At 46.9% G+C, this 56,462-nt stretch overlaps 3 protein-coding genes and 1 non-coding gene across 4 annotated transcripts; 3 read left to right on the forward strand and 1 right to left on the reverse strand.

The window, feature by feature from the left end:
- Positions 1-3,574: 3,574 nt before the first annotated feature.
- Positions 3,575-3,646, reverse strand: Trnac-gca (transfer RNA cysteine (anticodon GCA)). Its single transcript has one exon. It is a non-coding gene; the product is annotated as a tRNA-Cys (tRNA).
- A 4,197-nt stretch (positions 3,647-7,843) lies between these two features.
- Positions 7,844-37,169, forward strand: LOC119433360 (DNA repair endonuclease XPF-like). The gene is made up of 21 exons (XM_037700520.2): positions 7,844-8,112; positions 8,197-8,293; positions 8,480-8,562; positions 8,701-8,823; positions 8,898-8,955; positions 9,624-9,776; positions 10,648-10,761; positions 11,742-11,899; positions 12,778-12,831; positions 13,441-13,510; positions 16,798-16,876; positions 18,863-19,014; positions 20,090-20,287; positions 23,020-23,199; positions 24,124-24,261; positions 25,845-25,982; positions 26,830-26,916; positions 29,382-29,555; positions 30,088-30,228; positions 33,779-33,880; positions 34,768-37,169. The coding sequence occupies exons 1-21, from the start codon at positions 8,039-8,041 to the stop codon at positions 34,984-34,986; spliced, it is 2,592 nt and encodes an 863-aa protein (XP_037556448.1). The 5' UTR covers positions 7,844-8,038; the 3' UTR covers positions 34,987-37,169.
- Positions 37,170-44,693: 7,524 nt separating this feature from the next.
- Positions 44,694-46,927, forward strand: LOC119432346 (translation initiation factor IF-2-like). The gene is given in 3 exon segments (XM_049658435.1): positions 44,694-44,852; positions 45,664-46,243; positions 46,245-46,927. Coding segments are annotated over 2 exon segments (1,158 nt in total). The 5' UTR covers positions 44,694-44,852; positions 45,664-45,715; the 3' UTR covers positions 46,875-46,927.
- Positions 46,928-48,343: 1,416 nt separating this feature from the next.
- LOC125939605 (neurogenic protein mastermind-like) lies at positions 48,344-55,760 on the forward strand. The gene is made up of 3 exons (XM_049658438.1): positions 48,344-48,931; positions 50,737-51,265; positions 55,428-55,760. The coding sequence occupies exons 1-3, from the start codon at positions 48,611-48,613 to the stop codon at positions 55,682-55,684; spliced, it is 1,107 nt and encodes a 368-aa protein (XP_049514395.1). The 5' UTR covers positions 48,344-48,610; the 3' UTR covers positions 55,685-55,760.
- The last annotated feature ends 702 nt before the right edge of the window (positions 55,761-56,462 follow it).

Genomic DNA, 56,462 nt, shown 5'->3' on the forward strand with positions numbered 1-56,462 from the left:
TCTGCTACCTCGACGACATTGTTGTCTTTGCGCCAGATTTCGCAACCCATCTCGAACGCCTCAACCATGTCCTGACTTGTCTGAAGAACGCTCAGCTCCAACTCAATCTGAAGAAGTGCCATTTTGCTGCGCGAAAACTTACAATTCTCGGTCACGTCGTATCAAAGGACGGTGTACTTCCGGACCCGGCTAAACTACGTGCCGTCACCGACTTTCCCAAACCGACGACTATAAAGCAGTTAAGAAGCTTCGTAGGGTTATGCTCCTACTTTCGCCGGTTTGTGCGCAACTTGCCTCTATAATTGCGCCTTTGACCCAACTTTTAAGTGGCGCCACCAGTCTCTCGTCGTGGTCTTCTGAGTGTGACCAAGCCTTCTCCACCCTCCGTCGTCTCCTCACGTCACCACCTATACTGCGCCACTACGATCCTAAGGCCGCAACTGAGGTTCACACAGACGCCAGCGGTGTCGGCCTGGGTGCTGTTCTCGCACAACGAAAGCCTGGGTTCACAGAGTATGTCGTCGCATACGCAAGCAGAACGCTCACCAAGGCTGAGTCAAACTATAGCGTCACCGAGAAAGAATGCTTGGCAATAGTCTGGGCGCTTGTCAAGTTCCGCCCATACTTATATGGCCGCACGTTTGATGTAGTTACGGACCATCATGCATTATGTTGGTTGTCTTCGCTGAAGGATCCGTCAGGTCGCCTTGCCCGCTGGGCTCTTCGACTTCAAGAGTTTGATATCCGTGTTATATATCGTTCCGGACGCAAGCATGCCGATGCTGATGCACTGTCGCTGTCACCGCTATCCACCGAAACTGCGTCCATATCCACTATAGACCAACCACTGCCAGCTCTTGACGTCGCCGCCGTGTCCTCTGCACAGCGCCACGATCCATGGATCGCTTCGCTTCTTGACGTTTTATCCGAGGCACCCACCCTTTCGCCCACTCGACCACTGCGACGCCAAGCTTCGCATTTCAGCATTCGTGATGGCCTCTTGTACCGGCGGAACTACTCGCCAGATGGTAGGAAGTGGCTCCTAGTGATCCCCCGAACGCTGCGCTCTACAATCTGCGCGTCCTTTCACTCCGACCCGCAGTGTGCTCACGGCGGTGTCTTCAAGACATATGAACGTTTACGCAAAAGATACTACTGGCGCGGAATGTTTCGCTTTGTCCGCAAGTTCATTCGAGGCTGCCACGAGTGTCAGCGACGCAAAAAACCACCGCATCCTGCCACAGGTTCATTACCGCCCCTTCCGTGCCCAGACGGCCCATTCGACCGCGTTGGAATTGACCTATATGGACCTTTACCTTTGACCACAGCGGGAAACCGATGGGCTATCGTTGCTGTCGACCACCTTACGCGATACGCCGAAACCGCTGCTCTTCCTACGGCGACAGCACAGGACGTCGCCTCCTTCATCCTCAATCGCTTTGTGCTGCGACACGGTCCTCCTCGTGAACTCCTCAGTGACCGTGGCCGCGTATTTCTCTCCGATGTAATTCAAGCACTTCTCCACCAGTGCAATATTGTACATCGGACGTGTACTGCCTACCACCCTCAAACGAACGGTCTGACTGAGCGGTTTAATCGGACACTGGGCGACATGCTTGCGACACATGTCGCATCTGATCAAACGAACTGGGACCTGGTTCTTCCATTTGCGACATACGCGTATAACACCGCTACGCAAGTCACAACCGGTTTTTCCCCTTTCTTCCTTCTGTACGGTCGCCAGCCGTCGCACACAATCGACACGTTGCTGCCATACGCACCAGATGCCTCAGAGTACACGCCCGTGTCGGAAGCCGCCCGTTACGCTGAAGATTGCCGACAACTAGCCAAGCGCTTTACTACGACCGACCAACAACGCCAGAAAAACGCCCGCGATGACGACCGCCCTCCTGTCGCACCATTCGCTCCTGGTGCACTTGTCTGGCTTCATGTACCGCCCTGCGCTCCTGGCTTGTCACCCAAACTGCTTTCCAATTATCATGGTCCCTACCGCGTCGTCGAGCGTACCTCTCCCGTAAACTACGTCATTGAACCTCTTACGCCGCCCGGCGACCGTCGTCGACGTGGACGTGATGTTGTTCACGTAGACCGCCTCAAGCCGTACTTCGACCCTCTTGTCCCCACCTGTTAGATCGCCAGGATGGCTCCTCCTTTCTCGACGGGGGCAATTATAATGAAGAAATGAAGAGAAGGACATCCCGGCGATCATCATCACGAGGAGAAGGCACGAGATTGGCGTTCGGACACCACCATCTTGTTCTCCCTGCCTACTGTTCCGAGCTGCCGCCTGTTTGTTGGATTCGCCCAATAAACCTCTTTACATTATTATTATTATTATTATTATTATTATTATTATTATTATTATTATTATTATTATTACTACTACTACTACTACTACTACTACTACTACTACTACTACTACTACTACTACTGCCTGTGTCTGACTGTATCGATGTGGTCTGCCTGCGTATTCTATTTTATGATGCTACGTATGCGCTAGTGCCCCAGTGACGAAGCAACACAACGACTGAAGTCAACGCGCCAAATGCGTGTGTAAACACAGGTCTACTGTATTGCAGATTTCGTCTCTCTCTCTCATTCAGTCATCACTGGCATATTCGTTGCGGCATAGCCTGGTGGCAGTCACATGGTCGACGCACGACTTGTGCTTTGTTGTTACATTGCGCGCATCGTTGATAAGAGTGTTCCACGCAGTGATTATTGTTTTTGTCAACGAGCCAGTCGTTCTTGAGTGGCTCTTGAGCACCGGGCCGCGATTTTGTAACGTTGCCTTCCGCTCGATTCTATGCCTCTCTTATCATCTACCGTTCACTACCGGCTGATCCCAATGATAAGGTGGGACGGATGCATCGCTCTAGCTGACAAGTGCCGAGAAGGAATAGCATCGGAAAAGGCATCGCTCTGTCAGCGCCACTCATTGTTGCGAATCATGGCTGTCTGCGTGTTTCTCGCGCGTGCTTTCCCAACCATGAATGCAGTTCAATCCAATCCCCAAACATATATATGAATGCATCAACCAAATTTCCCAACCTTCGTCACTAATTCTGAATTAACACACACACACACACACACACACACACACACACACACACACACACACACACACACACACACACACACACACACACACACACACACACACACACACACACACACACACACACACACACACACACACACACACACACACACACACACACACACACACACACACACACACACACACACACACACACACACACACGAAAAGAAAGCGGGAAGGGGGAGGGGGAACGAAGGCATTGCAGGAAGATGTGGGTTTAAACTAACAATGTATATACATACCGTGACGGAATTATGCTGTGTAATGCTCTCTGAAAGCTTGCGATGTCTGGGATGATGGCGATCGACAGAAGCAGGAAGGTGGTTCCAGTGCAGACTTGTTCTCGGAATAACAGAGGAATGTTAGAACTAGCATAGCTGTTTTTCACCATTTTACTGTTATCGTAGAGCATTAAAAGAAAAAAAAAAAAAACGAAAAGAAAAAAAAAAGAGGGGGCACCCGGGTTTGAACCGGGGACCTCTCGATCTGCAGTCGAATGCTCTACCACTGAGCTATACCCCCAAGCACGTAACTGCACTTTTAAATAACGTTTTTATAACGGTTTGCAAGCTTCCTTTGCCATGTTTTTATATGCGGAGGTTCTTGCTCAGTTTGAACCTCATCTACAGCCTACCATAACCGTTGTTCACTGACGAGCCAAACCACTGGAGGCCACTAAATTTGCAGTCGTAAATAACAGGCAGCCCCACACTTCCCTGCCCGGACCGATGACGCGACGAATCGATACAGCCCGCAACACCCGTAGTTACAGCCCCCAAATGTGTCCTGAAACTGCCAATTACACAGTCATGTTGCAAACATTAATCAATTTGTTGATAAGCGATTAACGCATTCGCTGACGTGGTGGTAACAGTTGTAGATGGTTCTTCATATAGAGATGGCATGTCTCTAATTTTAATGCGGAGTGCATTAATCTTTTTAAAAAGGCTCGCTTGAAATGAAATTTCTTCCGCTTCCTCAAGAAACAGCAATGGCACAGAAGAAGTGGTCGACACGGCACATCTGCTGCGGAAGCGTACGGCTACGAAATACATCCGAATAAGAGGTAGCTTTCTCGCGAACTCATGCCCGGATGGCCCGTGTTTGCGGGTGCACGCTATAAAAAACGTTTACCCCCTTAGTGGCGTATCTTGTCCCCGAACAATTATAATCTGTCTTGCTTGCGTTTCCTTTATTGAGAACTCCGCGCTCGTTACTTTCCTGTCAATAATGCTACGTCACACTGACAAAACGCCCACTCCGTTCGTGATCTGGAAGGAAGTACCGGGCGCGCAGCGGTAAAGAAAGGGAAGGATGGCACGACAAGATAGATGAAAATTATTGTTTGGGGTACAATATAAACCTCAGGTAGCCGGTGTAAGATTAGTGTGCGTGGGTTAAGAGTCCCGATTTTAATTCATTCGTCAGCTATATATCACGGAAACTCTGGTCTGGATTCCATTGCAGCTCGAGATGTGAGATCCAATATACAGGCCCGGTTAGTATTTGAATCTTGCTTAAATAAACATTTTTTTATAGCACCGAACACACTGCTGCATGCCACAGCAAAGATGCATCAAAATCGAGCCTTATCGATGAGACTAGCTCCATACGAAGAGGACCCGGTTGCCTTATTAGTACTCGTGAACTAGTAGTAGCTAAGTAGTTGGACTTAGTATTAGTAACTTTAGAACAAACATTTCCCTTTTTTTTTTTTTTTTTTGCTGATACCCAGACAGCGGTTATGCATTTGCAACTGCGACGATAGACAGATACGCCTCTCTTAGCAATTGAAGGACAGGAGGTCCGAAAAGGACACACGGACACGAGGCGCCCTGGTGCCACACGAGACCATGCATTGTGCACGGCAACCACCCCCTTCATCTCCGCTGCTGTAAACTAACGTTTGTAAAAATACGAATGGGATAGAGAGAATAGAAGCCGATCATACCGCTTGCTGTGGTACGTCCGACATAAAGTAGTTCTAAAATGCCTTAGCACGAACGATGTCAATAAGCAAACCGGTTAATGCTCAAGACAGTCGTTCTGCTGGAACGCGCAACGTTCTTAGACTAGTCTAAGAACGTTCTAAGAACGTTGGGAACGCGTGCCTCGGCCGTTCTAGAACGACCGAACGCTGGCACAAACGCGCGAGGATTAGGTACATACGTCACCCGCGAGCCGGCGCCGTCACAAAACGTTACTGCGCGCTAGCGTTTGCACGCAGAGAGCCGACGCTGGAGATCAAAGAGACGACGAAGACGATAAGCAAGCGGACGCTGCCCGCTGTCGCCGGCTTCAGCAGAGGCGCCGACTGAGGAATTCCATCTAAAGAAAAAGAGTTCGCCGAGTTGCTGCCAGTATACCAGCGGTCATGTTGCGGATAGCGTTCCTGGCATGCCTGTGCCTCCAACAATTGCCTTCGTCCCACGCTGACGAGGTAGTGCTGGTGTCTCAAGCCCCGTCCGCAGCTGCGGTGGACAACCTCAACGGCACGCTCAGCGCCGAAATGCTCGCAGCCGCGGCAGCGCTCGCCGGAGTCAACATCACCATTATCAACGGCACGGCCTACGAAGAGTACGAGGTGCCCGACTTTGCCCCGCTGAACGGCGGTAACGACTCGTTGGCCGCCATGCTGCCACCGGAGCCCGCCTTGTCTGGTGACAAACAAGGCGGACAACAGCCTTCGACATCTGCTGCCGATGCCGCGGCTGAAGCGGCAAAGACAAAAGCTGAAGAACCTCCAGTGATCGCGACAGAAGCGCCAGCCGTCGCGGCACCAGTTGACGCAGCTTCGCTGGCACCCCTGGTCAAGTCCGACGACACCACCACCGCTGCTACGACCACAGCGTCGACGACGCCATCGCCGACGCCAAGAGCGGAGGCCAGTGCATCACCTACGACTCCGGCTGTCGAGACCACGATCACGACCTCGAGCGGCCCTGCGACGGTGAGGGTCGAACTGGGCCGCCTTTCGGTGTATCCGGTGCCGGCGGTCGTAGAGAACTCCGGAGGTGTGGAACTGTTCTGCAGCGCGGGATACCACGACTCGGCGAGCATCGTGTGGACCCTCAACGACGAGCCGCTCGAAGACGTCGTCCAGCGCTCGGTCATCTCGGGCCGCAAGGACTTCTTCCTCAAGTCGCTGCGAATCCAGGTGGACCGACTGGAGACGCTGCCGGCGCCCGCCGGCAAGTACGTCTTCGAGTGCGTCGCCAGCGTCGACGGCAACCTACTCAAGGAGCGCGTCGAGATCGACTCGCCGTACGGTGACTTTTGCCGAAGCGACACGGAGTGTGCGTCGCGCAACGCCGTCTGCGGCAGTTCGCTTGCTTGTCGCTGCGACGGCGGCCATCCCGTACACCTCAATTCATCGCACGTCACGTGCCGGGCGCCCGCCCACCTCGGCTGGCCGTGCAGTTACGACGAGCAGTGCACCTACGCCGCGAACAACTCGCACTGCGGCAGCAAGGGTGAGTGCGACTGCGTCGAGACGTTCAAGATGGAGACCTCGCCGCTGGGCAACCTCGTCTGCGCGCCCCGCAAGACGGTCAGCGGACCGTGCAACACGGACAACGACTGCAAGGACATCGGAGCCAAGTGCAGCCCTTCGGGTACCTGCCAGTGCCCGCCTGGGACACTCGAGAACAACGGACGCTGCGTCGGGAAGCTGGCGGCCCCGCAAGGCCTGAACCTGTCCGCCCTAGTTAGTGCAGCCGCCACAAGCGGAACGAACACCACTACTGCCACCACAGCGACCGGCGCGTCGTCCGCCGCTGCAAACATGAGCGCCGATCCATCGGACCCCAAAAAGCAGCACATGCCTGTGCGCATCTTGAAGGTGCGAGAGTTTCCCCGTGGGGCGCCGGTCAAGGAGCACCCGAACGACACGGTGGACACCCGAGCGCAGAACCTTGACGGCGGCGTCGTGAAGGTCGACGTGCCCATGCACGAGAACGACACCAGGCTGGGCAGCCAACGCATGCTCACGGCCGGCGGCTACAGGCCTTCGTGCAAGCACTCGGCGGTCACTCTGACTGCCGCCGCACTTGCGTTCGCTGCGTTGATTGTGCCACCGTTGTGAGGTAGCGCCGAATCAGTAACGAGTGTTTCCTTGCCAGCATGCATTGAGTGTCTTTGCGTAGAATAAAGTTCTTGTGTTCCGTAGAGGGTACGTGGACTCGCTGAGTACGTAGGAGTAGTAGAAGTACACGTGTAATGAGGCCATTATCGCCTTAAATTGCGAGGCAGATGCAGCAAGCAAGTGCAGCTATAAAGGTGTTCAGTGGTGCAGCGGCCTTGGCCAGTATTCTTCCAGTTATATTAACTCTATGACCGTGGCCTTGGCAAGTGTGTCACGCACGTAGCCCACGATGTATACAATACTGCGAAGATATAATAAGCTAAGAAATCGCATATTACACGCAGATCTTCATGTTGCCCTGAATATCCATCTAAAAATAATTCAAAATGTACCAGCAATTGCTGTTAATTCATGCGCGCGCGTCTTTTCTCGTACCGCCGTTACAGTGCCTAGAAGTACAGTGTACTAGAAGGTACACTCACAGAACACCCATACAAACTGGTACACTGTACTAGAAGTACTGTACCGCTGTTTCGCCGTTCACTGCATCGATTCTTGTCGGCTTGGATCGAAGCTTCGCCTGGCCTTCCATTGGCTTACGTTCTAAGCAAATAGCCAAATAGCTTGACTTGGCTTCCGGATCAATATGGCGCCGTCCTGAGCGTCTGTCGCTCCTGTGCAGACATGCTGGAGCGCCGGCGTTAGTTTGTACGCTTAATTTCATGATCGGGAAGCTGCTAAATGCTGCGATCACAATTTAAGTAACTTGCTTCTTCGGTGCATTGGTAACGTTAGAATTTATTCTCTGACACACCAGGAATATTTTGACGATGTCTCTGCTCGAGTTTGAAACTCAAATGTTCTTGGACCTTCACAACGAAGATGGTCTCGTCATAGTAGCGAAGTAAGCTGTCTCTTTTTATCTTCCTTGCCTTCTATGCGTTTTGATGTATTTTCGTTTAATGGTGTATTGACATTATTTACGCAGGGGCCTTGGTATAGAGCGATTGCTGTTAAGTTTGATGAAAGTTCACAACGACCCCGGTAATCTTGTTTTAGTATTGGGGACGACAGCTGAAGAAGAGGTAAGAAGTGCCCGCGTTTATTTATTATTATTATTTTCAAAAGCTAGGTTGCCAGCGAACATCGCCTAATAAGTACTAACGTCGCTGGCGCCTCATGTTAGCACATAACTGCAATGAGCAGACGTCAGCTAGCATATTTCTTTGCTGTAGTTACGTTGATTTGTCCTGCTTTCATTTTTTTTTCAGGAATTTTTCATAAGCCAACTCCAAGCGGACAATGTAAACCCGCTCCCAAAATCGATAACTGCTGACTGCGGCACAAAGGAGAGGCAAGCAGAAACATCTCATCTTCACAACTTCACAATAATGATCTTACACACTTAATGGCTACCAGTGAACGATTCTTAAAGCTTAGTAGATGAGACCTCTCGGATACCAACGTGAACTAAACCATGTTTTGTCTGCAGGACCGACGTGTACTTAACCGGAGGTGTCCTTTTCGTTACGTCACGGATTCTTGTTGTCGATATGCTTATGGAGCGAGTCCCCATCGACCTCATCACAGGCATCATAGTGTATCGAGCTCACAAGTGAGTTTTTCGTGTTAATTTTATTCATATTGCTGTCACATTGTGGTTGAATTAAAAAAAAAAATCTATTTCAGGACGCTGGAATCGTGTCAGGAAGCCTTCATTTTAAGACTGTATCGACAGAAAAACAAAGTATGTGCTTCTTGAAAAAAAGCGAATGCGTTTTACCTGCTTATTGCAGGCACGCATGTTTAGCCTTAGTGTTTTTTGCTCTAGCATCGAATGTTGCATAATACTTTTCTTTCTCAATATATAGATGAGTGAGAAGAATCAGAGGAACTGAACGCTCAATTTTTTGGTTGTTGACAACGATATGATGCCAACTCGCAATAAAGCCAAGACTGGGTTTCATTGTCTGTTGATTTCATATGGTTGTCAAAAATCTAAGTAAGTTCTCGGAATCTCCGTAATTCTTCTTCAAGGCTGTCACGCAGGAAAACTTCCTCACCCACATGTCTACTGTGGACGCAATGAAAGCAAATCTCGGGGAGCCTCTTGAAATGCAGGAACATCTTGGGTTTCCTGTTCTTGCTTTTTCAGGAAATTCGTTGAGTTTTCCTTTGTTGCACTGTGTTGGCAGATAGTTAGATGGCACATTTGCTATTCACAAGAGTCCCCTTCGAACGTAACACAGTTATCCACAGAATTAAGTTGGTTTCTTTGTGGCTTCACGCAGTGTTTTAATGCGTGCATTATCTTCTCTAGGAATTATTAAAATGTGGGCGTGTGGTGGCTAATTCTGGATGGCTTGCAGAATGCTTCTTGAATTTTAAGTATTTGTAAACTTTGTTGCTTTTCAGAAAGGATTTGTGAAGGGACTCTCTGACAGTGCCGTGGCATTCACCCATGGCTTCTCACAAGTGCAACGCATGATGAGGAATCTCTTTGTCAAGAAGTTGTTCCTTTGGCCAAGGTTCCAAGCTGACGTTATTGCATCCCTAGAGAAGAGAAAGGTGTTTTATTTTACACAACTTTTGAATGTTTTTGCTGTTGGAGTAGTGAAATAATAAAAATGAGGTTTTGTTGCTATATCTTAGTATAGCGGATGTAGTGCAACATAGTATAACATGAAATTACCAAGTGCAGTAAACTTTTACGTTGGAAAAGTTTTCAGTTGTATGGCCATATCAATTCCTAGAAAGCAGGTGTCTGGCATGACGTTACTTAGGCTAATGACATAAGTATGGTAGGCATGTCATTAAGTGGCAATAAGGAGCGGTGTAGCTATGGCCTAATGTTAGAAACAGAGAACAATTTAAAGTCTATTTCTGTACCTCTAGCAAAAATGTGTGCATTTTTGCCAGCTGATAACTGTGCTTGAACTGGTTTTGTACACATGATCATGTTTGTCTATCCAGTCAACTCTGGCACGTTGCTTTCACCTTGACAGCATAGAAGGCTATGTTGTAGAGAAAAAAAAAATCTTGCCGAAATAAATAAGGTGCTTTTTTATATTCTTTATTGCAATTCATAACCAGTAGCTGCATATGCTGTGTTCCAAAGTGTATGATGTAATAAAAATTTTGATGTCTCTCCTTGTTCGTGAATGCACACGACCCCTTTCTCATACGACCTTGATTACCTTACTTTTGATCGTGTACCTAAATTTGTGTACCTTAGCGTAAAAATTTTCTATGGGGAATTTCCTTATGGTTCATGCTATGAATGAGTGGTGTGCATCCTGCTTTTGTTTACTACCAGTCAATATTCTGTCAAATGTGCAGTCTGACTTAGTGCAGTCCTAAAATATACACTAAGTCAGACTGCACAAACTCTACGCAGTGAACTGGGACAAAATGTTTCTTTTTGTTTCCACCACTGCAGCCAGAAGTTGTGGAAATCCGTGTTGGCATGACTCCCGCTATGAACATTATCCAGATGGCTATTCTGGATATTATTGCCAGCTGTGTTCGAGAAATAAAGAAATGCAATCCTTCGGTACGGTATGCATATCATCTGCTTTAGTATGCCTTGGTTTTTATCTTGAGAAGCCAGGAACTTGCCTTGATGCCATTGTTGAGTGCTCTGTGTGGAAATGATGGGGTGCTTGTGTTGTCAAATGTGTCGCCTGTCAAAGATTCACTGCCAAAGCCATTGTACATGCAACTTCTAAGTGTCGTGCACCACAATGGCTAGTTTTGTGAGAGTTGTGATGATAAGTACAATGAACAATGACATCACAAAGTACACGCACTAAGTTTTCTGATTTGAGGAATCAAAATCATGGTGTAGAAAATGCTTCCTGTAGATTGTCGAAATTCTTCAATTTCTGGGCTGTAATTAATAATCATTGTGTGAGAACAGGGTGTTCTAAAAAAAAAGGAAGAATGCTCAGAATTGTGATGTCTTTGCACCATTAAGCGACACTCTTCTGTGCAGTATAGCTTATTTATTTAGAAAACAATGAACGGGGCTAGTTGGTGGACGTTCATGTTCACCAACTAGCCTTATGTTAGTAGTAGTTTGCGCCATGTACGTCCACTTTCTTGTTCCTTTATATTTGTTCTTCAGCTCTTCCGTCTGTGTAATACTAAGTGCAACACAATCATGAATAGCTTATCTAGTTGTTACTCTTACATTATACAGTTGAACCTCAATAAATCAACACAGATGCAACAAAATTATTGGATATGTATAACGAAGTAAATCTAAAATTTATAATCTTTTTTGCTGATATCAAGGTGTATGCTTATAATGACTATTAGTTGTAATGAAGGTATTTTCATGTGGGATGCAACTTGTAACACTCGACTGTAAAATCACTTTACATCATTTTGTCTTGAATTTTTTCAGCTTTCTTAAGGCTGTTGTTCTCATGTACATGGGGGACACGTTGGGTATGTTTTGATCACAGTGGCTCCAAACATCTGCCATTGTGCAAATTGACCTGTTTTGCTTGTATACCATGTTTTTTGCAGCTTGACATGGAAGAAATGACTGTGGAGAACACCATTGCAAGGTCATTTGAAAAGATCATCAAGTTTCAACTTGACCCTGTCTGGCATCAGCTTGGCCCGAAAACGAAGCGCCTGGTTTCTGACGTCAAGACTCTCCGCACAGCTGCTACTGTGAGTCAGCTGCTCGTAAATCTGCATTGGTAACTTTGGCAAGAATTTTGGCTACACTTAGCATGAAATGAGAGCATGTGCATACATTTATCGAACTGTGCTGTACTTTACCATGGTACGTGTTGTGCAGACCTGACCACGGAGGTTACTGAGCAAGCTTGTGAGGAAGCTTAGGACTACACTTTGAACTGTGAAAAGGAACATGATGGGCTTAATGTTAAGAGATAGAAAAAAAAGTAACAAGGGTTAGAGGTTGAATGCAGTGAGTTATATTCTAGTTAGGATTGTGGTGAAGTGGTGTTGGGCAGGTCGCGTAATTTGTGGAGTAGGTAACCATAGCACATCTGGGAAAGGAGCTGTGAGAATTGAAACGATGGCAGGTGGAAACATGTTGGGAGAGTCTTCAGGAGAGGACGAAAGGGCTCGCATTGGGAGCATGAAATTTAGAGGGCATCCAACATTGGCAAGTGTAAAGTAGCAAAGCTGCAGGAAATGCTAAAAATCAACATTCAAAGTTCATCAAGGAACATGCAAATGCCGATGGACGACGAATGTGAGCTGTATAGTAATAAACTGAGGCTGAGAATCGTCAAGCTCAGAGTGGTACAGGATAAGTATAGTGCTTGGAATTTAACTGGTTTCACCACCATATGTTCAGTGGCACCTGATCTGTTGACGGCAGGAAATGGGAACAGCACTGGGAACAGGACAGCAGTGCTCTTATTCCACTTTTCGATCGTCTTAGCCTGTCCCTGCCTGGTTATGCTGAAGAAACCACCTGAAATGTCGTAACTACCTCACATTCAAAGTGTGTTTGCAATTCATTGTCACAGTGTCTCAAAGGAGACTTGGTGATTTTTTTACATTGAAAGTGAACTTTTTGCAGGTATTTGACGCAACATGATTGTGTGACATTCTACAGCCTTGTCAAATCAATACAGTGAGTAGAACCTTTTGCTGCTTTTATGAAGGCATTTACAATTAACAACTTGTTCATTGCATTTGTCAAGCACTTATCGTCTATTAGTTTTGCTTTTAATTACCGTTTACTCTATTTTTTGCATTCTTGAATGGTTAAGCCTTTGAAAGCCAATAATCTCATAGTGTGCAATCTTGCATAATCTGTTTTGCATGAAACGGTGGCAGCATGATCACAGTGTGGCCTTAGTGCCCATTACGCCGAGCTCACTGGTGTGCATGCACATCAGTGGTCTGTCATAACACGACCACCACATCTGGTTTCCGTGATGTAGCCTGCTTCCTTCTTCATGCTCAAAACTGCATTGCACTGTTAAATTGGTTGCATGAAAGGATATTTTGTTGTTTCTTCCACCACCACGAAATTCAAACATTGTAGTGTAGTTACTGTGTCGACAGCTATCCATTGAGACAGAAAAAAGAAAACATACACAAATTTTTTATGAGGTGCAGCTTTCATGCTGGTCAGTTTACTTCTATGTGCCTCATAATCAGAACTGGTTTTGGCATATAAAACCCCAGAAAGAAGAACTTCTCTGTATATTGAGTTTTGTGCGTTTGGGATTTTCAGTGACAGTGCCGCAGCGACAACACAAGTGTCTGACTGGCTTTTCTTAGATGCAGCAGAGACGTTGTATGTTGTAAGTCACACCGTGCTTTCTTCTCTTATACCCATCTACGGTAGTCACATTCTGATGAGGGCGCAATGCAAACCCTTGAACTTAGATTTAGGTGTACATAGGATGGTCAAAATTAATCCTGAGCCCCCAGTTATAGCTTATCTCATAGCCTGAGATAAAGATGTTGATATGGAATGTTATATCCCATCATCAATGTCGTATTTTTCGCTGACGGAGAGGGTCACGGCCGGAGTACAATATTCTCATTGCTATTCAGCCAATGCATCGTTTAGGTGGCTCTGAAAAGAGCCGTTTATAAAAAAAAAAAAAAAAAAATACGACGTGGCCGGCGCTACCTCATAGGTCAGCACTTGGGCGCAAAGAAGTCGCTTATTTTCTTTTGCATGGTCCGCTTGCCCGCGATCATGTCTGCCTCAATTGCAGTCAACGTCATGTTGCCGCTGTACACCGATGACAGTGTCATCAGTGCTCGCGTCAACTCCGAGCTCGTTGGCTGTGTAGGAGCTGGCTCTTCGTTCTCGGTGTCGGTGTCTCCGTAACTTGACGAATGATTTCGTCATCGGTCAACTCCGCACATAGCTCGAGGTCTTTGTCAGCGTCGGCGAAGCCCTCAAAGGTTATCCCGGCTGGAATCGACACGCCGGCAGCGCGCAGATCGTCGAAGGCAACGTCCGCAGATGGCAGTTCGTCACTTCGTCAGTTCGTCCACGGAGGGCAGTTCGCGGATGGCAGTTCGTTCAAAGGCGCGGACGAAGACGAAGGAGCAGTCAGTGCCATCGCTGTAAACGGCGAATCCGCTCGACGAAAAGCGCAGCACGAAACAGCTAGGAACTCGGTGGATGCTGAAGGTCGGGAAACATGATCACTGAATTAATTAGAATGTCTTAATTTAGTTACTTCTAGTTTGGATGTTACATTCTCGCACAACCCTATAACATCGGTGGTGATATGGAAAAATAAAGGCAAAAGAGATACCATCAGCAGAAATCATTTGTTCCCATATCATATCTTTGTTGCAACATATGCCATTTAGTGTCCCGCTATTGCATAATCTACATATATTAGCGCGGCAGTTTTGCTGTTTACAACGAGGCTGCTTGCAACAAGGCTTCGGTTTGAAGCCTCACTGTAATTGTAGGGTCTCCTATATAGAAGCTGCAGAATTGGCAATTGTGTTGTGAATTCTGGTAATGCAGGAAGCAGAGCAGGAGATGTCGAAAACATTAAATAGGTGAAGGGAAACCTAAATACATGTTTGTTAGCATACGTCATCGGCATATGCCACGTAACATCACCATGTGCAGTGCTGATTCCTGCCACATTAGGATTATGCAGATGGCTAATGTGAACACTGTTGGAAGCCCCCTAGAGATTCTTATCACTGCACCTCATAGCGACAATCGACCAAGGCTTGCTGGTTGGAAGTGTATTTATAGATTTAACAAAAGCTTTTGACACCATTAATCACCAAATTATTATACATAAACTTGAATCTGACGGCATAAGTGGCCCGCCACATCAGTTTATTTCTAGCTACCTAACCAATCGTACTCAAGTTGTTCAGATTGACGGCAAACTCTCATCTGCTAAGAACCTATATGAAGGCGTTCCTCAGGGCTCGATCCTAAGCCCACTGCTGTTTCTACTATTTATTAACGACCTACCTAATGTCCTGACCACTACCGACTGTATATTATATGCAGACACGACTATGTTTACCTGCACTAATAATGTCGACGAGCTGCAGCGAAATGTTAACCTTGATCTGCATAACATAACTTCCTGGTGTCGAAAGAACATATTGCGCATCAATCTGCTAAAAACGGTTTTTATGGTTTTTCATTCCTTCCCGAGACTAATTTCGAAATATATATCTGTGTGTCACGACAACAATTTAATACCAATATCTAATAGCAAAAAGTTTCTAGGCGTAGTTTTAGACAGGCACCTGAAATTCAATCTTCATGCGCAGTCACTTGTTCGTAAGATTTCTTTTGGAATATGCGCCATAATCAAAACCCGCTCATATTTTCAGCCGCACATTATCCATTCCCTTTATCATGCACACATTCACAGCCATTTATCTTACTGCATATCAGCCTGGGGTAACAAATACTTCGCACACCTCAGTCAACTTCAACGTCTGCAAAATCAGGCGCTTCGTCTCATGACTTTCAGCCATTTCCTATCCAATGCAACGCCACTTTTTTGCAGTTTGAACATTCATCCTCTTCATCAGCTCTTTCAGTTTAAGTAAACAATCGTGATATACAAGTTATTTCGTAATATTGCACATATAGGTGGCTTTGCCATTGAAACTTTTGTAAATACTAACGCTACTAGGTTCTCTGAACTCGATAACCGCCTTTTACCTAAAGTGCGCACAAACTATGGAAAGTTCACTACCACATTTGCGGGAATCAAACTGTGCAATTCTATTCCACATATCATTAAATCATCACCCACGGAGCATATATTCAAGAACCAAGTTAAGAAATATTTTATGCAACAACTCTCTTCATCCTAACAATGGACTTTTGTGATTGTAATAATAATAATTGACGTAGCCATAATACTACATGTTATATTACTCCCATTTTTATTGTATTTCGTTTCTGCATTTCTTGTTTATTACGGAAGTTTTCTTTGCCATTTTTTGTCTTACTAAACAGCCCTAATTTTCGTTTTTCAGCAGTTTTTAACTTTGGGACTCCCTGTAGTACTAATTATGTATACACTTCTTTGTAAAAGTGACATCGTTGATTAATAAACTTGAACTTGAACTTCTGGTATGCTGACTTGTGTCCACCTGGAACTACTTAGACATTTTACTTTGTGAAACAAAGCTGTGATGTAGGCTAGCTGGTTTGCAGTAAATACATGTCATGCAATTTTGCAACCAATCTAGGAGTTGTGTCTTACACGTGTGACTTTCTTGTATGACACAGTATGACTTCCTTAACATAATTGAAGTACATTGGAGAATTCACTTGAAGTATCTTGCATATACTGCCTTGGCAAAAACAATGATGTGATAAAGTGAAAGCACGGGCGAGTTATTACAGCATAATTGGGGTATTAAAACAGAGTGAAGGACAGAAGACCAGACAAAGAAAGACACAGTGCTGTGTCTGTCTCCCTATTTGTTTGGTCTTCTATCGTCCACGCTGTTTTAATATCCCGAGGATGATGTGATTCTCTGCGAATCTTGAGTACAGCCAAAGACTTAAGAGTGCTATTGGCATTGTGTTGCGTAAGTCTATGTTCACTACATCATAACATTGCAGCAAGCAAAGGCCAGAGTCTATGGCTCGGAAAAGCGGCCACGCAAGGATGACCAAAAGTCAAAAAGCACTGACAAAAAAGGTGAGCCTTAAGGCCTTTTCCTTTTCTTCTTTTGCTAAGAAAAACCGAAAGCAAGTTGTCATGCTTGAAAGAAGGAAATTATAGCTGGCACTTGACTGTCTTAGAAACGAGGCATTTGGCAACGTCACCCTGTGGACAACATCATGTGCCAACTGTAGTGAGCAGGAAATGCACGTGCACATTAAAAGGGCCCCTCACCTGGTTAAGGCATTGCAGACAGACAGGCACACCGCAGAGATTATGCACTGACGATTGTGTTTGCAAAGTATCAAACTGCCCCACGGTGCGTAAACAGCTCAAATTTCAAAGGAAAGCCCAGGTGCCCTTTCTCTTGGGGAGCCCTGCTTCCTGCTGGAGGATGTGCATAAACGCCTCTACGTAAGATGTGCTGCCTGCAACGTCACCAGTTATAGCATGCGACTTTTGTAGATCATTCAAGGCAGACCACATAAATCTGCCATTGTAAGTGAGCTACATTGCAAAAAACAAGAGAAGGAAAATAAAAAGGAGCCAGTGCTCATGATGTGAACATGATGAGGTTCCTCGGCTTCGGTATGGAGAAGACAGGGAAGGAATTTTGCTTATGGATGCTAGTTGAGGCAGAGGGAGAGAGTGTCTATGTTGGCAATGAAGCTCGCCCCCTGGCAGAATGGGGATGCAACATTTCGATTCCTCCTATGTCCTCTAATAACAAACCTTTTTGAAAAAAGTTGCAGTGGCTTAGCTCGGCTATGCCAGGATATATGTAGCGTTAGCAAAGGTTCAGCTGATTATTCTTAGCTTTCCTGGTTGTCTCCTACGCTCAACCGCTAATTGCCAGGCAACTACTTCGGGATCCGATGAGTCAAGCTTCTCCGTTCTTCTGCGCTGTTGAGCAGCATTTGCGCTCTCCTTCTCCATGGCTATACCACACTGGCAAACGCCAGTCAGAAGTGCAGCGGCTCCAGCGCAGTGTCAGACGGCGACTGCACAGCGAGCGCGCGCCGGCGCCAGTGCGTCTACCACAGCTACGACGTCACTCCTCTGGAATGCGCAGACCGGCGGCGGTGAGTCGCGCGCGGCGGCGGCGGAGTGCGCGAGAGGTGCCGGCTCCGGTGGCTCCGGTGCGCAAGCCGTGTGTCATCACTGATCCTTGCGCATGCGCAGCACGGCTCTTGATGTGCCGCGCGAAACGGGCTTGGCTAGGCCAGTGTAGCTAACGCTACAAAATTCTTGCGGTAAAGTTATCCCTAGACAGCATTTTTATAGAAGTTCCAGTGTATAACCAAACTTTGTGATCGTGCCTCATGAGAGGCCCTTTAAAGAAGATGGAGGTTCAGAGGAAAATAAGGACTTCAGGTGATCAGTACTGACGTCAGACATTCACTTTTGATTGCGATTAGGCCCGATCTGGATTGTGCTCGATCGGGATCGAGTGCTGCTCCATGGTGGCTTTCCATCGGGATCTTGCTCGATCTGGGTCCAGATATACGCGATCTATGCATTGTGATCGTAGGCTGACAACCTTGCAGTTCTGAGAGCTGCAGATGACCGGCAGATGATAATAGCCTTACCCACAATAACAAACAAAATAATATTCTGCTGAATATGAAAGGAGTTTTACATTACAATTTTTACACCATATTAGACTAACTTGATCAAGTGCTTTGGACTCATTAACAACATCTGGGGCGCTTGAGCTCGCCCAAACTCGATTCGTTAAACTGTGTAGCAGCGATGATTGTTCATCGCGATCAAGGAATTCGATCCATATCGGGCTTGATTGCAATTGTAAGTGCCCGTGTGACACCGCCAGTATAACAGTGGCTGAACAATGGAAGCCTCAAGGGAAACCTTAAAAGAAGCTGCCAAGGAAAGCAGTAATTGCCCTGAAAAAGCCAAGTCCCCTTGTAGAAAAGTTGGCTTCAGCAGCTGCCTTGTATAGTTTTGAAGAAGTAAACTATGGACACTGAGTGACTGGGAATTTGAAATGAAACCACCGTGCAGTGGACTCATCCTTCCAGCCAGAGCACAGCCCCAAGTGGGCTGCACTATCTGAAATCTTGGCCGAGACAAGACAAGAGAACAAGGAGCGAGGGGACCTCAACACTGTTTTGATTGTGGCTGAGGATGACCGGATTTGTGGTCAGCTCTCAGAGGCGAGTTTTCCATTCTTATTATTGTCATCTTCTTGGTTCACCACGGCCCACATTTATTAAATGCTTCTTAGCTGCTTCTCGAAAAGCTATCGAGTTTGAAATTGCTCTGGCAATATACCATCGCAGTAATGGTGTAGCAGATGTGTTTTGACACATTTAGTGTCAATTCAGCAGTTTCCATTGCATAAGTTATTTTGTTTGGGTTACCCGTGCTTATTTATTTTTATGAAACTGCGAAATTGTGTATAAAGTGAATGCAGAACACTAACTTGGACAGCAAATTGTACATGAGGGAACATACTCAGGCTCATTGGTTTGGCAAGGTTAATTGTTTCATTGCACCGGATGTTAGTGCTGTTGAACAGGACTGTCGAAGAGTTGAACAGTTTGGGCACCTTCTGCACATATCAAGTGAATATTCTAATAATACAGATAGACTTGCTAGGTCCTTTTATGCTTATTTTTAATGGGAGTTGAAGAGTAAACACTGCTTAAGTGGTGGATTGGGCTTGCTGGTTGGTGATTTATGACCGTGCTGTCCGTGTACCTTGTTTTTACATTGGATTCTTGTGTATGCTGTCTGGCACAACACCGCGCACAGGTGTTGTGCCAGCGTCGCGCCGCTGTCGCTACACTTAGCACTGCAGTATGGAGGAGCGCGAACGTAAGCCCAAACGTCGTGACTCTGATCCTACACTTCGAGAACGAGACGCGGCAGCCCAACGGCAACGCCGCGAAGCTAACCCCGAGCTACGAGCACGAGAAGGAGCAGCACGCTGGCAGCGGCAGCAACACCCCGAAGTGAAAGCTTGAGCAGCAGCCGTAATCGGCCAAGGAGCTTCACTCCATCATCAGCATTCACTTCGTAGATCGGCTGCCAATTTTTGATTTATGCTAACGTCAGGCATGTCTTGCTCTTTTAGTTGTAATGTCAGTGCTCATTTACGTCCTATGCTTTAAGTCATTTCTGCATCCTGTGCACATTGCTGGGCCAAAGAGCCTTATGCTCAGTGTAAACATTGCTTCTTACACTGAAGGAATTTGTCTTATATTAAAATTTTGTTCAATTTTACAGTACCTTTGTTCCGGTGCCGATTCTGTACTTTACAATCTCTACCGCAAGGCTGTTGGGGACAAAGATGGCGTGCAGCTTCCACCCCTGAGCCGCAGTGACGATGATGATGAAGGGGCTGGAAAGAGGAGGAAGAAGACAAAAAACTCATCACACGGACGAAGTGAAGAGAAAAAGAAAGGAAACCAAGATTCAGAAATGGTATTGCTCGATTAGCCAGTTTTGTTTCTGTTTGGAGAGCATAGGTGTGGAAAGCGTATTCTGCTGTGCTGCAGTATTGATGTGGCGACACCTAGCGACAAATTTCGTTACTGTTTTAGTCCCGCACGCGTGGGAGCAGTGTACGTGTAAACATCTTTTGGGCTCAAACTGCGCAAGTGTAGGGTGTAGAAAACCTCCTCACATCTTATGGATGCAGGTTAAATTTAGGCGCTTGTTTTGTGTGACCTATATATTTAACAGTCTCCATGGGCAGCCTTCGCAAGAAGCTGCTGCTAAGTCTTTCCAAACGGGCATTAATTTATTTTCACAAATACACTGATAGGCAACAACAGTAACCAAGCATGCTGTGAGGCATTTTGCAGCTTGAAACTGCGGAGTGACCGAACCACAAGGTAGTACAAGAGCGCATTATGTGCACCTAACAAAAGCATGGCTCTGACTTTTGGCTCATCTTGGAAAAACTTGGCTGCAGTCGCATTCATTCAAGCTTTTGTATATGTGAAACTACTATAAGCATTCCAGATGTGTGGCGTGTGATGATGTGGGGTGTTCGCATTTGCATGTGCAAAGCTTCTGCACACATGAGACTATTGGTCGGTCCGGAGCAGTTACCTCAGTCCATGAGTGATTGCTTGGATCACACTTAAATTTCACATATCCAAACCTGCCAGAGAAAGACAAAGTGCTCTGTGTTGGATGACAGCCAAAATTATGAATCGCAGCTGGTATTTAATTTTCTTTAGTTCATGCATTTTAAAACTTGCAGTTGAATTTGTGCTTCATGGTGTATCAAGAGAGATCATCTACTGGGAAGGCTGAAATTGTGGCATTCTTGAGATTATTGACTGTGGAGGAAATTGACCCAAAAAGATCAATGAAAAACTAATTCGTGACCATGGGACACACGAAAAAGAAGAAAAAACAACCCTGCTCCAGATTAACCAGTGAAGTTCAAGATATAGCCAGCGTGATAGATTACACAGCTGAAAATCGAATAGCAGGTGTTATGACCAAGAGTCACCAAGGAAGTTGAAGTTAAAGTGTCAGATATCTTGAAAACAGTGTTCTTACGATTGACTGTGATGCCGCTGTGCACAATCACTGTATTGTCGCTATTTGTCAGTAGTTTTTTAGTGAGTGTTTTGTGCCAAGAACTAAGAAAATTGCAATTAGAGGTGGCAGACTTCTTGAAAACCACATTCTTGGGATTGACTTTGACATCAGTGGGTGCAATCACTATTTTCATTATTTTGTCACTACTTGACAGTCGTTCTGTAGACCTGTTAATGATTTGAGTAGTGTCAGCACCTACATTGTTCTGCATGTTTATTCTGGGAGTAAAAACCTTATTCACATTTTTATTTTTTTTGCTGACAACCCACTGTGTGTTACTGCACTTAATGTTTGTAACCGTAGATCATTAACATTGGCGTTAAACGTTTTTGGGATGTGGTTTCACAAGAAAGCCTACTTTCAGTCCAATTTTGACTTGCAGCGAGCATAAAAATGATGCACGATGTTGGTTGCATACACTTGTACAGATAGCAAAACAGAAATCCAGGCTGTGTGCCCAGACTGGGGAAATATTCTGCTTCCCCTCGGATACCGTGTCCCGTAAGCTTTTAACGCCAAGTGTACATAGAGTGCCTTGCATGGATATACAGTCTACGCTTGTTACAATAGACCCGTGTACAACAGACTTTCGGACATAACGGACCATATTTCAACCTTAGTTTGGTCTACCTACTTTAGTAATGCAATGAAGTTCACTTTTAACGGACCTCGCTACACCAGACTATCGGCTACAGCGGATGAAATTAGCAGCAATTTTTTCCAAATGGGGCGTATAAAGCGTACTTTTGCTGTGTTGACACGGACTGACAACAGATTTGCGAGGGTCAGCCAACAATGGTGGCTCAATCTCGTGGGCGTGCGCGCGAGGGAGGAAGGCGGGGCGGAAGCGTGCCGTATCTTGAAAGCGATCATATCTTGAAAGGACAAAGTGCGCTCAGTGCCAGTAGCTTCGTATGCGCTGTGCTTTCGACGTTTATTTTGCTCACTGCTGCTGCTGCGCTTGCTGACTGCAGCCTTTTGACAGCGACCTTTTGTGGTGATCGAGCGAGATGTGCTCATGTTTACCTGTACGCGCATGACACCGTGCTTGTTAATTTAGTTAGTAAGCGAATGTTTACAACTTTATACGTCTGATAAAACTACTATCTTTACTTCGTATAGCTGTCTGCTAATCTGCTATCGTAATTGATGCTTTGCCTTTCAAGTAAGACTGCAACCTTTTTTTTTCTTTTGTTTTCTTTCGTTGTTTTTTTTTTTACTTTGGACATTCGTCACTCACTCTTTGCAATAACGTTGTTAGACTTCGCTACCAAAGTTTCGGAAGTGAGACGTTTCGGATGTTGTGGACTTCTGATAAAATGGACATTTTTTGCCAGATTATGATGGTTAGTTGTAATGACAGTGTACTGTAGTATGTGCAAAAATTGTTGCTGTAGTACAGACAAAAAAAAAAGTTCTCTTCACTCGTTTGGCAGTACTAATATAATAAAAGCTCTTTGAATGCCACACAGGCCATTCATGACATGCACTGAAGATGAGTAAGATGCCGCCGCTGAGTTAACAGCCATTGCATGGAAACAACATGAACCTTGTCAGGTTGCACAAAATCTTGTGTTCCCGTTTTTCACGTCGTGAAGGAAGGATCTGACATGACGGAAACAGAGACGGAGGGAATGGAATCGCCACCCGCCTTTCCCAACACGATTTTCCACCCGCTGAAGTCTGCAGAATTCGCTTTACAACAGCTGCTTCACTCTGTCGAGCCAAAGTACATCATCCTGTACGACGTCAACATTGCGACGGTGAGAGAAATTGAGGTGAGTTAAAGTGACAGGAGACAGCTGTGGCTGTGAAGGCTCGTCATTTTTCTTAATTACTCCAGTGAGACCGCGCGTTTTAGCATACCTGCCAACTCTCCCAAATTTATCGTAAACTTTATGAACTTGGGCTTGTTTTATGAATGTTGCATCAAGTTTTACAGGAAATTATTTTTGTTTGCAAAAATGTATTCGCACATCGGTTGCTGTACCTTCTGTTGCACGCTTGATGGAAAGATGGTAGATAGGCACTTGTTTTGAGCAAGTTTATTCACACAAGTTCTTGAGGTAGGCGAAATTGCCAACTGCTAAGTCGCTGAGAAAGTCACATTGATCTAGAAACAGTTGTGTTTGTTGCTTGTCATTATTTGCTGGTCTAAGACGTGGGCTGAAGGCAAGGTTTTAAACAAAAATGCATGCAATCTCTGTCCCTCCCCCACTCCCGCAGAATTTTACTAATTGCAAGTTCACCTGTTTTCAGGTATGGTTTTAGTCATGTTCCTTGGCACTCCCTTTGATGAGGAGTTACTCTAGAAACACATATCTCTAATCAAGTGCTTTCAAGCAGATACCGAGAGTGCCTGGTTACGACTTTCTTTTTTTCGAAGTAATGCTGAAGAGTGTTATTGAACTGTTCAAGAATATCAGGGTAAAACTTGGTCATAAAAAATGGGTTGGACTGCAAGGTTGTAAGTTTATTTCCTGGTCGTGGTGGCCTTCTAGATGTGAGGGCATGGTACAATAAAAAGAAAGTCCCTTTTTGAGATGTCAGCCTTATCTTTGGCAGCATGAATGTAAGCATATAGATGTGTGTGTGTGTGAGAGAAAGAGAGAGTGTTTTTGAGTGCTGTAGTCAAACGGGACTAAGGCCGAGGAAGAAGTATATATAAGCATGTGTATTCAAGACTTACTTGTTCATTGCAGATGTACCAGGCCACCAGAGCGAAGGAAGTGCTACGCGTGTACTTCCTCATGTATGAGGACTCCATAGATGAGCAACGTTACCTCACTTCACTTCGCCGAGAGAAGGATGCCTTCGAATTTCTCATCAAAGAAAAAAGTGTAAGTGCATGAGGTTTCATTGTTCAGTACACAGTCAGCAAGGTGTGTGCCTAGATTATGGGAAGCAACTGAGGGCTTAAAATTATCGTTGTGGAAATGCACGTACTAATGAAGGACATGGTTTTAAACTTATAATCAGTATAGAAATCCAGCAGTAGAAAATTCTCGCTGTATTTACACGCTAGAAATCCCACCTGTTTCCCTCCCCTAAGAAACTCGCCATCCTTCTAGCCCAAAAATAACTTCTACGTTAGGATATGTATGCCTTAATCCCCCCCGTGTCTGCTCCCATCCTGATAATCCTTTTATTGTGAAGGAAGTCTCTCCCTAGAGACTGTGGTGTGGGGCAGCCCTTATATCTTCCCTCACCTAGGCTTGAGCTCAGGTACCTCAATACTCTGTGAGCTGTACAAAGTGTTCTGTTCCAGCATATACAGCAGATGTTCACCATGCATTCATCTCACTCTGCCCGTGAACAAGGGTGACACAAGAAAATTCTACCCACTGCCATGTTATGCAATGATAAAGCAGACAGTCATAAATGCTGGCTCATGAAGAATAAGTTTTATAAGCCACTGCTTTGAGCCTTGGAGGGCCTGCAAACTTTTTAAATACCCGTTCATCACGCAGGGTGAATAGGTAAGCTGTGGCATTAGGGTGCTCTGCAAACTTTTGCTTGGGCAAGCAGTGTCTCCAGCCTTCTTGTGTTGCGAAATTGATATTTTGCTTGGAAAGGGGGTTGTGTACAGTGGTTTAGAAAATTGTGGCAGTTTAGCTCAGTGGCTATGGTGTTCTGCTGCTTGAAGACAAGGTCAAAGGTTTGATTCCCAACCATGGTGCCCACATTCTGATGGGGTCGAATGCAAAAATTTGTCGCAATTTCATCTGAAAGGCGAAGCATCAATTGCGATAGCAAATTTGTAGAGAGCTATACGGAGTAATGATAGTAGCTTTATCAGCTGTTTAAACTTGGACATGCAGCAGCACCGGCAACACGCAGAACTGTTGTCGACGCCGTCGGCGTTTTGCCCGTGTTTGCAAAAAATGCGTGCGGCGTTGGTGACTGTTGCCGGAGCCTCTGTTATAAATAGGCACTTGGTGCCGCAGCTAAACGTCGCCTCTCTTCCCTCCCCCCCCCCCCACGGCCTTTCGTGCGTCGGAAGAAGGCGCGTTTGCTCTACATATATGGTGATTGTAAAGGAGGAAAGAGACACCTACTTCTGCAGCCCTTAAGGGAGCACGGCGCAGAACGCGCGTTTGTTCTCCGCCGTGGGTTCACTCCCCGTGAAAGCGCGCGTCCCTCGCGCCCTTTCACTAGCACATACAGCGTTCGGCGGCGCGCGGCGACGATTTCATATCCATTGACGTCATGCTGAACCTCACGGCGACGCCGACGGCAGAAATCTGCTTTGGAGTGTCCATATAATTGCTATCGCAATAAAACGCTTACGTACTTACATTTAGGTGCACAGTAAAGAACATCAGGTGGCTGAAATTAGCCTGGAGCCCCCCACAGTGGTGTCTCTTATAGCTTGTGCATTACTTTGGGATGTTTAACACCATGATTTGACTTGATTTTGCAGATAATGGTGATACCAGAGGAGCAAGATGGGAAGGGAGAGTACCATCCTGACCTTGTGGATGACGTCGGAAAGTCGAATGAGCCAGCCAGCTCGCGGAAGGCGGGCGGTGCAGTTGCCCCCGTGTCAACATCTCGCAGGGTAAGTTTCTGCGGTGGGTTGGAAAACCACACAACTAGCATTGCTAAAGAAGTAGGAGCGTTTGGTGGCGCACATGGTTTTTTTCCATTTCGGAAGTGTTTCTTGATAGTCATGTTTTCATTGTAGTTGCTAGATCCTTTGGAGTCTCTTTCGCTATTGCCATGGTTCTCCAATACTTTTCTTGACTTTTCTTGCATGAAAGGATCTCTGGTATGCGAAAATACTGTCAAATCAGTGATGCCAGACTGACTTGACTGTAGTTTGGGTGTGAAATTCGAATAAGTGAAGGTTCAGCCCTAATTTTCTCTTTTAATAATTGTTCTTTCGCTGAATAAATTCAGTTTTGAAACAATGAGCTGCCGTTGTGTGTTCCCCTGTAAAATGCCTTAAGGCCAGTCTCAAGTGAAATGCTACATATGTGCTTTAGCTGGCTACAGTGCAGACTTCTTTGCACAAGCCACAGCTTGTGAGTTCCTACTGAGGAAGAGAGAGAGAAAGGAGGTTTATTTAATTAATGGTAAAGAGGCCGGCATGATCTAGAACTACTTGAGCCTCTAGACGGTCCTTCGCAGCCAAGAATGTATGTAGCAGCGTGTTACTCAATAGTTTCAAGTAGAATGCAGATAGCTGCTGAGAGGCACAAGATAGCAGTGTGCCACTTATACTGCATCATACCATCATACCAGGAAGTGTAGGAATTCGGCTGGTTGTGGCAGGGGCATGATTTGAGATATTGTTGCTCGTGGAACTAAATAGTTCTGCCAGTCAGTTGTCTGAAGCTTGTGTGGATATTGTGATGCAGTTTTATGTGTGTGTATTTCTCAGCTGTTTTTGTTTTCTCTCCTAGGTTATTGTGGATTTGCGTGAGTTCCGCAGCGAACTGCCTTCGCTCATTCACAGGCGAGGAATCAGTGTTCAGCCAGTCACCATAGAGGTAATGCAGGACTGCTTCTCCCTCTGCAGCACCAATCTGCATGAATTTGTTCGTAGCCTCTTTGCACACACTGAAAATTTTCAAATTAATTCAGATTTACAGTTACAGCTCGATATACCAAACGTCACTGTAATGGAATTCTCAATATAACAAAGTATTTAACCTTTTACAACTTCCTATCCATAAAACACCATATATTTAGAACTGCAATATAATTAAGTGTGTTTATACACAAATTAAGTATAATGAAATTTGACTAGTGCCGCTTCTAAAAGATGAGGCTATGAAAAAAATTGGCCGCATATCTGCTTGCTTCGCTGTAAATGATTTCGAAAGACTTCTGCTGCCCCTGATGTGCAACACCCTCTCTTCTCCCCCCTCCCACTCCTCACACTCTTTCTCTCCCCTCTCACTCCTCCCATGATGGATGCAATAGAGGTTTTGCTGAATTCAATTCAAATTTCCCGCGTTCGCCCTGCTCTCGTGCCATCTGATGGGATCTTTTATTACTGTTGGCTTAAAACCAGCTACAGAGTCGCGGCTTCAGTTGGCGTGTTTTTAACACGTAGCGTCTCTTCGACACCATTTCTAACGCATTGATTTTTCATTTACTAACATAAATACTAGTCGAACGTGTATTCTTAATTAAATGAACGCTGTGGATCACGGTTATGTACATATATTTTGCCTCAAAAAGCTAGTTCCACGCTTGTAAAATCTGATGAAACAGCGGAGCACTGCGTGGGTGTATAGCGTAGTGGGTATAACGCTTGCCTTCGGACCGTGAGTACCCGGGCTCAAATCCCGCCTCTCCCTCTCTCTTTCTTTCTGTCTCTCTCTTTCTTTAAATGTCTCTCTCTCTCTCTCATTTTCTCTTTCTCTCGCCCATAGCAAGTTCTGTTACAATCGTTGGTACAACGCAACGATATGGTTCCCATAAATGCATGTTCTACTAGCGTGGGTGTAGCCTAGTGGTTATGACGCTCGTCTTTGGACCGTGGGTACCCGGGCTCGAATCCCGCCTCGCCAAAAAACTTTATTTTATTTATTTATTTATTACTCTCGCTCTCTGTCTGTCTCTCTTTCTCTCTCTGCACCTCCTCTCCTCACGCTTGGTTTTGGCCGGGCGGTTGAATCGAGTGACAGACGACAGACAGACAAAAGTTTTTCGCGTTGAGGTGGCCCAAGAAAGGCTATCGTCTTTAAACTGATGTGCATACTAAGGATCACCTTCATCCTCTTTACGTGTTATCTTCATTATTGCACCAATCACTGCAAGGTTTTTTAAAGTAAGGGGATTACCCTGGAAACTATGTTAGTAATACTTGGCATACTGCGACACTGCTTGAACCTCATTGTAGACCTGCAAATTAGGCTACATTGCCATTGTAAAATAGATGGTGGTGGGCTGGGTTTTGCAAGTCTTAACAGTTCTTTTTTCTTTTGTGAAAAAAAAAGAAAAAAAGTGGCATGTGCTCATGTTGAAGGAATAAAGCACAGAGAAGCGGACCCAGTTTTTCTAGGAGTCATAGGTTCACGCAATATTACTGATGAATCAGCCATTTTTCATAGGCATCTCATTCCTTGTGTAACATTGCAAACCCTTATTCACCCCCAAAATATGATGTAATAGCAATATCTATTTCAAAGGCAGTCACAAACAAGAGCAAAAGTCCCCAAGTCGGCCTTTTTTTAAAAAGCCTGGTCGTGACAACATTGGCAGCATTGCCACCTGCTGCTGCAGTCTTCCTAAACCGGTATAGCATTTGTCCCTTACAATAGTAGAGTGCAAAAATATTGGAAAGGCTGTACGTTTTTCACCTTGTTTCTTTGCAACTGTTTTATGATCAATCTCATAAGAAGCAATATGGCAGTTGAAACTTTGCAAAACTTGGCTATTACAATAGAAGCAGCTTGCAGGAAAATGGCCGAACTTGTTTATTTAACCAAACCAGTGCACAGTGAATTCAGGAACTTAAGTTACTAGCCCGCTTGCTTAGTTTATGTGGGAATAGCCACTCTACCACATTCACTATGATCTGGGTCATGATCATCATTCTCCCAGTGCAGTTGTGCAGGGCCTTCCTGTAGTGCACAAGCTACAGCTTTGCTAGAAATCAACAGAGGGGGAAAAGATCTTGTTATACTTCTGATTGGACACAACATGGCGACATCGTTCTGGAGCTTGAGAAAGTTTCAAAGCAGTATGATCCCTCGGTGACTCACTGGTGGATCACAACACACCGAAGTGATATGACATATGACTCAGTGGGGAGTCATGAAACACAGGAATCAGGATTTCAAAAATTGCTGCCACAGCAAATGTGTTAAGGGTATATTCCTTGACGCTCACTTCATGATGGGGTATTTGGAAGTTTTTGTGTAGCATATCATATAAGGGTGCCTGTACACAATATTAATCCATATTGATTCGGTGTCAATATTTCCATGCCATTTCGTTTTAGGTTGGTGATTACATTTTGACACCGGAGATCTGCGTTGAACGCAAGAGCCTCAATGATCTTATCGGGTCCCTGAACAACGGCCGTCTGTATAACCAAGCACAGGCAATGTGTCGTTACTACAAGCGCCCCGTGCTCCTTATTGAGTTCAATCAGAATCAGCCTTTCTGCCTTCAGGTGAGTTAGCTGGAGTTTTATGATATTGTTCTAAATGCTTCACTGATGAACCTTGATAGGTTCTTAAATGAAGTGGCTCTTTTGCTTGGCTCTCTTCTGTTTTAAAAGAAAGTTTTGCAGGAATTCATGTTAGCATTATTATGCACTAAGGTCATCTCTATAACTGTGTCGAAGTCTTAATACCCTGGTGAAAAGCTGCACCTCAATCCGATGGGGCTTATTTACGGTGTAGCTCCCGCTGTGGTGGGGAAGCGGTAAATGGGATTGTAATACGATGTCCATGACATTGCAGGAATACATTTCGTACTCAATTCATCAAAGTCATTATTAAGTGAAACAGGTAGACTGTAAAGCACACTTTGGGCACTACATGCAACAGTGGTGTGTCTTTATATGTACACTGTGTTAGATGCACTGTAGTTGATGCACTGAGAGGGAAGGCTTTAAATGCAAACATAACATATTGTATATTGCTTGCACCGTGGGAAGAAAAACGGAGAGAAGCGGATAATGCTTCATCTTTGGATTACAGGGCAAGCACCTGCCATCGTCGGAGAATACCTCACAAAATTTCGTCTCGAAACTGATCCTGCTAACGATGCATTTTCCCCGCCTGCGTCTGCTGTGGTGTCAGAGCCCGTATGCTACGGCCGAGATCTTTGACATTCTGAAGGTGAGAGACCTAGGGGTCTTCATTTATACTCTAGGATTTATTTCCTTTTCAATTTGTTGAAGGCACGTCTGTGAAAAGGAATTTACCTCATGCACTGAACATGTGTACTGTGTGTGGCATTACATCGTGGACCAACTGATCAGTGGGCTTGAGTTAGCTGTGTAGGAGGGACGTGACGACGGCCGTAGGAGCCGTGCCGTCGTCCCTACTTTTACAGAAGGGCAGAGGCGGCGAGCCGAGCGGCGGCTGCGACGACCAGCGTGGCTAGCTTTTAGAACAGACTGCGCGAAGCCGAGCTTGCGCCTCGAGCACGCGCTGCGCTTCTTTTATATTTATCTTCTTTGACAGCCGGCGCCAAGGCAGCGGCTGAGAGCGCCGACCAAAGCGCCCCGCGTTGCTGCGTCGGTGGGCGCTACAGCTGAAAGTTGAAAACTGAATTGGATTGTCTGAAACCTGAGTGCACCAAAGATTAATGCACCAAAGATTACCCTCAGGGAACATTTGTCAATTTTTGTGACCTTTTCTTACAAAGAAATCCTTAGAGATAAAGTGGGCCCATCATGAGCACATGATGGATAGGTTACAAAACTGAGTGCTCCGGTTTATGTGTCCACAGCGTTAGTAGAAGAAAGTATGACTCAAACATTACGCTTGTATAAAGGTTGTTACAAAATTGCTGGCAAAATAAATTAGAACTTGGGCATCCCTTTTACTGAACTCAGTGAACGTAAGGCACTACTAATGCAAGGTAGATCAATTACATGATGTGTCCCTTTCTTCTTAAATTGTTCTCAAAATGGCATGCAGTTCCAACACATAAACTAGCCACCAGGCATAGAATAATTTGCTTTCTTACATGTTAAAATGTGACTGATCTGCATTTATAACGCGATAGCGTTAAGGGCCCCGTGTCGCAGAAAATCCGGCGTCGGCGGGGATACTGGCAACCGTGGCGGAGAAAATCATCCTGAACCACCCCAACAGTGCAGGCCCTCCACAAGGTGCAAGGTTTTGTTGAACAAAAATTGAATTTGTCGCAGTGAAATTCGTCAGAAAAACAGTAAAGTACGACTTAAGGGGGACGCGGCTTTCGCATCGCGATATTTGGCCAAAAAACCGATTTTTTGAAAATCACATTTTCAGTTTGTATGACTTCTTTTCTATTTTATTTCAAAATTTCGTCACGGAAAATCGCGCGGAAATGATGTAAAAAATGTTTATCGAAGCTAAGGTGGCGAGGAGTTTCTCGAAAATAGCGAAAAAACGGCATTTTTCAAGCCGCGATATCTCCGCAACCGCGTAACCTAGCGCCGCCATCTTGGTTTCTATGGATAGCGCGATTCTCCGTCTTCAAATCTGGCGCCTCGGCCAGCTGCACCAGGCAAGAGCAAGCGCACAGCAAGCAAAAGTTTCAAGGTCTCGCGGCGGTTTCTGATCGGCAGCGCGCGCCACGTGACTGTACGCGGCTCCGGATTGGTCTCCCGGGCGGTTGCCCTTAGCAACCGGCGGAAAGGTCGTCTGCTCGCCGCTACGGTGGCTAGAATCGCCGCGCTGACGGCGCTGAGGAGCCGATTTCGCGTCTTTTCAAGTCGTCGCTGCGTGGTTTAGAGATTGTATCTCACTTATGATAACGGACCGGCGCTCGCTTGTTAGAGAAACGAAAAACGTTGTCAAGCTCAGCCCTTCTTAGCTTGGAGAACGGCTCTCGTCTGTTATCATGGGCCGGCGATTGTTCAAGAAGAAACGCAAGACTGCGCATCAATTTGGTGCTCGTAAGTCGAAGCCACCGATCTCTAAAACAAAGTTAGCTCCGGCGACTTCAGCAGTGACAATGACGGTGGCATGCAGCGCGACGCGGACGTGCAGCTGAGCACCTCAAGCACGGATGGAACATCGTCCGCGCGTATTGGCGAAACTGTTCAGGAACCCAGCCGAAAAAGATGCAATGCGGAAAAAGAAAGCTGCAAAAGCTCATCAGACCATCAGGTCAGATGGTCAAGCGATGCCGCATCGCAAAGGACACAAAGGACTATAACCCTGGTGCCTATTAAATTTTGACAACTTTGAACCTTGTTTTCTCAGTACAGTTTTTTTGGCATGTTGCTCAGCTCGTGGAGCAGATATCTTGGTAACTACTTTACACATTTTGATTGCGTTTGTTTTGTCAGACTCACTGAACTGTACTTTAGGGGATAGCGCTCTTCTTTTTTTATCCTAGTGTTTTAAGAATTCGTAGTAGGGTTCCTTGTTTGCAGTGTAAGCGTGCTCACTGCAGTGGGACTGGAGAAAACATAAACTACAAATTTTAGTGTTGAAAAAAAAATTATTTCGAGAACGCTATCCCCTTCTGCATACATTTGGCTGTGCATACAGTATTTAAGAAACTTTTCACTTGATTTCGTAAATCCTCCAGTCCCTCCACGAGGTTCAAGAAAGAAATAATTTGTCTAGCAAAAAGTTTTCATGGTACCGCTTGGAAATTTTTATGAAAGCATCATAGAGCCATTCTTATTCTATGTACCAATTTTCATTGACATCCACCAAGAAACAAGAAAGTTGGTACCGAAAGCCGCGTCCCCCCTTAACCACAACCTACAGACATGGTGGCATCGGATTGTAATTTGAATGTACGAGAAAACGTAATTCTGTTATGAGGAAACTTAAACACAAACCCCTTTTCCAGCATTTCTACCATACCACCTACGGCGCGCTGGGTAGTTTACTTGCGAGAATGCTATCCGGATAGCGCTTGCATCCTCGGCCTGTCCTGCGCTTGTCAGGGCAATAGCAAACAATAATAAAAAAAGGTGCTAGGGCTCTCACATTCTAATATAAGACCACTTATATTGCCCCTGGAAAAACGTCTTCCCAGCAATGCATTTCTATTTAAAAGTGAAGATGACTTTAAGGGGATCAGTGTAAGCTTGGTCTTTGCAAGCTGGCTTTCCCATGTTCTGTGTTGCAGTGAAGCCCTCATAAAGAAAAATGCGATGCAAACGGGACCCGATAACGCTATCGCGTTCAACTTTAAAGGTGAAGCTTAAGCGTCCTCCAATTTTTTACTTTCCACTTCGGTTCATACTCTATTGTGAAGATGCTTGTGTTGCACATTACTTTCTGCATTCATCTCGCTTGCATTGTGGTCTTGTACATGTACCCCCACTGCAAGCTGTAAATTTTCATGGTACATTCTAAGGTGTAAAGAAACTAACTACCAGCAGAACAGGGGCCATACTTTTTAACCAGTCCTATTCCGTTATGTCACTTTAATTGATTGGCTAGGTTGGCACAAGCATATGTGATAAATTCAGTAGAACATCTCCCATCAACGATATTTTAATGTTTCATAGTTCTTAGTCGCATAGATGGGATGGCAATGTAATGTTGAGACTTTGCACTAGACAGTACGTTACACGAAAGTGAAGGTATCCCCAAAAGGGATTGATTGTTCAGGAATACACATCCAAGAAAATATGGCTGACTCTATATACATGACAGTCCGCGGTCCTGGTATGGCTGACTGTTGGGGTTCTTTTGCTTCTTTTGCCAGCATGGGAAGGAGGAACCAACTGTGGCAGAGGCTCAAGCAGTGACCGAAAAGGAGCTTCAGGACAGTGGCAAGTCAAGTGACAAGTACAACCCTGCTCCACAGGTATGCAGCACTGCTTCCTTTTGTGTGCAGCTGCATTTGCGGCTTAAAGTGATGCACTCAAACCTCGTTTTAACCAAACGGGATATAACGAAGTAAATGAAGTTCCCCTTGAAATCCCCATAGAGATCCGTGTATTTAAAACCTCTTTTTCACAAAGTGAAATTGTTCTGCCAGTGGATATAAAAAAAACTAAATTCATCTCCGAAACCAAAAATTACCCGACCGTTGTGCGCCGAATACATCACTTTCTGTGGCGTTCGACACTCATTGGCCGCGGCAGTTTAAAACTCCTGTGTCTCCGTGTCGAATACGTCATCTAGCAACACTGGTCTTTCTTATTGCCGCGCGTAGCTGCGCACAAGCTACAGCTCACTATTGCACTTCTCCACTGACCTCTCTTTCTTGCGCGTGCCTGGCTGCAGGAGCCTTGCAAAAAATTAGTGTATTCGCTTCTGCACAGCGTGCCGCGCAGGCAGGTGCATCTGGACTTCTCCTCCGAGATCTCTGTGGCGCAATCTCGAGGGGTCACGTGCATGCCTGCACGAGTCGCACCATTTAATAAAATGTATGTGCTGTAGTTAACTGCATCGAAGAATTTTAGTAAAATTTTTTCAATTTTATTTACCTTTAAACCAGGGGTCAACCTATATTCTTGTTGTTACAGTATTCCAGCTGGTCAATATTAATCAGAAGCCTTCCACACACTGACACCTCTTATAGCCCGTATAATCAGTAGCATTAGGATATTGTTTGCAATCACTCAATCAGTCTTGTAGTTCGTGTCTGGCATGGTACAGCCTAACTTGCTTTTCCACACGCACAAAAAAACTTTTTTTTTTACTACAATACCTGCTGTAGTGCCTAAAGTTATTTACACTTGTTTCCAGGATTTCTTGCTTCATATGCCCGGGGTCAGCTTGAAGAACTACACATTGCTGATGCGCAAGTTCACAAGTCTCGCAGACATGTTTAAAGCATCGCAAGAAGAGTTGTCATCGGTAATGGGAAACGCGGCCCAAGCCAAGGCCCTTTGGGAGGCCATCCACATCCCCATTGAGCACAACCCACAGAAACCAGTGCCACAGCGGAAGTTCCGAAAGAAGTAGCCCTGGCTTTCCATATAAGTGTGTACATACTGTATATAGGGTGTAAATGAAGTTCCACAATGCATGTTCAAGTGGCCTTAGATACTGTTTATATAAAATTGGCTTTGCTGCTGAGTGTTGAAACACCATTCTGCTGAGTGTGACACAACATGGTGAATGTTCATAATGTGCATGTGTGGAGCCCTTACATTGGCTTAGCTCTGATGGAGTCATCATTGTGGCTCCATACCATCTCCATAATGTGTGTTGCTTGTTTTTTGACATTTACAATGAGCTTAATTACAGTGGGGGGGCCACTGTGGAAGGGAACACTTGATTTGCAGTTAAGACCTTGAAGGGACACTAAGACACTAAATCAGTTTACACTGATAAAGTATTCTTTCAAAACTCTCTTTTCATTAATTTCGCAGTAAGGGGTTGATTAGTATATACTAATGGTACATTCGACTGGTTCCTACTGCACTCCAACTCAGTTTGCATCAATGCGAAACCCTCTTGAGATTTGATCCAAAGAAACCTGGCCCCAGACGAATGATCACCTGCCCTCGGAGCAGCCGGAGGAGCCATGTGATTTGGATTTTGTCAGATCTCAGTTGCACTTACAGCTGGAAGGCGAGAGCGCCTCCGAGCACTCTGAGCTGGAATGCTGTGCTCTGAATGAATGAGACGAATGTGTTCTGAGCATTCGATTTCTATCAGCTGAATGTAAACTGCACTGCAAAAGCGCTCTATAGTTCATAAGTGACCAGTCGAATGTTCCTTTAAGACCGAAATTTAAAATAGAAATCCCAGCACTGGTACATCAGTGTGAGTTCATGGATTCTAAAGCATTTTCTTGTATTAGTCATTCTGGCACATTAAAAGTTCTTGGAACGTGCGAAGTTCAGTCTTTGGTTCCTTTAGAATAGTCCGTATACACTGATAGAAAATTAACGAAGCCTGACCAGACGGCATCAAAATCCATGTCATCATGCTGGTATGGGAACTTTAGAAGTCTCCTCTTGCCAGGGGGTGCCTAGACTTGGTAATGCATGGTTACAATTATCTGGTTTTCCGACTTCATCTTTTTAAGCGGAGCACGTTGCTAGTGCAGCTGTGTGTTATTTAACAGGCTTCTTCAGCAGGGATTCATTTCTTAGCCATGTGAGTAAAAAAATGCCTGTGCAATTTAAGTTCTTGGATATTTGCATAACCAAATCTATACAGTTAACGAGAACTGCTATTGGTAATGTTGTCAATAAGCCCAGACTGCCTTCCTTCTTGCCTCAGTGATGATGTTAAATGTACCTGTAGCAACTGGCTAGCAAGTTCTCTAGGCTCCACTGCAGGAGCACGTCGAAAGTCAGGAAAGTGAGCACTCATTTCTTCGTGCAGCATACTATTTTGCTGCATAGCATTAATGGAACGACTATGTCATGCGTCAGAATTGCCTGCGTGGCATGTGTCGGGTGGGGAAGAGCCACAGCCGACGGTGGATGGGGAGGGACCCCTTTCTGAATCCACCAGTTGTAAACGAAAATACAGGATTAGGAAAGCTCAGAGTTGCAGTGTGCAAATTAAGGTGCGAATTTGCAAAGCGGTTGGTCTTTAAAGATGGCTCGTAACTATAGTTAGTGCCTTGGCTGCTATGTTGCGGTGTTGTGGTTTCAAGCTGATTGACAGAGCTCGCAAGATGGCAAAGGCCACAGGGGCCCTGGACTGAGGGTTCCACCTTCGCCGGGTACCTCCTTTGTGAAAATAAAGTTTTTAATTAATTCTATGCCAAACTGGCACCAGGATGCTGCCCTTATTACATTTAGGCGAGATTGTGAGCAACTTTCTTTTTTATTATTTGGACGGAGAAACTTGCGCCCGAAGCAAGCTTTCACAACCTTCCGTAAATGAAATCCTCGACGTCGTCTGAACACCAGGTGGTAAGGAACAGCCTCTGCATGCCTGTGTATAACTGGAGTCCTCGAGAATGAGGAGCGATGTTTCCATGACCATCGCTTTCTCTGCAAGCGTAGACGCACTTCAGTTAGCAGATAAGACTTGCTGCCTGCCTTGCACGCGGATGCACCACTAAGCATAAAGGACACAATGATCTAAGCACAGCGCCGTAGTCATGGAATTCGCACTATCTGATGGTTACCGTTCAGACTAATGTTGAAAAACGTCTACGATGACAATCACAAGGGCTCCGAAGGTCCACGTAGACAAAAAGAAATAATTAAAATTCGGGATCATGTGTACCAGGACCACATTCTGATTAATGAGGCACGCTATTGTGAGGAACTCCGGGGTAATTTTGACCACCTGGGGTTGTTTAACGTGCACCTAAATCTAGCTACACGAGCATTCTTTTCCATTTCGCCCCCATTGAAATATGCTGTCGCCGCGTCGATATGGAACCTGGAAAACGTGTGTAACTTGGCATGAGTGCGCTTGAGCCACTAACTGAAATCTTTGGAGTTAGTTGTGGTTAGTCACTCACACTGTCTCGGCGTATGATTTCTGATATGACTACGCCACATCAGGACGCTATTACTATCATTGGCGCGCGCTCGCAGATGAATCTGCTTCCCTGAGCAAAAGTAAATGGACTTAGGGATTCCGCAGTAAAGCCTTTTTCTTCTTCACCTATGAATGTAGCTTGAAATGAATGACTGCAGTTTAAACTTGGCGTTGTGAACTTTTCAGTTAGTGCCCTCGTCAATTACAGTTTCTACGTCTGAATTGCAAAGAAATTACGTTTTTTTTTTTTCGATGAGTCTCCAGTGGGGTCTGTATACTGCTCACGTGGTGTACATGGAAGTGATCGATTGCGTACCAGTGTCAAAATAAAGGGGAACCGGGGCCGCTTCCGACCTTTGTTAAGCGTTTCTGATATTTTTTTTATTTCAATTGATTTATTCATACGTTGCCTGGGATGAAGAGACTAAAGGCACATTAACTCTGCCTGACTGAAGTCCTTCGGCCCATACAAAGTTCTGCGCTCGATCTTTCACTGTGTCTGCTCTTGTGTGGTGTCCTGTTTCCCAATTTTATGCATTTAGCAATCAGTCATTAATACATTTCTCAGCATGCAGCAGTGAGTAAGCAAATACTTTTTTCTTATGTTTAAGGTAATAGCAACAATCACAAACGTAATGAAAGAGGGATCAGCGCCGTGTTAGACACTTCAAATATCAAGATATACAAAAAAATATGTATATAATTAAAGTAACATACCACACAGCACACCACCGTTCATCCTCAGCAGAAACACTCACGCGAGCAGTAATGAGCGTTATATTAGACACGAAAGAAAACAGCAAAAAACAGCTGTACCGCATGCCGGTACGCGCGCTTACAATTTCAATGCGCACATCAGTGAGACGAATGGAAAGCAGGCTTCACCGCACAAAGAATCTTATTAGAAAGTAGCCAGCTTTCAGTACCGGCTTGCCGTGAGGTATGTGCTCTGGGAGAGCTCTTGTGGAAGGTTTCTGTTGGTAAATGTCAAATAAAATTGTAAAATCGCTGCCGACCTTCATTTACAAAACAAGCAAGATGTTCCCTGACTAAGTTAAAAGCAGTGACACTAATATTTGCCCTGCCGAAACCGCAAGCCTCAGATTTTTCTGTTGTCGAATTTTCCTACTTAGTTTTCGTTTGCACCTGCGCCACAGAAAATGGTAACAAATTCTGAGATAAGAGGACACAGCACTCATGCTCCACATGGAACGCTTATGAGAACGCTTATATGATGTGGCACGCCGTAGTGGGGGACCCCGGTTTAATTTTGACCACCTGTGGTTCTTTAATGTGCACCCAACGCACGGTACGCGGGCGTTCATAGATTTCGCCCCCACCGAAATGCTGCCGCCGTGGCCAGGATTTGATCCCGCGACCTCGCTTAGCAGCGCAACGCCAAAGCAACTACACCAACACAGCGGGTCAGATTTATCTGTGAACGCCATGAATGCCCTTGCTCGCTTGCACACACTTCTTTTGCAGTACATGGAATATCGGCCTATTGGTGTCACGTCACTGCTCCGAATGTTCGAAACTTGTGCTACCTTGGCATAGCGTGGCATGGTTCGGAGAGGCAACCGGTAAGATTACATCGCAGGCTGTCATAAAGCGCATGAGATTCTTGTAGGTGTTGTCGGAGAAAGCAAAACTATGCTTGTACGCACTAACCGAGGGCCATGGAAACGGCCGCCAGGAACTGCCACTTACCATGACATTTGCTTGGCAGTTTGTTGAAATGCACGCACTATGTGCGCCGAATTGGAGGCTTCGTTAGAATGGGTGTCGATGTAAGGTTAAAGTATTATAGGCTCATATAGGTCATCGACCTTAGCTATTGATTTATTCGGTATGGTTTAGATCAATGCGGAGAACAATATGTCACAAAAGCCTCGCCAGTTGGTCTTTCTCGCTCATTCAATAGCCTATACAATAGCAATAGTCGCTGCCAAGTCTCCAACGGCGTATGGCCCTTTGAAGTCTTTCGAGCAGCTTCAAGGGTCTGCGGGCTACAATGAAAAAAGCTCTTTCTTAGGTTTAGATTTTGGAAAAACGGCACTTAAATGAAGCACAAGGATAAGAAGGACATGCACATTCTTGTGCTGCATCTAAGCACTGGTTCTCTACAATCTGAACTATGCTACCCCAACCGGCCCAAGTTTGTACCTTAATTTCTGAGGAATTTAGTGCAACCAGCACCAGGTACTCGGTGGTCCCCAAGTTGGACAGACAAACTTCAAGTAATTAGGCGTCACCTTGGACGTCAGGGTCTTCTGGAATACAGTTTGCTAAACGGTTATTGTCTGATCTACTCCTAAACTTGACCTTTTCAGCAGACTTGCGGGCGTCAACTGGTGCAATCACACCCTTTTTCCGTGCTAAAGATCCACATGCTGCTTATCACAAACAGAACGTAGTGTCGTTGGCAAAAAAGCCTACATGCTCGGGCTCATCAACACAAATATGAAGACAGCGTTGGCAATGCCACAGCGGATGTAATTGGAGGATGTTCCGGTGAAATGGAAGACTGCGTCAACGCTTCGAGCCTTCCAGAGAACGCTGTATCATTTGATACTGCCCCCGGACAGCCAGTGTGGTCGAATTCTGCTTCAGCAACGGTGCACATGAGGCAGAACTCGTATTTTGATCAATAGTGCGATCGACATCGCACTCATATCGGCTATAGGTCTTTCAGGAGGAAACGGACAGAGTGAAATGCTGAGTAAGGAACAAGCAACACCAGGCGGTAAATCTACTGGACATCTGCTTCTACGACAATACAGGAACTACGTATGCTGATTATACGAGGCAGAAGTAGAGCCAGGGAGTATTCGGCTCATGCCAATCACGAATGATTGGCCAAGAACCGGGTAATTCAAAATAAATTTTAAGAAAGAAGAAATTTAAAAGAATTTTAACAATATTTGAGAATAGGTATGTTAGAATCAGAAGAGACAATTTTATAAAAATGAAGGAATAAATGAAAATATAAAAATAAAACAAATTGAACTCAATTTGGTGAAAATAAAAGTAAACATTAAGGTCCGAATTTAGAGTTTAAATCGCCCTGACCCTATAAAAAATATCTTGGATGTCAGCGCATACTACCCCGTCGCTTTGCTCAAGAGTTTAAGCACCCAAGGATATTAAATTTGGAATAGTCGAATCTAATCCAAGAAGGGGGAGCGGTGTCTCTGAGGTTCCTCTCCCAAGTTAGAAAATCGATGACAAGCAATGGAAAAAAAAAGGGGGAAAAAAACATTGTCTCATTTGTCGCTGACAAAGGACAATTTGTGGAGGGTGCCAGACTAGCTCGGTCTAAGTAAACAATTAGAAAATGTGTTCGACAACGTAGTCTGGGGATGGTGACCAAGTATATCCACGTTTGACAGAGTTTACTGTTCCAAGGATATTGCATAAGCGCTGAAAATCTGCGGAGTTTGTTTGATTTTGTGGCCTCTACTTAAAAGGTAGGACCTTCTTCTTTTCCACCTGTAATGGTACTACACTAATGGCATACCCACTAGGACTAGGAATGGTGCATACCCGCCAACGCCATAGGCACTGGTCGGGCTATCACGGCTACCTCCATAGTAGCCCGACCAGGGTAGCTGTGATAGCCCGACCAGTGGCTATGGCGTTGTGCTGCTGAGCTCGAGGTCGCGGGTTCAATTCCTGGAAGAAGAAGAACGTAAACTTTATTATGAAATCAATCAGATTTGAGTCCGGCGTATTTTTAGTGGGTCTGGGCACCCACCGCAGACGCGGTTCCGAGACCTTGTCTCGAAGCGGTTTCCTCGGCTCGCTGGACGGCCCAGAGTTGTACTGTCAGGTTCGAGCTGAGCAGTGCGGTCTTCCAACGCGAGCGGAGGCTGGCGATGGAAGAGACGGAGGTGTCGGCATTGCCCAAATTGTTTGTTATGTCCTGACATTCCCATAACATGTGATTAAGTGTGGCAACCTCGCCACAGGATGTGCATCTGTTTGTAGTGTACATGTCTGGATACATGGCGTGCATGAGTCTGGGGTTTATGTAAGAATCAGTTTGTAATTCCTGGAGCGACGGCCGCATTTCGGTGGGGGCTAAATGCAAAAATGCTCGCGTACTTGGGTTTAGGTGCAAGTTAAAGAACCTCAGGTGGTCAAAATTAATCCGGAGTTCTTTACTACGGCGTGCCTCATAATCATATCGTGCTTTTGGCACGCAAGACACAAGAAAATAATTAGCTTTTAGAACTTGTAATTCTTGCTCTCGAGAAGGTGCCAGCGAATTTGGTTGTTGCCCCCACAGCAGATGATTTAACATTATGTCTCAACAACACCATTAAATAAATAAATTAAATGGGAAAGATTCGGTTAGTCACATGTATCACTCACTGAAATCAAGCCTCTACACTGAAAATAACAGCACATCGGCTGATGTCAAGAAGCTCAAGAGGACGTCCTGAACTGCGATTTGCCTATCGGTGTTTCCGCGCGATGAAATGATCTCGTGGACATTCTACAATCGGCGTCTCTTGGCTACTTAGGTGAGGACGTGTCTGTACGAGAGTTAAATTCTGTAGCCGTGTTCTTGCCGTTTTTTCATTTTACAACAACTATTTCTGGCTCTTCCAGTCAACTCGAAATGACGTTGGCAATCGTCGTCGATTTTGCCGAACGCTTGTCCCAGCTACGTCCACGCCCGCCGAGGTTGGTGCGCAGGTCCAGTGACGTCACAATATTCAAGCAGAATAGCGACAAGGTTATTATAATAACATCCGAGGTTGGCTGCGAAATACACAAGGATACTTGAGAATCCGATAAAGAGCAGCAGCTACCTCTGCCATCACCGCACCGCGGATTGGTACATGACAGCAGGAGTATTTTGAAACCGCGTTCGTTGCCGTCGTTGTCTTCTCTATAGTGAGGCACACCCACAAACTGCGTGGTCTGTTCTTCAAGCCAATTGCGCCAACACACAGCGCGTTGCAACGTTCCTCAGATAAGTTGAAGACACGCCGCGGTTGCTCAGTCGCTATGACGTTGCGCCGCTGAGCGCGAGGTCGCGGCTTCGTTCCCGGCCGCGGCGGCCGCATGATGATGATGATGATGAACCTCTGTCATGGCTCGTAATGTTGTTGTTGTTGCCTCAAAACATGGCTCGTACCCACGAGGGGGATTGGCCACACTGGATAAAATAAAACATACACCTAACAACGAACAAAAGGGTAAATGTGAACAATCAAAATTACGATTTTGGCAACTCCTTAACACAGATTTTGAGACGTCCTATACATAAACTAACTAAATAAAAAAATTAGGGGAAAATTGTAATCTGATGAGTATACGGAATGCAAAAAAAAAAAAAAAAAAAGCGCTTGTGCAGCGTGCATTGCGTAATCCCCCCGGGTATACAAAGTTAATCCGGAGCGCCGTCCCAGTACGGCGTCCATCGTAATCCAGTGTGCCAGTTTCCGGACGTCAAACCCCTCAATTTAATTTACGCTACTTTGATGAAAGTTTGAGGACCACGTTCGCAAAGAACAAAGGGCAATAAAACGAAACCTTCTTCTTCCTTTTTCTTCACACAAGTGACCATGATGGTCGCAACCAGAAACGGCCGTGGATGCAAGCAGTAAGATACGTACGCGATAGCGAGGCACCTTGGCAGGCAGTTTAAGGCGGAGTTTGAAATGTACTCGGTTAACGTCTGCCCGTTTGTGCGATCTTAGGAAGTACAGTTGTTCTTCGTCTTCTTTTTTTTCGTAGCTTCACGCCTAGAGCAGTGTCAGCTCCATCGTGGGAGCTCGCGAGCTCCACCACGAGCACAGCTCGTGCCGAGCCACGGTTCGCCTCCGTCGACGAGGCACGGTCGACCGTTCCAGAGCAGCCTCCAGGGAACCGCCCCGCGCCCAGGAGCCTCGCCTTGTGAGTGGCCCGTCTCATTTCTACGTTGTTTCTCTCCACATAGCATTCAGCTACATGCCCACGACGAGCCCGGCAGGCGACCTTTTAGCAGTTTTAGCTCCCAATTCATCCGGTCGAATCGGCGTACCAAGATCGAAGCAATTAGTTGACGTGGCGGTCCATTTCGGCGCCGCTGCCGATTGACTGGACCTGTATACCAGCGAGAAGGAATACTGACTGGGGTCGCATGCTTCTTCCTCCTTGCTGGTACCTCAGCCCAGCCAATCAGCACTTTAGCTGAAATGGACTTGTCCAATAGGTGGGCACTTGCAGAAATTCCTCCCATGTGGTCTCTGCTATCGATGATACAGAATTCTGGCATCCAGAATCAAGATTCAAAGAAATCTTTCAATATGCGAGGTGCATTCGCCGCAGTCCAGGGCTTTCGGTATCGCCTTGTTCGTGGCCCCTCGCGTTTGCTGCTACGATAGGTCACCCCTACTGTCCTTGCTTAGGAACAGCTTTACGAATCGGAGTGCAGAGCTCGTACTCGTAAAGTTGTATCCCAAGTGAGATATATTTGCAATTGGCCGTTCCCTTGACTACCATCTCGTTGGCTGCCGCGGTCACTTGCCATCACTTGCCGGCGACCTTCGTTGTTCGAGCACTAACTGCGCCTAAGAGAGTTTCACGAGAACTTATTATTGTTCTAGTTGGTATACCTGCTTTGAGACATTACGGCTGCTTAAAGAACGCACACACAAAAAACGGCAACACGGGCCGCCATGCCACCGGGATTGCTCTTGCCTGTGGTTTGTGTACGTCCTTGTATGGCGGCAATTATCTCTCAGAGCTTACAAGAGCATCGAGAAACAGACTCCGAATGCTCTGTAGACTGCTTGTCAGTGTCCAAATAGTGTGAAAGCTCTTCAGGCAATTGAATTAGTCTTGTATTTCGCTGTACTTCTCTCCTAGCATTGTACTCTTCAAGGCAACAACAGTTGCCATGTTGTTGCTCAGGCGAAGGCAAATCCCTTTGTCGAAACGTTGGCTTCTGGCTGAAGGTCTTATCGCTTTGTATCCATCCTGTGACCCCTTTGTCCCGTTTTATTGACGCTATACTATGATGAAACCGTAAAGCACGGCACGCATCTATTCCGGCTTTCGCGCCGCAAGAGCGCGAGAGGAAACCCGCGTTATCATAATGATCGTCATCGTCATCATCATTACGGTACACTTCACCATCGTCGTCTTCCACTTGGGAACCAAGAGCGTGCCACGCGGGCTCGCGCCGCGAGCCACCGGCCAGCATGCCCCCGTGACCCGCGCGGCCTCGTGCTATTCGTCAGCCGCGCCGATCAGTCCGAACACTGCCGTTGGAGCGGTCGGTCGCGTTCGGGGATGCCTGCGACCCTATAGCTTGGGCCCAGCTGTCCTTCGGGAAGCTGGTTGCTTAGGCTTCCTAGGGTTCCTCATCCATTCGGGTGAGCCTGCTTTGGCGTCCTGCGCCTTCTTATGCCTTACGTTTTCCAGCGTTCGATCTGCGACTGCATCGCCGCTAGCGTGGACCTCGCCGTCAGTTAGGCGTAGCGCGTGCGTTCGAACGCTCAACCCCCAAGCCTAACCGGCTTTCTAGCTAGGCACTTGCCTTTTTGCAGCCTGCCCGCTACAACGGTTTTTGCCATCGGTATTCGGCTACGATATTTAGCTTTTGCCATCGCTACAGCATCTAGCGGGTAATTTTAGTTTGCAATTTTCCTGCTCGGTCAATTTTAGTTAGCAATTTTCTTGATCGTATGCGGCCGTGCGGCTAGGCTGGTCCCTAGGTAGCCAATGCCTTTTGCGGCCTGCCCTCTACAACGGTTTTTGCCATCGGTATTCGGCTACGATATTTAGCTTTTGTCATCGCTACAGCATCTAGTGGGCAATTTTAGTTTGCAATTTTCCTGCTCGGTCAATTTCAGTTCGCAACTTTCCTGCTCGTATGCGGCCGTACGGCTAGGCTGCTCCCTAGGTAGCCAATGCGTTTTGCTTTCGCGATATAGGGCCGGCATCCTTTTTTCCTTTTGCGAGAACGTACTAATTTATTTGCTGTGGCTGTTCGTCTTTACCACCAGTGGCCGCATTGTCTGGTCGCATGAGATTGCTTCTAGGTGAAGGTAGCGAGTTGTACCAGATGGTTTACTGTTCAAGCCCTCTTTTTATTTCCCCTTAAAGTATTTATTCTTCCTTTCAGGCCCAACAGTTTTTCAGTATTTCTATTGGCTCACTTGCTCCTGTTTCTTTTGCGCGCAGCCGCCGCTGAGGCGATCCCTCTCATCGCCGCGGCAGCCACCCACCCGCCGACATGCCCGAGGAGGAGGACGATGACGCGAAGAAGGGAAAGGGTGCCAAGAAGGGAGGCTCCAAGGGCAAGAAGGGCGGAAAGAAGGGTGGCTCCAAGGACAAAAAAGGAGGCAAGAAAGGCGGCTCCAAGGACAAGAAAGGAGGAAAGAAAGGCGGCAAGTCTCCCAAGGGCGGCAAGAAAGGCAAGTCGCCCAAGAAAGATTCCGAGGGAGATGCCTCCGCGACCGAAGAGGGCGGAGGATCCGGAGGAGGATCCGAGGCTGGATCTTCGCCCAAGGCTTCTCCGGCCGCCGCACCCGCCGCTGCCGCCGCCCCGGCAGCAGCTCCCGCAGCGGCCCCAGCAGCCGGAGCTGCACCGGCTGCGGGAGCTGCTCCGGCTGCCGCTGGGGCTGCCGGTGCGGCTCCTGGTGCGCCAGGCGCCGTGCAGCCGATGAAGATGGGCGGCTACTACAGCGAGGCGCAGTCCATGTACGACGACGGCTACGACGACGACTTCTACGTCGACATCACCTGCTACCCGCCGCGGAGCAGGGGGAGGAGGAGGCGGAGGCCAGCCCCAGCCTGGCGGATTCGGCGGATACGACGACCCCTACGGCTACGGCCGCTGGCCCCCGCCGAGGCCCATGCAGATGCCCATGGGCATGGGCATGTGGGGAGGCGGCGGCGGCGGAGGCGGCGGCTTGCCCTCCATGCAGACCCGGGACTTGAGTCAGCAGATGGGCCCGCAGACCACCACCCTGCCTCCCGGGTCGCCGCCGATGGCCTTCAAGACTCCGTCGACTACTGTGGTCGTCAACATGAGCGGCGAGAGGATCAACCGCAGTGGGTCCCGGCCCATGTCGCCAGTGCCCGCCGGAGGCGGCATGATGAGCATGCAAGGAATGCAAGGCATGGGCGGCATGGGAGGAGGCATGGGCGGCATGGGTATGGGCGGCATGGGCGGCATGGGGGGAATGGGTATGGGTGGCATGGGCGGCATGGGCACCATGAGCATGGCCAACATGCCGGGCCCTCCCGCGGTACCCGGCAACAAGTCGCCCATCGTCATGTCGCAGCCGCTGACCGGGACCGGACTGACGCCCCAGATGCAGCAACTGCTGCTGCGAGGAATGCCCGGATACACGGCCACCGTTGTCCTCATCCTGGTACCGAACCCTTGAAGAAAGGAACCCGGGTGGCTCGAGTCATTGCACGAGCAATAAATTTTGTCCGCTCAGCCATGAGTTTCCTCGTTTCTTCTTGCATCACGCCTAAAAATCGCGCTTCGAGTGCTGTTCGAGAAAATGACTCTTATGAATCGGTTTCTGCAGTGCAGTTTGATGTAGGTGTTCGCGCTATTTGCAGGAGATGTAACGTTACCGGTTAAACTGCCTTTTCACCCGCTTACAACAGCGAGCATGTGAAGCCTGTGTGCTTGCACGTTACAGAAACCCAGGTGGTCAAAAATAATCCGGAGCTCTCCGGATCCGGCGTGCATCATTATCGGGGTAAAAGGGGTAACACAAAGCTTCGAGTTTATCTCCACTGAAACGTTTGCAATATACTGCCAGATAAAAATTCCCGCGTACGCCCTTGTTTGTGTGTGAACGGTGTAAACAAAGTGGCAACACAAAGAAGCTTCTTTTTCAGTTATTCTCTATACCGAAACATTTATTTCGGTTACTGTCTACTGCCAGATTATTGGCCTATCCTTCGTTCACGTGTATACGTCTCTGCCGTAAGTTGGAAGCTGCAGCAGTAACGGTACTCCGCGCACCCTAACAACCATAGAGACATAACTGTAATATAACTACGTATATTAACTATATGCTAACAACACTATTGCAGAGCTCCCTCGTTGTCTCAATATTACAGTAAAATTATGCGAGCAAAGCATGCAATTCTTTTTTTTTCTCGCGCACGAAGTTGCAGAGGGCTTCACAAACGTTCCTGTGGCTATAACCTTTAGACACCAAACTTGGGTGGATAGGCATGTGCCGATGTTCAATGAACCTTTTTGGCGCCAAACTGGGTCATTGGGGATGTGCCACTGGGGGTATGTTTAACTCTTCTATGAGAAAAAGAAATTATCCTAAGCAGGACGGAATCGAACCCGCATCACACGTATTGAGGCCAATCTTGTCCGGATATATATTCACACAAGCGCCACGCGCGGAATTCGCGGCGCCGGCGCTAGATGGCGCAGCATGTACCGAGGAAAGCGCGAGAGGAACTTGCTCAATACACGCATGCCTCACGTATAACGCGTCCTTGCGCCGACAATGCGCTGTGTCACTACATTGCTTCAATGCCAGTCGCATTAACGACGACATTTATCGTGACATTTGTACTGCGGAATTTTTCGGTAGGGTAATGCTAGTAATACCAGCAATGGAAGCGCTGGAAAATAAAGACCATATACGCCTATTTGGTTTTCGAGAGAGAGAGAGAGAGAGAGTTGGCGCAAGGAATATGTAGAAAAAGATCTGCAAAAGGACATCAAATTAACGCAAACAGCCCTGTTTAGGTCATATACATTCAACACACGAGTAACAGCAGAGCACCAGAACCATGGCTCCAACTGCATCGAGAGACAGTTATAGGCCGAGAGCGTGCCCCAAAGGGATGACGACGACGAAGTGAACGGAGCCTCGAAAACGTGGCGCGCGTGCACCGGGGCGCACCCAAATTGGAACAAGATTCGCAGGGGTCGGACGGCGGATCCAGCGCTCCGTTCCACCGACGCGATCCAGGCAGCGAACCCGACGCGGTAGTCGAGAAGCAGGCCCCGCCCTCTCCTCCGAGACCGCTACCGGGCGTCCTGCCGCTGGATACCCGCGCAAGCCCACGAAAAAGATCGCGGGAGCGGCTAGGTGAACCGTAGTAACCGAGGCGCAAGATTATCCCAGGCCCGACCATGCAGAGCCAGATGGGCGCCCAGCAGGGCGGAGCGCCTTCGGGATCGCCGCCACCCACCTCCGGAAGCGTGTCGTTCGGCCGCACCCCTTCCACCACCGTCATCCTGAACCTGAGCCGGGAGAAGTTGAACCGGGGCGGGGCCCGGCCCATCTTCCCGTCGGTCAGCGCGCTGCCGGCGCTGCAGAACATGCAACGCATGCAGCAGCAGGGCATGCTCGGCATGGGACAGCAGCAGCCGAACCTAGGCCAGCTGCTTCAGCAGTCCGGAGGTCTCGGCGGACAGCAGGGCTCTCTGGGCGGCATGCTTTCGGGAATGCAGGTAACGTTCAATCATACGATGGTTCTGAGTTGATCCAGTTGGTTCGCACTTTTCCGCAATTCAGCCGATCCATTTTTTTTACAGCGAAGCTGTATACCCCCCCCCCCCCCCCCCCCCCCCGCCCCCCGATGCATTTCTCGTGTCCGTGGGCAAAAAATTTGGAGGACGCTCAAGCTTCGCCTTCAAGAGTGGGACGCGATAGCATTCAAAGATCCCTGAATGCTTCTCAGTCTTCCCGGCAACTGCAGCTTTCTGTTTTCTCCACCTTCGCCTCTGCGCGCCGCTACCGTTTTACGCTGTCGAGGAGACGAGCGCCATCTGGAGGGTCTTTCTGCAAGTAACTTACCCGGGCGCGCCGCTGTATGAATGGTAGAAATGCTGGAAAAGGTGTTTCTGTTTAAGTTTCCTCGTAACAGAATTGTTTTCTGGTATATTCAAATTACAATCCGACGCTATCACGTCTGTAGGTTGTGGTTAATTCGTACTTTTCGATTTTTCTGACGGATTTTACTTTGGGAGCTTCAATGAGCTCACTGAGAACTTCAATGAGCCATGCGGAGGGCCAGCGTAGTCGGGTTGATTCGAGATTTTATCCGCCGCGGACGCCGGCGCGCACGCCGACGCCGAGGCCGAATTTTTAGCGACACGGGGCCCTTAACGCCGAAAACGCGGCCACACGACGAAGGTACAATGCATTCAAACGCTTCAAGTGTGCAAATTCGAAACTTAAGAAGTTTCTCGATGCAGAATTAGGATTTAGTTGCTCCGTTTGCGATCGACTGTGGTTCCAGGATAAGTGCATTTCGCGTGTCTCTGGTCCACTCTTTGTAGGTGCACGAAGTAGCGGCGTTAGCCAAGTCGCGGGCCGTTGAAACTTCTTTGGCTGATAATTAGGTAAAGTGCACGTGAATGTCGCCATGTGAATAATTTCAAGCCACGTCGCAATGGGTAATCGCTCTAGGTGTCGTTTACAGCTTCGCCGTCCAACCACCTTCACAGCGTGGATTGCTGCCCAATGATTTTTGTGGTATAGGTCCGCCATGTGCGGTGGTATTTAATGCTTTGCATCCAAAGAAACTGTCCGCCGAGTTCCAGAAAACTGCTAGGTCGACCTCCCATTTGCGTACGAAGCCAGCAGTCGCAATAGTCACGGAAAGGTCAGAGGAGATGAGCTTTTAATTATGCTCGTCCAGTAATTACCACCCGCCCGTCGCGGTGGCTACGTGGCCATGCGTTCTGCCGCTGAATTACATTTTAAACCACGTAACAAACCAGCTGGGATCCAATGTTTTGACAAGGATTTGGCTTCGTCTTGGCGAAGGCTAGTCCTCTTGTCAAAGCATTAGTTCCAGGCTGAGGCTTTTCTTGACCCGCTACTGTTGATCAATTCATCTCCAACTCCTTGAGAACCCCTTTCATTGCCTTATTCGAACTTTTAAGCCAATGAATTTGTTTATTCTAACAACAAAAATAAAGTTTTCACGAACAGTGACGTGAAATAAAGAAGAAAAGAAAAACCGACGAAGCTGCACTGCCCATCGCCTTTACCTCTTTGTGGTACGGGCGTGTCCTCTTTTAACCTGCCTTATCCGAGCATACTTTCTAACAACACTATCCGGGAAGCACCGGGTCAGGTCCTACGATGGTGGTGGCCCTGTGGTTTTGCGATGTGTAGTGTTAAGAGAACGGAGCTGTTGGGCCAATGAGCATATTTCATACGCTTGAGAAGTGGGTGATTGGTTCACAGTACGGTGCAATAGTGCGTCGTTCATCTCATGTCCTGATTTCTTTTTTTGCCATGACAGGGATCGCTGGGCGGCCTCCAGGGTCTTCAAGGGCTCCAGCAACCCATGAGCGGCATGCAACAGAGCGCACCTAGCCTCATGGGACAAGCCACGATAGGAATGCCTCCCGGGAACATGTCCTTCGGCCTTAATCTCGGCATGGGATTGCAACAGCCGCAGCAGCAACAGCAGCAGCAGCAGCAACAGCAGCAGTACAGCAACCTTCTGGCGCAGCAACAGGCAGCCGCCAACCTGCTGGGCGGTCAGCGGTCCAACATGCTGGGCGGTCAGCAGTCCAACATGCTCGGCCAGCAGTCGAACTTGCTCGGTCAGCAGTCCAGCTTGCTGGCCGCTCTGCAGAATCAGCAGCAGAGCCGCATGCTGGCACAGCAGGGCTCGGGCCAGCTGCTGGGCATGGGTCAGCCGGGCGGTTCCAACCAGATGGGCATGATGAACACGCTGACCGGATCGGTGTCGTCCAATCCGCAGATAGGAATGCTCAGCGCCAACCTCATGTCCAGCAGCCCTCAAGTTTCGCAGCAAAAGTCACGTGAGTGCACCGCATGTCCTTGTTGCGCGAGATTATAAACCGATAACGGGGCCCGGAAGCTTGTATGTGCGTTGGCGTTGATTAGGTGTAAGAGAAGGAAATGAGCCTGGAGGAAGGAAATAATTTCGAGAGATCATTGCGGCAACGTTAATGGAAGCCAAACGTAAGGGTCCAACACGCGATCACGCCAGAGTGCCCGGTAGGTTTTTTTTTTTTTTAATGTTCCCGCCATGCACAAAGAGATCCGACACGGCAGCGGAATAAGTGCGCATCGATGAAGAACTGCCAGGAACTAATCATTCCCTGACAATACGCAGACTCTCGGAGGTTACGTGTTGGGCCGATACTGCGAGGGAAACAGCGAAGGGAAGGGCTTCATGAGAGGGTTGGTTTGCAATGGCTGACTGCGTGACGTAATGCTCTATGATATAGTTCATTTCCTTTCAGCAAGCGTCTGATTGGCCGGAGGTATAAAAAGTAAATTGCGATGCGCCGCAGCGGCGAGTTTTGTAACCCGCAATACCATTCGACTTGTTGCGACTCTGCCCACACAGAGCGCTGGTGTGAACTAATATAGTTAGTTTCACTTAGCTAAATATGCAGTTACGTTTGGCTACTAGTTTGCACACTTGGCTTCAGTCAGAAGAAGGAAACATAATGGGTCAAATCTAGAAGAGCTTTCCCAAAAATGAAGTAAAAGTTTTAGCTACATGGTTCATATTGAACTGGTAACGTGCTGCTGACCACAAAAGAAAGACGGAGACAGGGCTGATCGCAGAAAGGACAGAGCGCCCTGCCCTCTCTTTCCTTATTTTTTTGGTTGCGGCTTGCACACCTGTCTTCAATCGCATCGCAGATTCGTAGAAGTACTCGGAAAGGTGGAACGTGCCTACGTTTGTCAAGCTACGCTGGGCAGCGACGTATGATTATTACCAACGGAGAAGCGAGATTTCATTAATGGAATTCGCGAAATTCAGTCCCGCTGCACAAATTCAGGAAGCAATTAAGTCAAGTCATCCTGGTAGTCATCTGTATTGCGTGAGTGAGGAAGCATCGCAAAACTTATTTCCCTATCAAACAAGAAGCGCGACTTAATAAAATAATTACTACTTAACCTTACTTATTACTCAACCTTCATGCCACCGGCAGTAACCCGTGACAGTAAAAACTCAGTACAAATAATGAAACGCCGAAACACCAAGCAATCACACTTTTTTGTTCGCTCGTTTTCATAGTGACTCCATTGACAATTGACCGCCAACGAATTCAACCGTGTAATAGACTCGTACGTGAAAACTCGCTATTGATGCTCTCCCCGTTGCTATAGGGGCAATTTTGTATAGTCTTGACCTAAAGAACGTATTTGGAAAGGAAATGGCTCAGACTACGACCCCCCTGCAGGTTCATTCCGCCCTCACTTTGTGTATCGAAAAAGCAAGGCGCGTGTGCTTGAGGCGTTCCTTTGCAGAGAAACATCTTTTACTTAACCTACAGTCATGTCAAGATGGAGGTTGGTTGTAGAGGGTGTTTCGAGTGGTAAGACGTGCACCAGTGGCACAGAGATATACCTAGCGAGTAAGCTTGTCTGGCTGCATTGTCATGGGCCTTTGTCGCGCGCAGGAACCGGTGCAGTTGGTTCACACTAGTAGCTGCAGCTGTGCTGCGCATTTCCGAGGATGCGCATAAACTGCATCTTTCCCATTATGCGATAACGGCGCTAGGGGACGGGACGAAGGCGATGCAACACGCCGCTGGACTATGGACTGAAGTCTTTTTTGCCTTTATCCCCTTCAGTCACGAATTACATCGACTGTCGATACATGTGTGAGACACACATAATTTTATGCCAGGGTGCTTGATGCTATTCCAATGAAAGCAAATCAAGGGGGCAGGATGACTCGTTGCGCATTTTATTATGAGTCATCAAATTAGAGTAATTAAATGTCTGAATATCGTAAAGTCAGTCATGCTATAGGTTTCTTCGTAAAAAGGATTGAACCACCCGCTCGAATTACATGCACAAGCTATTTGCTGGCGGCAAGCATTTCAAGATTAAAAAAAAGAAAAGAAAAAAAAATCGAAGTTGCTACCCACGTGCCCCACGTCAAACGTCACGTAAAACACAGTAGCGCCTACACCAAAGCGGTACTCTGTAATGACACGTATCACTCGGAAGTAAAATGAAGGTAATTTAGGTTAGCAGGATGTTCAGTTTACCCTAAGCTTAATGTTTCTGCTCTATTCCTTGCTACCACTGCACAAAAAAGGGGTTAAGGGTGTTACATAGGCTAGAAATGTACGCTAACACATCGCCAGCAAAGGCGCCGGTTGGTGCCCAGGTGACAACCGGGAGGAAAACGGCGCTCAGGACGAGACAAAGGCTGGTAACGCACGCAAAACACCGCGTCTGTATTCCTAATTGTTTCGACCGTATCATGTCCTTGGTAGATCTTATTTTTTAAAAGGTGTTCGATGTGCCGTTACGCCAGTTATTTACATATTTGTTTGGAAAGTATTCAGTCTACCATTAAGTGCTCATTACTTATCGTGCGACAGAGTTTGACAGCTTATATAGTTACGCAGACAGGCGACATTCGTGTAAGCTTAACCCTTTGTGGCACTGCGTCTGCAACTACACGCGCAAAGTTGAAAAAGAAACTAGTACTACATATATAGTTAGCAAACGTAATGACGTTTAATGTGTCTTTTAGTACTTCTTAGGGCACTGTTGTTCGTCCTCGTTCTCGTTGGACCTGTTGTTCAGAATTAGTTATTATCCATCGAATTCTGTTTTAAACAAACGATTGAAAGGTAGACGTTTGAAGTGCTCTCACTCGGGGCCAGTATCGGGCCCGTTAGTGAATTCTCTCGTTTTTTTTTTTGTTTGACAGTAAAGCTTGTTTGTCCGTAAACGTACCACTGTTTAAAAATTACACGTTTACCGGAGCTATGGATTCGATGGCAGTGGCACCGCTTTACAGAAAACAAGAAAACTAAATTCTGGTGATTTATGTGCCAAAACCATATGATGTGTGACTATATGAGGCCCGCCGTGATGGAGGACTCCGGAATAATTTCGATCACTTACGTTTCTTTAACGTACACCCAATGCACGGTACACGGGCGTTTCTGCATTAAACCCCCATCGAAATCCGGCCGCCACGGCCGGGATTCGATCCCGCGCCCTCGGGCTTTGCAGCACATCGCCGTAGCCACTACGCCGTCAACGACTCAACGCTTTACAGCGTCAGTTAAGCAGCATGCGATGGGTCGCTGAAGTATTGGCTTTGTGTGCTCTCTGGTTAAATCTTGCGCAACAAGATGCCGCTACCGGCGTTACTGCTGCCGTCCACCTCTCCGGAGCCCCCGTTTTCCGCACATGGTAAGGTTTACGCACAAGCTGAAACTATCCAGTAAGTATTTATGAGGTGAACTTAACTGGGCTGGATGTTCATAGAAAGAGAGGTTCATAGAAGGATGGAGGCTTGAAGTGATCAACAGTGGTAGAACAAAGAATGTCGCTGAAGCCAACGTTTCGGCAAGGTTGGATTTAAGGACATTGCTTGTTCTACTACCTGCTAATCACTGGGTGTTTCCAAGTATTCTGCATGTTATATCGCAGCGATATAACATGCAGAATACTATAACATGCACAGGAGGGAGATTCTCCCTCCTGTGCCTATGTTCAGGGTCCACGCTTACATTTGCGCAGACAATAAATAAGACTCGTCCCAAAACCCGAAGTCTTAGCTTGTGTTAGGTACCTGATAAGTTTCTACAATTTTGAACAGATATTTGAAGCGCCCCGGCACACACGCACAACAGGTTACAGAAAAGCAGACAGGAAAGCGGTTCACTCGGAAATGAACCTTTTTTTTATTGAACATAAATACTTTATGAGCAGTTAACGCGATCTCTTGCGCACGCGCAGTAGAGCACAGAAAAAGAAAAGTCTTATAACTATCTATATAGCCCTTGCGTTCAATAATAATAATAAAAAATAACTTGTAAGTGGAAGGTTGTTTGGTCTGCTTTTCTGTAACCTTTTTTGTGTGTCGGTGCCCTTCAAGACCTGTTCAATATGAATATTACCCAACTAGGCCGACTCGCCACCTTGTTAGCTAACCAAGCTCACCGTTTTCCCCTTCGATTCTGCACGCAGAGAGCGCCTTCAACGCGCTGATGCCGGCGTCGCGTGCGTCGAAGCCCATGCTGCAGGCCATGGAGACACTTCAGGGTGGGACGCCGGGCGTCCAGGGCATCTCGGGCCCGCCCGCGCTGGTCGGCACGCCGGCGCCCATCGTCATGTCGCAACCAATCACCAGTGCCGGGCTGGCCCCGCAGATGCAGCACCTGCTGCTCAAGGGCCTGCCCGGTTACACTTCCACGCTGGTCCTCATCCTGGTGCCCCAAGATTAGTGAAGCGATCCGCCGTCCGCCGCGCGCCTCCCCAAACGTCCTGCCGACCAGCGGAAAATAAATTCTCGCACGAAGTCCGCCACTGTACTGTCTTAAGCTACGTCGAGTGAACCCGACAGGAGCGGATCGAGTCGGCCTCGGGCCACCCGACTCGACATAGCTGTTACACGAACATCGTATACTGAAGTGTCGAGATTGTTGCAACAGTCTGTGTAGAGGTCAAATGCAAGACAACGCGTCTGGTTGGTCACGTATAGCCGCGAACCACCGACCCTATCAGTCCGCGTTTTATCATCATCATCATCATCATCATCATCATCATCATCATCATCATCATCATCATCATCATCATCATCATCATCATCATCATCATCATCATAATCATAATCTTTTTATGTCCACTGCAGGACGAAGGCCTCTCCCTTCGATGTCCAATTAACCCCGTCTTGCACGTCCGCGTTTACAGTCCGCGTTTACATGCGCGTAATTCGGTCGGGCTGGGCCGACCGATACATTGACCCTTCGGGCTGTCTGAGCCCGACTCGACGCTTGCTCAGCGCGACCACGTACGCGACAGACAAATCTTAGTCCGACAAGCGGGCTCGAGCGGATTTTCGTCGGGTTACCTGTGAACACCCTGCATGCGTGTGCTGTCTGTAGCCAGTAAAGCGCCGAATTTAGCCAGTGCTGGCAACTATCGTACTCTAAAGTAGAGTACGTTAGCCCCGACTGGGCCCAAAGTCGTTTGAAGTGCTAAGGAGACCACTGCACCAGCGGC

The sequence above is a fragment of the Dermacentor silvarum genome, chromosome 11 (genome assembly GCF_013339745.2).
Source record: "Dermacentor silvarum isolate Dsil-2018 chromosome 11, BIME_Dsil_1.4, whole genome shotgun sequence".
Lineage (NCBI taxonomy): Eukaryota > Metazoa > Arthropoda > Arachnida > Ixodida > Ixodidae > Dermacentor > Dermacentor silvarum.

Excerpts from the sequence above, each read along its gene's own strand:
- LOC119433360 (XM_037700520.2), top strand. The coding sequence starts at position 8,039 with ATGTCTCTGCTCGAGTTTGAAACTCAAATGTTCTTGGACCTTCACAAC. Across the intron at positions 8,294-8,479 it reads GGACGACAGCTGAAGAAGAG|GAATTTTTCATAAGCCAACT; the intron begins GTAAGAAGTGCC and ends TTTTTTTTTCAG. Across the intron at positions 23,200-24,123 it reads CGACGGTGAGAGAAATTGAG|ATGTACCAGGCCACCAGAGC; the intron begins GTGAGTTAAAGT and ends TGTTCATTGCAG.
- LOC125939605 (XM_049658438.1), top strand. The coding sequence starts at position 48,611 with ATGCAGAGCCAGATGGGCGCCCAGCAGGGCGGAGCGCCTTCGGGATCG. Across the intron at positions 48,932-50,736 it reads GCATGCTTTCGGGAATGCAG|GGATCGCTGGGCGGCCTCCA; the intron begins GTAACGTTCAAT and ends TTGCCATGACAG. Across the intron at positions 51,266-55,427 it reads AGTTTCGCAGCAAAAGTCAC|AGAGCGCCTTCAACGCGCTG; the intron begins GTGAGTGCACCG and ends TTCTGCACGCAG.